The sequence below is a fragment of the Euprymna scolopes genome, chromosome 46 (genome assembly GCF_053919585.1).
Source record: "Euprymna scolopes isolate OS-2025 chromosome 46, ASM5391958v1, whole genome shotgun sequence".
Taxonomy (NCBI): domain Eukaryota; kingdom Metazoa; phylum Mollusca; class Cephalopoda; order Sepiida; family Sepiolidae; genus Euprymna; species Euprymna scolopes.
The window spans coordinates 82,935,922-83,008,010 of NC_136527.1; positions in this window are offsets into that span (position 1 = coordinate 82,935,922).

Consider the following 72,089-nt stretch of genomic DNA (forward strand, 5'->3'; position numbering starts at 1 on the left):
TTCAATTGTTTGACAATTTGGTTGTTTAAGTAAAACTTTGTGATTTCGAGGAGAGAACAATAATGTTTACCATAAAAGCAATAATTTAATTCAAAGGTTCAATTGTTTGACAATTTGGTTGTTTAAGTAAAACTTTGTGATTTCGAGGAGAGAACAATAATGTTTACCATAAAAGCAATAATTTAATTCCAACGTTCAATTGTTTGACAATTTGGTTGTTTAAGTAAAACTTTGTGATTTCGAGGAGAGAACAATAATGTTTACCATAAAAGCAATAATTTAATTCCAACGTTCAATTGTTTGACAATTTGGTTGTTTAAGTAAAACTTTGTGATTTCGAGGAGAGAACAATAATGTTTACCATAAAAGCAATAATTTAATTCCAACGTTCAATTGTTTGACAATTTGGTTGTTTAAGTAAAACTTTGTGATTTCGAGGAGAGAACAATAATGTTTACCATAAAAGCAATAATTTAATTCCAACGTTCAATTGTTTGACAATTTGGTTGTTTAAGTAAAACGAATTGTGATTTCGAGGAGAGAACAATAATGTTTACCATAAAAGCAATAATTTAATTCCAACGTTCAATTGTTTGACAATTTGGTTGTTTAAGTAAAACTTTGTGATTTCGAGGAGAGAACAATAATGTTTACCATAAAAGCAATAATTTAATTCCAAGGTTCAATGGTTTGACAATTTGGTTGTTTAAGTAAAACTTTGTGATTTCGAGGAGAGAACAATAATGTTTACCATAAAAGCAATAATTTAATTCCAACGTTCAATTGTTTGACAATTTGGTTGTTTAAGTAAAACGAATTGTGATTTCGAGGAGAGAACAATAATGTTTACCATAAAAGCAATAATTTAATTCCAACGTTCAATTGTTTGACAATTTGGTTGTTTAAGTAAAACTTTGTGATTTCGAGGAGAGAACAATAATGTTTACCATAAAAGCAATAATTTAATTCAAAGGTTCAATTGTTTGACAATTTGGTTGTTTAAGTAAAACTTTGTGATTTCGAGGAGAGAACAATAATGTTTACCATAAAAGCAATAATTTAATTCCAACGTTCAATTGTTTGACAATTTGGTTGTTTAAGTAAAACGAATTGTGATTTCGAGGAGAGAACAATAATGTTTACCATAAAAGCAATAATTTAATTCCAACGTTCAATTGTTTGACAATTTGGTTGTTTAAGTAAAACTTTGTGATTTCGAGGAGAGAACAATAATGTTTACCATAAAAGCAATAATTTAATTCCAAGGTTCAATGGTTTGACAATTTGGTTGTTTAAGTAAAACTTTGTGATTTCGAGGAGAGAACAATAATGTTTACCATAAAAGCAATAATTTAATTCCAACGTTCAATTGTTTGACAATTTGGTTGTTTAAGTAAAACTTTGTGATTTCGAGGAGAGAACAATAATGTTTACCATAAAAGCAATAATTTAATTCCAACGTTCAATTGTTTGACAATTTGGTTGTTTAAGTAAAACTTTGTGATTTCGAGGAGAGAACAATAATGTTTACCATAAAAGCAATAATTTAATTCCAACGTTCAATTGTTTGACAATTTGGTTGTTTAAGTAAAACTTTGTGATTTCGAGGAGAGAACAATAATGTTTACCATAAAAGCAATAATTTAATTCCAACGTTCAATTGTTTGACAATTTGGTTGTTTAAGTAAAACGAATTGTGATTTCGAGGAGAGAACAATAATGTTTACCATAAAAGCAATAATTTAATTCCAACGTTCAATTGTTTGACAATTTGGTTGTTTAAGTAAAACTTTGTGATTTCGAGGAGAGAACAATAATGTTTACCATAAAAGCAATAATTTAATTCCAACGTTCAATTGTTTGACAATTTGGTTGTTTAAGTAAAACTTTGTGATTTCGAGGAGAGAACAATAATGTTTACCATAAAAGCAATAATTTAATTCAAAGGTTCAATTGTTTGACAATTTGGTTGTTTAAGTAAAACTTTGTGATTTCGAGGAGAGAACAATAATGTTTACCATAAAAGCAATAATTTAATTCCAACGTTCAATTGTTTGACAATTTGGTTGTTTAAGTAAAACGAATTGTGATTTCGAGGAGAGAACAATAATGTTTACCATAAAAGCAATAATTTAATTCCAAGGTTCAATTGTTTGACAATTTGGTTGTTTAAGTAAAACGAATTGTGATTTCGAGGAGAGAACAATAATGTTTACCATAAAAGCAATAATTTAATTCAAAGGTTCAATTGTTTGACAATTTGGTTGTTTAAGTAAAACGAATTGTGATTTCGAGGAGAGAACAATAATGTTTACCATAAAAGCAATAATTTAATTCAAACGTTCAATTGTTTGACAATTTGGTTGTTTAAGTAAAACTTTGTGATTTCGAGGAGAGAACAATAATGTTTACCATAAAAGCAATAATTTAATTCCAACGTTCAATTGTTTGACAATTTGGTTGTTTAAGTAAAACTTTGTGATTTCGAGGAGAGAACAATAATGTTTACCATAAAAGCAATAATTTAATTCAAAGGTTCAATTGTTTGACAATTTGGTTGTTTAAGTAAAACTTTGTGATTTCGAGGAGAGAACAATAATGTTTACCATAAAAGCAATAATTTAATTCCAACGTTCAATTGTTTGACAATTTGGTTGTTTAAGTAAAACGAATTGTGATTTCGAGGAGAGAACAATAATGTTTACCATAAAAGCAATAATTTAATTCCAACGTTCAATTGTTTGACAATTTGGTTGTTTAAGTAAAACTTTGTGATTTCGAGGAGAGAACAATAATGTTTACCATAAAAGCAATAATTTAATTCCAAGGTTCAATGGTTTGACAATTTGGTTGTTTAAGTAAAACTTTGTGATTTCGAGGAGAGAACAATAATGTTTACCATAAAAGCAATAATTTAATTCCAACGTTCAATTGTTTGACAATTTGGTTGTTTAAGTAAAACGAAGTGTGATTTCGAGGAGAGAACAATAATGTTTACCATAAAAGCAATAATTTAATTCCAAGGTTCAATGGTTTGACAATTTGGTTGTTTAAGTAAAACTTTGTGATTTCGAGGAGAGAACAATAATGTTTACCATAAAAGCAATAATTTAATTCAAAGGTTCAATTGTTTGACAATTTGGTTGTTTAAGTAAAACGAATTGTGATTTCGAGGAGAGAACAATAATGTTTACCATAAAAGCAATAATTTAATTCCAACGTTCAATTGTTTGACAATTTGGTTGTTTAAGTAAAACTTTGTGATTTCGAGGAGAGAACAATAATGTTTACCATAAAAGCAATAATTTAATTCCAAGGTTCAATTGTTTGACAATTTGGTTGTTTAAGTAAAACTTTGTGATTTCGAGGAGAGAACAATAATGTTTACCATAAAAGCAATAATTTAATTCCAACGTTCAATTGTTTGACAATTTGGTTGTTTAAGTAAAACTTTGTGATTTCGAGGAGAGAACAATAATGTTTACCATAAAAGCAATAATTTAATTCCAACGTTCAATTGTTTGACAATTTGGTTGTTTAAGTAAAACTTTGTGATTTCGAGGAGAGAACAATAATGTTTACCATAAAAGCAATAATTTAATTCCAACGTTCAATTGTTTGACAATTTGGTTGTTTAAGTAAAACTTTGTGATTTCGAGGAGAGAACAATAATGTTTACCATAAAAGCAATAATTTAATTCCAACGTTCAATTGTTTGATAATTTGGTTGTTTAAGTAAAACTTTGTGATTTCGAGGAGAGAACAATAATGTTTACCATAAAAGCAATAATTTAATTCCAACGTTCAATTGTTTGACAATTTGGTTGTTTAAGTAAAACTTTGTGATTTCGAGGAGAGAACAATAATGTTTACCATAAAAGCAATAATTTAATTCCAACGTTCAATTGTTTGACAATTTGGTTGTTTAAGTAAAACTTTGTGATTTCGAGGAGAGAACAATAATGTTTACCATAAAAGCAATAATTTAATTCCAACGTTCAATTGTTTGACAATTTGGTTGTTTAAGTAAAACTTTGTGATTTCGAGGAGAGAACAATAATGTTTACCATAAAAGCAATAATTTAATTCCAACGTTCAATTGTTTGACAATTTGGTTGTTTAAGTAAAACTTTGTGATTTCGAGGAGAGAACAATAATGTTTACCATAAAAGCAATAATTTAATTCCAACGTTCAATTGTTTGACAATTTGGTTGTTTAAGTAAAACTTTGTGATTTCGAGGAGAGAACAATAATGTTTACCATAAAAGCAATAATTTAATTCCAACGTTCAATTGTTTGACAATTTGGTTGTTTAAGTAAAACTTTGTGATTTCGAGGAGAGAACAATAATGTTTACCATAAAAGCAATAATTTAATTCCAACGTTCAATTGTTTGACAATTTGGTTGTTTAAGTAAAACTTTGTGATTTCGAGGAGAGAACAATAATGTTTACCATAAAAGCAATAATTTAATTCCAACGTTCAATTGTTTGACAATTTGGTTGTTTAAGTAAAACTTTGTGATTTCGAGGAGAGAACAATAATGTTTACCATAAAAGCAATAATTTAATTCCAACGTTCAATTGTTTGACAATTTGGTTGTTTAAGTAAAACTTTGTGATTTCAAGGAGAGAACAATAATGTTTACCATAAAAGCAATAATTTAATTCCAACGTTCAATTGTTTGACAATTTGGTTGTTTAAGTAAAACTTTGTGATTTCGAGGAGAGAACAATAATGTTTACCATAAAAGCAATAATTTAATTCAAAGGTTCAATTGTTTGACAATTTGGTTGTTTAAGTAAAACTTTGTGATTTCGAGGAGAGAACAATAATGTTTACCATAAAAGCAATAATTTAATTCCAACGTTCAATTGTTTGACAATTTGGTTGTTTAAGTAAAACTTTGTGATTTCGAGGAGAGAACAATTATGTTTACCATAAAAGCAATAATTTAATTCCAACGTTCAATTGTTTGACAATTTGGTTGTTTAAGTAAAACTTTGTGATTTCGAGGAGAGAACAATAATGTTTACCATAAAAGCAATAATTTAATTCCAACGTTCAATTGTTTGACAATTTGGTTGTTTAAGTAAAACTTTGTGATTTCGAGGAGAGAACAATAATGTTTACCATAAAAGCAATAATTTAATTCCAACGTTCAATTGTTTGACAATTTGGTTGTTTAAGTAAAACTTTGTGATTTCAAGGAGAGAACAATAATGTTTACCATAAAAGCAATAATTTAATTCCAACGTTCAATTGTTTGACAATTTGGTTGTTTAAGTAAAACTTTGTGATTTCGAGGAGAGAACAATAATGTTTACCATAAAAGCAATAATTTAATTCAAAGGTTCAATTGTTTGACAATTTGGTTGTTTAAGTAAAACTTTGTGATTTCGAGGAGAGAACAATAATGTTTACCATAAAAGCAATAATTTAATTCCAACGTTCAATTGTTTGACAATTTGGTTGTTTAAGTAAAACTTTGTGATTTCGAGGAGAGAACAATTATGTTTACCATAAAAGCAATAATTTAATTCCAACGTTCAATTGTTTGACAATTTGGTTGTTTAAGTAAAACGAATTGTGATTTCGAGGAGAGAACAATAATGTTTACCATAAAAGCAATAATTTAATTCCAACGTTCAATTGTTTGACAATTTGGTTGTTTAAGTAAAACTTTGTGATTTCGAGGAGATAACAATAATGTTTACCATAAAAGCAATAATTTAATTCCAACGTTCAATTGTTTGACAATTTGGTTGTTTAAGTAAAACTTTGTGATTTCAAGGAGAGAACAATAATGTTTACCATAAAAGCAATAATTTAATTCAAAGGTTCAATTGTTTGACAATTTGGTTGTTTAAGTAAAACTTTGTGATTTCGAGGAGAGAACAATAATGTTTACCATAAAAGCAATAATTTAATTCCAACGTTCAATTGTTTGACAATTTGGTTGTTTAAGTAAAACTTTGTGATTTCGAGGAGAGAACAATTATGTTTACCATAAAAGCAATAATTTAATTCCAACGTTCAATTGTTTGACAATTTGGTTGTTTAAGTAAAACGAATTGTGATTTCGAGGAGAGAACAATAATGTTTACCATAAAAGCAATAATTTAATTCCAACGTTCAATTGTTTGACAATTTGGTTGTTTAAGTAAAACTTTGTGATTTCGAGGAGAGAACAATAATGTTTACCATAAAAGCAATAATTTAATTCCAACGTTCAATTGTTTGACAATTTGGTTGTTTAAGTAAAACTTTGTGATTTCGAGGAGAGAACAATAATGTTTACCATAAAAGCAATAATTTAATTCCAACGTTCAATTGTTTGACAATTTGGTTGTTTAAGTAAAACTTTGTGATTTCGAGGAGAGAACAATAATGTTTACCATAAAAGCAATAATTTAATTCCAACGTTCAATTGTTTGACAATTTGGTTGTTTAAGTAAAACTTTGTGATTTCGAGGAGAGAACAATAATGTTTACCATAAAAGCAATAATTTAATTCCAACGTTCAATTGTTTGACAATTTGGTTGTTTAAGTAAAACTTTGTGATTTCGAGGAGAGAACAATAATGTTTACCATAAAAGCAATAATTTAATTCCAACGTTCAATTGTTTGACAATTTGGTTGTTTAAGTAAAACTTTGTGATTTCGAGGAGAGAACAATAATGTTTACCATAAAAGCAATAATTTAATTCCAACGTTCAATTGTTTGACAATTTGGTTGTTTAAGTAAAACTTTGTGATTTCGAGGAGAGAACAATAATGTTTACCATAAAAGCAATAATTTAATTCCAAGGTTCAATTGTTTGACAATTTGGTTGTTTAAGTAAAACGAATTGTGATTTCGAGGAGAGAACAATAATGTTTACCATAAAAGCAATAATTTAATTCCAACGTTCAATTGTTTGACAATTTAATTGTTTAAGTAAAACGAATTGTGATTTCGAGGAGAGAACAATAATGTTTACCATAAAAGCAATAATTTAATTCCAACGTTCAATTGTTTGACAATTTGGTTGTTTAAGTAAAACTTTGTGATTTCAAGGAGAGAACAATAATGTTTACCATAAAAGCAATAATTTAATTCCAACGTTCAATTGTTTGACAATTTGGTTGTTTAAGTAAAACGAATTGTGATTTCGAGGAGAGAACAATAATGTTTACCATAAAAGCAATAATTTAATTCCAACGTTCAATTGTTTGACAATTTGGTTGTTTAAGTAAAACTTTGTGATTTCGAGGAGAGAACAATAATGTTTACCATAAAAGCAATAATTTAATTCCAACGTTCAATTGTTTGACAATTTGGTTGTTTAAGTAAAACTTTGTGATTTCGAGGAGAGAACAATAATGTTTACCATAAAAGCAATAATTTAATTCCAACGTTCAATTGTTTGACAATTTGGTTGTTTAAGTAAAACTTTGTGATTTCGAGGAGAGAACAATAATGTTTACCATAAAAGCAATAATTTAATTCCAACGTTCAATTGTTTGACAATTTGGTTGTTTAAGTAAAACTTTGTGATTTCGAGGAGAGAACAATAATGTTTACCATAAAAGCAATAATTTAATTCCAACGTTCAATTGTTTGACAATTTGGTTGTTTAAGTAAAACTTTGTGATTTCGAGGAGAGAACAATAATGTTTACCATAAAAGCAATAATTTAATTCCAACGTTCAATTGTTTGACAATTTGGTTGTTTAAGTAAAACTTTGTGATTTCGAGGAGAGAACAATAATGTTTACCATAAAAGCAATAATTTAATTCCAACGTTCAATTGTTTGACAATTTGGTTGTTTAAGTAAAACTTTGTGATTTCGAGGAGAGAACAATAATGTTTACCATAAAAGCAATAATTTAATTCCAAGGTTCAATTGTTTGACAATTTGGTTGTTTAAGTAAAACGAATTGTGATTTCGAGGAGAGAACAATAATGTTTACCATAAAAGCAATAATTTAATTCCAACGTTCAATTGTTTGACAATTTAATTGTTTAAGTAAAACGAATTGTGATTTCGAGGAGAGAACAATAATGTTTACCATAAAAGCAATAATTTAATTCCAAGGTTCAATTGTTTGACAATTTGGTTGTTTAAGTAAAACGAATTGTGATTTCGAGGAGAGAACAATAATGTTTACCATAAAAGCAATAATTTAATTCCAACGTTCAATTGTTTGACAATTTGGTTGTTTAAGTAAAACGAATTGTGATTTCGAGGAGAGAACAATAATGTTTACCATAAAAGCAATAATTTAATTCCAACGTTCAATTGTTTGACAATTTGGCTGTTTAAGTAAAACGAATTGTGATTTCGAGGAGAGAACAATAATGTTTACCATAAAAGCAATAATTTAATTCCAACGTTCAATTGTTTGACAATTTGGTTGTTTAAGTAAAACTTTGTGATTTCGAGGAGAGAACAATAATGTTTACCATAAAAGCAATAATTTAATTCCAAGGTTCAATTGTTTGACAATTTGGTTGTTTAAGTAAAACTTTGTGATTTCGAGGAGAGAACAATAATGTTTACCATAAAAGCAATAATTTAATTCCAACGTTCAATTGTTTGACAATTTGGTTGTTTAAGTAAAACTTTGTGATTTCGAGGAGAGAACAATAATGTTTACCATAAAAGCAATAATTTAATTCCAAGGTTCAATTGTTTGACAATTTGGTTGTTTAAGTAAAACGAATTGTGATTTCGAGGAGAGAACAATAATGTTTACCATAAAAGCAATAATTTAATTCCAACGTTCAATTGTTTGACAATTTGGTTGTTTAAGTAAAACGAATTATGATTTCGAGGAGAGAACAATAATGTTTACCATAAAAGCAATACTTTAATTCCAAGGTTCAATTGTTTGACAATTTGGTTGTTTAAGTAAAACTTTGTGATTTCGAGGAGAGAACAATAATGTTTACCATAAAAGCAATAATTTAATTCCAAGGTTCAATTGTTTGACAATTTGGTTGTTTAAGTAAAACGAATTGTGATTTCGAGGAGAGAACAATAATGTTTACCATAAAAGCAATAATTTAATTCCAACGTTCAATTGTTTGACAATTTGGTTGTTTAAGTAAAACTTTGTGATTTCGAGGAGAGAACAATAATGTTTACCATAAAAGCAATAATTTAATTCCAACGTTCAATTGTTTGACAATTTGGTTGTTTAAGTAAAACGAATTGTGATTTCGAGGAGAGAACAATAATGTTTATCATAAAAGCAATAATTTAATTCAAACGTTCAATTGTTTGACAATTTGGTTGTTTAAGTAAAACTTTGTGATTTCGAGGAGAGAACAATAATGTTTACCATAAAAGCAATAATTTAATTCCAAGGTTCAATTGTTTGACAATTTGGTTGTTTAAGTAAAACGAATTGTGATTTCGAGGAGAGAACAATAATGTTTACCATAAAAGCAATAATTTAATTCCAACGTTCAATTGTTTGACAATTTGGTTGTTTAAGTAAAACGAATTGTGATTTCGAGGAGAGAACAATAATGTTTACCATAAAAGCAATAATTTAATTCCAACGTTCAATTGTTTGACAATTTTGTTGTTTAAGTAAAACTTTGTGATTTCGAGGAGAGAACAATAATGTTTACCATAAAAGCAATAATTTAATTCCAAGGTTCAATTGTTTGACAATTTGGTTGTTTAAGTAAAACTTTGTTATTTCGAGGAGAGAACAATAATGTTTACCATAAAAGCAATAATTTAATTCCAACGTTCAATTGTTTGACAATTTGGTTGTTTAAGTAAAACGAATTGTGATTTCGAGGAGAGAACAATAATGTTTATCATAAAAGCAATAATTTAATTCAAACGTTCAATTGTTTGACAATTTGGTTGTTTAAGTAAAACTTTGTGATTTCGAGGAGAGAACAATAATGTTTACCATAAAAGCAGTAATTTAATTCCAACGTTCAATTGTTTGACAATTTGGTTGTTTAAGTAAAACGAATTGTGATTTCGAGGAGAGAACAATAATGTTTACCATAAAAGCAATAATTTAATTCCAAGGTTCAATTGTTTGACAATTTGGTTGTTTAAGTAAAACGAATTGTGATTTCGAGGAGAGAACAATAATGTTTACCATAAAAGCAATAATTTAATTCCAACGTTCAATTGTTTGACAATTTGGTTGTTTTAGTAAAACGAATTGTGATTTCGAGGAGAGAACAATAATGTTTACCATAAAAGCAATAATTTAATTCCAAGGTTCAATTGTTTGACAATTTGGTTGTTTAAGTAAAACGAATTGTGATTTCGAGGAGAGAACAATAATGTTTACCATAAAAGCAATAATTTAATTCCAACGTTCAATTGTTTGACAATTTGGTTGTTTAAGTAAAACTTTGTGATTTCGAGGAGAGAACAATAATGTTTACCATAAAAGCAATAATTTAATTCAAAGGTTCAATTGTTTGACAATTTAATTGTTTAAGTAAAACGAATTGTGATTTCGAGGAGAGAACAATAATGTTTACCATAAAAGCAATAATTTAATTCCAAGGTTCAATTGTTTGACAATTTGGTTGTTTAAGTAAAACTTTGTTATTTCGAGGAGAGAACAATAATGTTTACCATAAAAGCAATAATTTAATTCCAACGTTCAATTGTTTGACAATTTGGTTGTTTAAGTAAAACGAATTGTGATTTCGAGGAGAGAACAATAATGTTTATCATAAAAGCAATAATTTAATTCAAACGTTCAATTGTTTGACAATTTGGTTGTTTAAGTAAAACGAATTGTGATTTCGAGGAGAGAACAATAATGTTTACCATAAAAGCAATAATTTAATTCCAACGTTCAATTGTTTGACAATTTGGTTGTTTAAGTAAAACTTTGTAATTTCGAGGAGAGAACAATAATGTTTACCATAAAAGCAATAATTTAATTCCAAGGTTCAATTGTTTGACAATTTGGTTGTTTAAGTAAAACGAATTGTGATTTCGAGGAGAGAACAATAATGTTTACCATAAAAGCAATAATTTAATTCCAACGTTCAATTGTTTGACAATTTAATTGTTTAAGTAAAACGAATTGTGATTTCGAGGAGAGAACAATAATGTTTACCATAAAAGCAATAATTTAATTCCAAGGTTCAATTGTTTGACAATTTGGTTGTTTAAGTAAAACGAATTGTGATTTCGAGGAGAGAACAATAATGTTTACCATAAAAGCAATAATTTAATTCCAACGTTCAATTGTTTGACAATTTGGTTGTTTAAGTAAAACGAATTGTGATTTCGAGGAGAGAACAATAATGTTTACCATAAAAGCAATAATTTAATTCCAACGTTCAATTGTTTGACAATTTGGCTGTTTAAGTAAAACGAATTGTGATTTCGAGGAGAGAACAATAATGTTTACCATAAAAGCAATAATTTAATTCCAACGTTCAATTGTTTGACAATTTGGTTGTTTAAGTAAAACTTTGTGATTTCGAGGAGAGAACAATAATGTTTACCATAAAAGCAATAATTTAATTCCAACGTTCAATTGTTTGACAATTTGGTTGTTTAAGAAAAACTTTGTGATTTCGAGGAGAGAACAATAATGTTTACCATAAAAGCAATAATTTAATTCCAACGTTCAATTGTTTGACAATTTGGTTGTTTAAGTAAAACTTTGTGATTTCGAGGAGAGAACAATAATGTTTACCATAAAAGCAATAATTTAATTCCAAGGTTCAATTGTTTGACAATTTGGTTTTTTAAGTAAAACGAATTGTGATTTCGAGGAGAGAACAATAATGTTTACCATAAAAGCAATAATTTAATTCCAACGTTCAATTGTTTGACAATTTGGTTGTTTAAGTAAAACGAATTATGATTTCGAGGAGAGAACAATAATGTTTACCATAAAAGCAATACTTTAATTCCAAGGTTCAATTGTTTGACAATTTGGTTGTTTAAGTAAAACTTTGTGATTTCGAGGAGAGAACAATAATGTTTACCATAAAAGCAATAATTTAATTCCAAGGTTCAATTGTTTGACAATTTGGTTGTTTAAGTAAAACGAATTGTGATTTCGAGGAGAGAACAATAATGTTTACCATAAAAGCAATAATTTAATTCCAACGTTCAATTGTTTGACAATTTGGTTGTTTAAGTAAAACTTTGTGATTTCGAGGAGAGAACAATAATGTTTACCATAAAAGCAATAATTTAATTCCAACGTTCAATTGTTTGACAATTTGGTTGTTTAAGTAAAACGAATTGTGATTTCGAGGAGAGAACAATAATGTTTATCATAAAAGCAATAATTTAATTCAAACGTTCAATTGTTTGACAATTTGGTTGTTTAAGTAAAACTTTGTGATTTCGAGGAGAGAACAATAATGTTTACCATAAAAGCAATAATTTAATTCCAAGGTTCAATTGTTTGACAATTTGGTTGTTTAAGTAAAACGAATTGTGATTTCGAGGAGAGAACAATAATGTTTACCATAAAAGCAATAATTTAATTCCAACGTTCAATTGTTTGACAATTTGGTTGTTTAAGTAAAACGAATTGTGATTTCGAGGAGAGAACAATAATGTTTACCATAAAAGCAATAATTTAATTCCAACGTTCAATTGTTTGACAATTTGGTTGTTTAAGTAAAACTTTGTGATTTCGAGGAGAGAACAATAATGTTTACCATAAAAGCAATAATTTAATTCCAAGGTTCAATTGTTTGACAATTTGGTTGTTTAAGTAAAACTTTGTTATTTCGAGGAGAGAACAATAATGTTTACCATAAAAGCAATAATTTAATTCCAACGTTCAATTGTTTGACAATTTGGTTGTTTAAGTAAAACGAATTGTGATTTCGAGGAGAGAACAATAATGTTTATCATAAAAGCAATAATTTAATTCAAACGTTCAATTGTTTGACAATTTGGTTGTTTAAGTAAAACTTTGTGATTTCGAGGAGAGAACAATAATGTTTACCATAAAAGCAGTAATTTAATTCCAACGTTCAATTGTTTGACAATTTGGTTGTTTAAGTAAAACGAATTGTGATTTCGAGGAGAGAACAATAATGTTTACCATAAAAGCAATAATTTAATTCCAAGGTTCAATTGTTTGACAATTTGGTTGTTTAAGTAAAACGAATTGTGATTTCGAGGAGAGAACAATAATGTTTACCATAAAAGCAATAATTTAATTCCAACGTTCAATTGTTTGACAATTTGGTTGTTTTAGTAAAACGAATTGTGATTTCGAGGAGAGAACAATAATGTTTACCATAAAAGCAATAATTTAATTCCAAGGTTCAATTGTTTGACAATTTGGTTGTTTAAGTAAAACGAATTGTGATTTCGAGGAGAGAACAATAATGTTTACCATAAAAGCAATAATTTAATTCCAACGTTCAATTGTTTGACAATTTGGTTGTTTAAGTAAAACGAATTGTGATTTCGAGGAGAGAACAATAATGTTTACCATAAAAGCAATAATTTAATTCCAACGTTCAATTGTTTGACAATTTGGTTGTTTAAGTAAAACTTTGTGATTTCGAGGAGAGAACAATAATGTTTACCATAAAAGCAATAATTTAATTCCAAGGTTCAATTGTTTGACAATTTGGTTGTTTAAGTAAAACTTTGTTATTTCGAGGAGAGAACAATAATGTTTACCATAAAAGCAATAATTTAATTCCAAGGTTCAATTGTTTGACAATTTGGTTGTTTAAGTAAAACGAATTGTGATTTCGAGGAGAGAACAATAATGTTTATCATAAAAGCAATAATTTAATTCAAACGTTCAATTGTTTGACAATTTGGTTGTTTAAGTAAAACGAATTGTGATTTCGAGGAGAGAACAATAATGTTTACCATAAAAGCAATAATTTAATTCCAACGTTCAATTGTTTGACAATTTGGTTGTTTAAGTAAAACTTTGTGATTTCGAGGAGAGAACAATAATGTTTACCATAAAAGCAATAATTTAATTCCAAGGTTCAATTGTTTGACAATTTGGTTGTTTAAGTAAAACTTTGTTATTTCGAGGAGAGAACAATAATGTTTACCATAAAAGCAATAATTTAATTCCAACGTTCAATTGTTTGACAATTTGGTTGTTTAAGTAAAACGAATTGTGATTTCGAGGAGAGAACAATAATGTTTATCATAAAAGCAATAATTTAATTCAAACGTTCAATTGTTTGACAATTTGGTTGTTTAAGTAAAACTTTGTGATTTCGAGGAGAGAACAATAATGTTTACCATAAAAGCAGTAATTTAATTCCAACGTTCAATTGTTTGACAATTTGGTTGTTTAAGTAAAACGAATTGTGATTTCGAGGAGAGAACAATAATGTTTACCATAAAAGCAATAATTTAATTCCAAGGTTCAATTGTTTGACAATTTGGTTGTTTAAGTAAAACGAATTGTGATTTCGAGGAGAGAACAATAATGTTTACCATAAAAGCAATAATTTAATTCCAACGTTCAATTGTTTGACAATTTAATTGTTTAAGTAAAACGAATTGTGATTTCGAGGAGAGAACAATAATGTTTACCATAAAAGCAATAATTTAATTCCAACGTTCAATTGTTTGACAATTTGGTTGTTTAAGTAAAACGAATTGTGATTTCGAGGAGAGAACAATAATGTTTACCATAAAAGCAATAATTTAATTCCAACGTTCAATTGTTTGACAATTTGGTTGTTTAAGTAAAACGAATTGTGATTTCGAGGAGAGAACAATAATGTTTACCATAAAAGCAATAATTTAATTCCAACGTTCAATTGTTTGACAATTTGGTTGTTTAAGTAAAACGAATTGTGATTTCGAGGAGAGAACAATAATGTTTACCATAAAAGCAATAATTTAATTCCAAGGTTCAATTGTTTGACAATTTGGTTGTTTAAGTAAAACGAATTGTGATTTCGAGGAGAGAACAATAATGTTTACCATAAAAGCAATAATTTAATTCCAAGGTTCAATTGTTTGACAATTTGGTTGTTTAAGTAAAACTTTGTGATTTCGAGGAGAGAACAATAATGTTTACCATAAAAGCAATAATTTAATTCCAACGTTCAATTGTTTGACAATTTGGTTGTTTAAGTAAAACTTTGTGATTTCGAGGAGAGAACAATAATGTTTACCATAAAAGCAATAATTTAATTCCAACGTTCAATTGTTTGACAATTTGGTTGTTTAAGTAAAACGAATTGTGATTTCGAGGAGAGAACAATAATGTTTACCATAAAAGCAATAATTTAATTCCAACGTTCAATTGTTTGACAATTTGGTTGTTTAAGTAAAACGAATTATGATTTCGAGGAGAGAACAATAATGTTTACCATAAAAGCAATAATTTAATTCAAAGGTTCAATTGTTTGACAATTTGGTTGTTTAAGTAAAACTTTGTTATTTCGAGGAGAGAACAATAATGTTTACCATAAAAGCAATAATTTAATTCCAAGGTTCAATTGTTTGACAATTTGGTTGTTTAAGTAAAACGAATTGTGATTTCGAGGAGAGAACAATAATGTTTACCATAAAAGCAATAATTTAATTCCAACGTTCAATTGTTTGACAATTTGGTTGTTTAACTAAAACGAATTGTGATTTCGAGGAGAGAACAATAATGTTTACCATAAAAGCAATAATTTAATTCCAACGTTCAATTGTTTGACAATTTGGTTGTTTAAGTAAAACGAATTGTGATTTCGAGGAGAGAACAATAATGTTTACCATAAAAGCAATAATTTAATTCCAACGTTCAATTGTTTGACAATTTGGTTGTTTAAGTAAAACGAATTGTGATTTCGAGGAGAGAACAATAATGTTTACCATAAAAGCAATAATTTAATTCCAACGTTCAATTGTTTGACAATTTGGTTGTTTAAGTAAAACTTTGTGATTTCGAGGAGAGAACAATAATGTTTACCATAAAAGCAATAATTTAATTCCAACGTTCAATTGTTTGACAATTTGGTTGTTTAAGTAAAACTTTGTGATTTCGAGGAGAGAACAATAATGTTTACCATAAAAGCAATAATTTAATTCCAACGTTCAATTGTTTTACAATTTGGTTGTTTAAGTAAAACTTTGTGATTTCGAGGAGAGAACAATAATGTTTACCATAAAAGCAATAATTTAATTCCAAGGTTCAATTGTTTGACAATTTGGTTATTTAAGTAAAACGAATTGTGATTTCGAGGAGAGAACAATAATGTTTACCATAAAAGCAATAATTTAATTCCAACGTTCAATTGTTTGACAATTTGGTTGTTTAAGTAAAACTTTGTGATTTCGAGGAGAGAACAATAATGTTTACCATAAAAGCAATAATTTAATTCCAACGTTCAATTGTTTGACAATTTGGTTGTTTAAGTAAAACGAATTGTGATTTCGAGGAGAGAACAATAATGTTTACCATAAAAGCAATAATTTAATTCAAAGGTTCAATTGTTTGACAATTTGGTTGTTTAAGTAAAACTTTGTGATTTCGAGGAGAGAACAATAATGTTTACCATAAAAGCAATAATTTAATTCCAACGTTCAATTGTTTGACAATTTGGTTGTTTAAGTAAAACGAATTGTGATTTCGAGGAGAGAACAATAATGTTTACCATAAAAGCAATAATTTAATTCCAACGTTCAATTGTTTGACAATTTGGTTGTTTAAGTAAAACGAATTGTGATTTCGAGGAGAGAACAATAATGTTTACCATAAAAGCAATAATTTAATTCCAACGTTCAATTGTTTGACAATTTGGTTGTTTAAGTAAAACGAATTGTGATTTCGAGGAGAGAACAATAATGTTTACCATAAAAGCAATAATTTAATTCCAAGGTTCAATTGTTTGACAATTTGGTTGTTTAAGTAAAACTTTGTGATTTCGAGGAGAGAACAATAATGTTTACCATAAAAGCAATAATTTAATTCCAACGTTCAATTGTTTGACAATTTGGTTGTTTAAGTAAAACGAATTGTGATTTCGAGGAGAGAACAATAATGTTTACCATAAAAGCAATAATTTAATTCCAACGTTCAATTGTTTGACAATTTGGTTGTTTAAGTAAAACGAATTGTGATTTCGAGGAGAGAACAATAATGTTTACCATAAAAGCAATAATTTAATTCCAAGGTTCAATTGTTTGACAATTTGGTTGTTTAAGTAAAACGAATTGTGATTTCGAGGAGAGAACAATAATGTTTACCATAAAAGCAATAATTTAATTCCAACGTTCAATTGTTTGACAATTTGGTTGTTTAAGTAAAACGAATTGTGATTTCGAGGAGAGAACAATAATGTTTACCATAAAAGCAATAATTTAATTCCAAGGTTCAATTGTGTGACAATTTGGTTGTTTAAGTAAAACGAATTGTGATTTCGAGGAGAGAACAATAATGTTTACCATAAAAGCAATAATTTAATTCCAAGGTTCAATTGTTTGACAATTTGGTTGTTTAAGTAAAACTTTGTGATTTCGAGGAGAGAACAATAATGTTTACCATAAAAGCAATAATTTAATTCCAACGTTCAATTGTTTGACAATTTGGTTGTTTAAGTAAAACGTTGTGATTTCGAGGAGAGAACAATAATGTTTACCATAAAAGCAATAATTTAATTCCAAGGTTCAATTGTTTGACAATTTGGTTGTTTAAGTAAAACGAATTGTGATTTCGAGGAGAGAACAATAATGTTTACCATAAAAGCAATAATTTAATTCCAACGTTCAATTGTTTGACAATTTGGTTGTTTAAGTAAAACGAATTATGATTTCGAGGAGAGAACAATAATGTTTACCATAAAAGCAATACTTTAATTCCAAGGTTCAATTGTTTGACAATTTGGTTGTTTAAGTAAAACTTTGTGATTTCGAGGAGAGAACAATAATGTTTACCATAAAAGCAATAATTTAATTCCAAGGTTCAATTGTTTGACAATTTGGTTGTTTAAGTAAAACGAATTGTGATTTCGAGGAGAGAACAATAATGTTTACCATAAAAGCAATAATTTAATTCCAACGTTCAATTGTTTGACAATTTGGTTGTTTAAGTAAAACGAATTGTGATTTCGAGGAGAGAACAATAATGTTTACCATAAAAGCAATAATTTAATTCCAACGTTCAATTGTTTGACAATTTGGTTGTTTAAGTAAAACGAATTGTGATTTCGAGGAGAGAACAATAATGTTTACCATAAAAGCAATAATTTAATTCCAACGTTCAATTGTTTGACAATTTGGTTGTTTAAGTAAAACGAATTGTGATTTCGAGGAGAGAACAATAATGTTTACCATAAAAGCAATAATTTAATTCCAACGTTCAATTGTTTGACAATTTGGTTGTTTAAGTAAAACTTTGTGATTTCGAGGAGAGAACAATAATGTTTACCATAAAAGCAATAATTTAATTCCAAGGTTCAATTGTTTGACAATTTGGTTGTTTAAGTAAAACTTTGTTATTTCGAGGAGAGAACAATAATGTTTACCATAAAAGCAATAATTTAATTCCAACGTTCAATTGTTTGACAATTTGGTTGTTTAAGTAAAACGAATTGTGATTTCGAGGAGAGAACAATAATGTTTATCATAAAAGCAATAATTTAATTCAAACGTTCAATTGTTTGACAATTTGGTTGTTTAAGTAAAACTTTGTGATTTCGAGGAGAGAACAATAATGTTTACCATAAAAGCAATAATTTAATTCCAACGTTCAATTGTTTGACAATTTGGTTGTTTAAGTAAAACGAATTGTGATTTCGAGGAGAGAACAATAATGTTTACCATAAAAGCAATAATTTAATTCCAACGTTCAATTGTTTGACAATTTGGTTGTTTAAGTAAAACGAATTGTGATTTCGAGGAGAGAACAATAATGTTTACCATAAAAGCAATAATTTAATTCCAACGTTCAATTGTTTGACAATTTGGTTGTTTTAGTAAAACGAATTGTGATTTCGAGGAGAGAACAATAATGTTTACCATAAAAGCAATAATTTAATTCCAAGGTTCAATTGTTTGACAATTTGGTTGTTTAAGTAAAACGAATTGTGATTTCGAGGAGAGAACAATAATGTTTACCATAAAAGCAATAATTTAATTCCAACGTTCAATTGTTTGACAATTTGGTTGTTTAAGTAAAACGAATTGTGATTTCGAGGAGAGAACAATAATGTTTACCATAAAAGCAATAATTTAATTCCAACGTTCAATTGTTTGACAATTTGGTTGTTTAAGTAAAACTTTGTGATTTCGAGGAGAGAACAATAATGTTTACCATAAAAGCAATAATTTAATTCCAAGGTTCAATTGTTTGACAATTTGGTTGTTTAAGTAAAACTTTGTTATTTCGAGGAGAGAACAATAATGTTTACCATAAAAGCAATAATTTAATTCCAACGTTCAATTGTTTGACAATTTGGTTGTTTAAGTAAAACGAATTGTGATTTCGAGGAGAGAACAATAATGTTTATCATAAAAGCAATAATTTAATTCAAACGTTCAATTGTTTGACAATTTGGTTGTTTAAGTAAAACGAATTGTGATTTCGAGGAGAGAACAATAATGTTTACCATAAAAGCAATAATTTAATTCCAACGTTCAATTGTTTGACAATTTGGTTGTTTAAGTAAAACTTTGTGATTTCGAGGAGAGAACAATAATGTTTACCATAAAAGCAATAATTTAATTCCAAGGTTCAATTGTTTGACAATTTGGTTGTTTAAGTAAAACTTTGTTATTTCGAGGAGAGAACAATAATGTTTACCATAAAAGCAATAATTTAATTCCAACGTTCAATTGTTTGACAATTTGGTTGTTTAAGTAAAACGAATTGTGATTTCGAGGAGAGAACAATAATGTTTATCATAAAAGCAATAATTTAATTCAAACGTTCAATTGTTTGACAATTTGGTTGTTTAAGTAAAACTTTGTGATTTCGAGGAGAGAACAATAATGTTTACCATAAAAGCAGTAATTTAATTCCAACGTTCAATTGTTTGACAATTTGGTTGTTTAAGTAAAACGAATTGTGATTTCGAGGAGAGAACAATAATGTTTACCATAAAAGCAATAATTTAATTCCAAGGTTCAATTGTTTGACAATTTGGTTGTTTAAGTAAAACGAATTGTGATTTCGAGGAGAGAACAATAATGTTTACCATAAAAGCAATAATTTAATTCCAACGTTCAATTGTTTGACAATTTAATTGTTTAAGTAAAACGAATTGTGATTTCGAGGAGAGAACAATAATGTTTACCATAAAAGCAATAATTTAATTCCAACGTTCAATTGTTTGACAATTTGGTTGTTTAAGTAAAACGAATTGTGATTTCGAGGAGAGAACAATAATGTTTACCATAAAAGCAATAATTTAATTCCAAGGTTCAATTGTTTGACAATTTGGTTGTTTAAGTAAAACGAATTGTGATTTCGAGGAGAGAACAATAATGTTTACCATAAAAGCAATAATTTAATTCCAAGGTTCAATTGTTTGACAATTTGGTTGTTTAAGTAAAACGAATTGTGATTTCGAGGAGAGAACAATAATGTTTACCATAAAAGCAATAATTTAATTCCAAGGTTCAATTGTTTGACAATTTGGTTGTTTAAGTAAAACGAATTGTGATTTCGAGGAGAGAACAATAATGTTTACCATAAAAGCAATAATTTAATTCCAACGTTCAATTGTTTGACAATTTGGTTGTTTAAGTAAAACTTTGTGATTTCGAGGAGAGAACAATAATGTTTACCATAAAAGCAATAATTTAATTCCAACGTTCAATTGTTTGACAATTTGGTTGTTTAAGTAAAACTTTGTGATTTCGAGGAGAGAACAATAATGTTTACCATAAAAGCAATAATTTAATTCCAAGGTTCAATTGTTTGACAATTTGGTTGTTTAAGTAAAACGAATTGTGATTTCGAGGAGAGAACAATAATGTTTACCATAAAAGCAATAATTTAATTCCAACGTTCAATTGTTTGACAATTTGGTTGTTTAAGTAAAACGAATTATGATTTCGAGGAGAGAACAATAATGTTTACCATAAAAGCAATACTTTAATTCCAAGGTTCAATTGTTTGACAATTTGGTTGTTTAAGTAAAACTTTGTGATTTCGAGGAGAGAACAATAATGTTTACCATAAAAGCAATAATTTAATTCCAAGGTTCAATTGTTTGACAATTTGGTTGTTTAAGTAAAACGAATTGTGATTTCGAGGAGAGAACAATAATGTTTACCATAAAAGCAATAATTTAATTCCAACGTTCAATTGTTTGACAATTTGGTTGTTTAAGTAAAACGAATTGTGATTTCGAGGAGAGAACAATAATGTTTACCATAAAAGCAATAATTTAATTCCAACGTTCAATTGTTTGACAATTTGGTTGTTTAAGTAAAACGAATTGTGATTTCGAGGAGAGAACAATAATGTTTATCATAAAAGCAATAATTTAATTCAAACGTTCAATTGTTTGACAATTTGGTTGTTTAAGTAAAACTTTGTGATTTCGAGGAGAGAACAATAATGTTTACCATAAAAGCAATAATTTAATTCCAAGGTTCAATTGTTTGACAATTTGGTTGTTTAAGTAAAACGAATTGTGATTTCGAGGAGAGAACAATAATGTTTACCATAAAAGCAATAATTTAATTCCAAGGTTCAATTGTTTGACAATTTGGTTGTTTAAGTAAAACGAATTGTGATTTCGAGGAGAGAACAATAATGTTTACCATAAAAGCAATAATTTAATTCCAACGTTCAATTGTTTGACAATTTGGTTGTTTAAGTAAAACGAATTGTGATTTCGAGGAGAGAACAATAATGTTTACCATAAAAGCAATAATTTAATTCCAACGTTCAATTGTTTGACAATTTGGTTGTTTAAGTAAAACGAATTGTGATTTCGAGGAGAGAACAATAATGTTTACCATAAAAGCAATAATTTAATTCCAACGTTCAATTGTTTGACAATTTGGTTGTTTAAGTAAAACTTTGTGATTTCGAGGAGAGAACAATAATGTTTACCATAAAAGCAATAATTTAATTCCAAGGTTCAATTGTTTGACAATTTGGTTGTTTAAGTAAAACTTTGTTATTTCGAGGAGAGAACAATAATGTTTACCATAAAAGCAATAATTTAATTCCAACGTTCAATTGTTTGACAATTTGGTTGTTTAAGTAAAACGAATTGTGATTTCGAGGAGAGAACAATAATGTTTATCATAAAAGCAATAATTTAATTCAAACGTTCAATTGTTTGACAATTTGGTTGTTTAAGTAAAACGAATTGTGATTTCGAGGAGAGAACAATAATGTTTACCATAAAAGCAATAATTTAATTCCAACGTTCATTTTTTTGACAATTTGGTTGTTTAAGTAAAACTTTGTGATTTCGAGGAGAGAACAATAATGTTTACCATAAAAGCAATAATTTAATTCCAAGGTTCAATTGTTTGACAATTTGGTTGTTTAAGTAAAACTTTGTTATTTCGAGGAGAGAACAATAATGTTTACCATAAAAGCAATAATTTAATTCCAACGTTCAATTGTTTGACAATTTGGTTGTTTAAGTAAAACGAATTGTGATTTCGAGGAGAGAACAATAATGTTTACCATAAAAGCAGTAATTTAATTCCAACGTTCAATTGTTTGACAATTTGGTTGTTTAAGTAAAACGAATTGTGATTTCGAGGAGAGAACAATAATGTTTACCATAAAAGCAATAATTTAATTCCAAGGTTCAATTGTTTGACAATTTGGTTGTTTAAGTAAAACGAATTGTGATTTCGAGGAGAGAACAATAATGTTTACCATAAAAGCAATAATTTAATTCCAACGTTCAATTGTTTGACAATTTAATTGTTTAAGTAAAACGAATTGTGATTTCGAGGAGAGAACAATAATGTTTACCATAAAAGCAATAATTTAATTCCAAGGTTCAATTGTTTGACAATTTGGTTGTTTAAGTAAAACGAATTGTGATTTCGAGGAGAGAACAATAATGTTTACCATAAAAGCAATAATTTAATTCCAACGTTCAATTGTTTGACAATTTGGTTGTTTAAGTAAAACGAATTGTGATTTCGAGGAGAGAACAATAATGTTTACCATAAAAGCAATAATTTAATTCCAACGTTCAATTGTTTGACAATTTGGTTGTTTAAGTAAAACGAATTGTGATTTCGAGGAGAGAACAATAATGTTTACCATAAAAGCAATAATTTAATTCCAAGGTTCAATTGTTTGACAATTTGGTTGTTTAAGTAAAACGAATTGTGATTTCGAGGAGAGAACAATAATGTTTACCATAAAAGCAATAATTTAATTCCAAGGTTCAATTGTTTGACAATTTGGTTGTTTAAGTAAAACTTTGTGATTTCGAGGAGAGAACAATAATGTTTACCATAAAAGCAATAATTTAATTCCAACGTTCAATTGTTTGACAATTTGGTTGTTTAAGTAAAACTTTGTGATTTCGAGGAGAGAACAATAATGTTTACCATAAAAGCAATAATTTAATTCCAAGGTTCAATTGTTTGACAATTTGGTTGTTTAAGTAAAACGAATTGTGATTTCGAGGAGAGAACAATAATGTTTACCATAAAAGCAATAATTTAATTCCAACGTTCAATTGTTTGACAATTTGGTTGTTTAAGTAAAACGAATTATGATTTCGAGGAGAGAACAATAATGTTTACCATAAAAGCAATACTTTAATTCCAAGGTTCAATTGTTTGACAATTTGGTTGTTTAAGTAAAACTTTGTGATTTCGAGGAGAGAACAATAATGTTTACCATAAAAGCAATAATTTAATTCCAAGGTTCAATTGTTTGACAATTTGGTTGTTTAAGTAAAACGAATTGTGATTTCGAGGAGAGAACAATAATGTTTACCATAAAAGCAATAATTTAATTCCAACGTTCAATTGTTTGACAATTTGGTTGTTTAAGTAAAACGAATTGTGATTTCGAGGAGAGAACAATAATGTTTACCATAAAAGCAATAATTTAATTCCAACGTTCAATTGTTTGACAATTTGGTTGTTTAAGTAAAACGAATTGTGATTTCGAGGAGAGAACAATAATGTTTATCATAAAAGCAATAATTTAATTCAAACGTTCAATTGTTTGACAATTTGGTTGTTTAAGTAAAACTTTGTGATTTCGAGGAGAGAACAATAATGTTTACCATAAAAGCAATAATTTAATTCCAAGGTTCAATTGTTTGACAATTTGGTTGTTTAAGTAAAACGAATTGTGATTTCGAGGAGAGAACAATAATGTTTACCATAAAAGCAATAATTTAATTCCAAGGTTCAATTGTTTGACAATTTGGTTGTTTAAGTAAAACTTTGTGATTTCGAGGAGAGAACAATAATGTTTACCATAAAAGCAATAATTTAATTCCAAGGTTCAATTGTTTGACAATTTGGTTGTTTAAGTAAAACTTTGTTATTTCGAGGAGAGAACAATAATGTTTACCATAAAAGCAATAATTTAATTCCAACGTTCAATTGTTTGACAATTTGGTTGTTTAAGTAAAACGAATTGTGATTTCGAGGAGAGAACAATAATGTTTATCATAAAAGCAATAATTTAATTCAAACGTTCAATTGTTTGACAATTTGGTTGTTTAAGTAAAACTTTGTGATTTCGAGGAGAGAACAATAATGTTTACCATAAAAGCAGTAATTTAATTCCAACGTTCAATTGTTTGACAATTTGGTTGTTTAAGTAAAACGAATTGTGATTTCGAGGAGAGAACAATAATGTTTACCATAAAAGCAATAATTTAATTCCAACGTTCAATTGTTTGACAATTTGGTTGTTTAAGTAAAACGAATTGTGATTTCGAGGAGAGAACAATAATGTTTACCATAAAAGCAATAATTTAATTCCAACGTTCAATTGTTTGACAATTTGGTTGTTTAAGTAAAACGAATTGTGATTTCGAGGAGAGAACAATAATGTTTATCATAAAAGCAATAATTTAATTCAAACGTTCAATTGTTTGACAATTTGGTTGTTTAAGTAAAACTTTGTGATTTCGAGGAGAGAACAATAATGTTTACCATAAAAGCAATAATTTAATTCCAACGTTCAATTGTTTGACAATTTGGTTGTTTAAGTAAAACGAATTGTGATTTCGAGGAGAGAACAATAATGTTTACCATAAAAGCAATAATTTTATTCCAACGTTCAATTGTTTGACAATTTGGTTGTTTAAGTAAAACGAATTGTGATTTCGAGGAGAGAACAATAATGTTTACCATAAAAGCAATAATTTAATTCCAACGTTCAATTGTTTGACAATTTGGTTGTTTAAGTAAAACGAATTGTGATTTCGAGGAGAGAACAATAATGTTTATCATAAAAGCAATAATTTAATTCCAAGGTTCAATTGTTTGACAATTTGGTTGTTTAAGTAAAACTTTGTGATTTCGAGGAGAGAACAATAATGTTTACCATAAAAGCAATAATTTAATTCCAACGTTCAATTGTTTGACAATTTGGTTGTTTAAGTAAAACGAATTGTGATTTCGAGGAGAGAACAATAATGTTTACCATAAAAGCAATAATTTAATTCCAAGGTTCAATTGTTTGACAATTTGGTTGTTTAAGTAAAACGAATTGTGATTTCGAGGAGAGAACAATAATGTTTACCATAAAAGCAATAATTTAATTCCAACGTTCAATTGTTTGACAATTTGGTTGTTTAAGTAAAACGAATTGTGATTTCAAGGAGAGAACAATAATGTTTACCATAAAAGCAATAATTTAATTCCAACGTTCAATTGTTTGACAATTTGGTTGTTTAAGTAAAACGAATTGTGATTTCGAGGAGAGAACAATAATGTTTACCATAAAAGCAATAATTTAATTCCAACGTTCAATTGTTTGACAATTTGGTTGTTTAAGTAAAACTTTGTGATTTCGAGGAGAGAACAATAATGTTTACCATAAAAGCAATAATTTAATTCCAAGGTTCAATTGTTTGACAATTTGGTTGTTTAAGTAAAACTTTGTTATTTCGAGGAGAGAACAATAATGTTTACCATAAAAGCAATAATTTAATTCCAACGTTCAATTGTTTGACAATTTGGTTGTTTAAGTAAAACGAATTGTGATTTCGAGGAGAGAACAATAATGTTTATCATAAAAGCAATAATTTAATTCAAACGTTCAATTGTTTGACAATTTGGTTGTTTAAGTAAAACTTTGTGATTTCGAGGAGAGAACAATAATGTTTACCATAAAAGCAGTAATTTAATTCCAACGTTCAATTGTTTGACAATTTGGTTGTTTAAGTAAAACGAATTGTGATTTCGAGGAGAGAACAATAATGTTTACCATAAAAGCAATAATTTCATTCCAAGGTTCAATTGTTTGACAATTTGGTTGTTTAAGTAAAACGAATTGTGATTTCGAGGAGAGAACAATAATGTTTACCATAAAAGCAATAATTTAATTCCAACGTTCAATTGTTTGACAATTTGGTTGTTTAAGTAAAACGAATTGTGATTTCGAGGAGAGAACAATAATGTTTACCATAAAAGCAATAATTTAATTCCAACGTTCAATTGTTTGACAATTTGGTTGTTTAAGTAAAACGAATTGTGATTTCGAGGAGAGAACAATAATGTTTACCATAAAAGCAATAATTTAATTCCAACGTTCAATTGTTTGACAATTTGGTTGTTTAAGTAAAACGAATTGTGATTTCGAGGAGAGAACAATAATGTTTACCATAAAAGCAATAATTTAATTCCAACGTTCAATTGTTTGACAATTTGGTTGTTTAAGTAAAACGAATTGTGATTTCGAGGAGAGAACAATAATGTTTACCATAAAAGCAATAATTTAATTCCAACGTTCAATTGTTTGACAATTTGGTTGTTTAAGTAAAACTTTGTGATTTCGAGAAGAGAACAATAATGTTTACCATAAAAGCAATAATTTAATTCCAACGTTCAATTGTTTGACAATTTGGTTGTTTAAGTAAAACTTTGTGATTTCGAGGAGAGAACAATAATGTTTACCATAAAAGCAATAATTTAATTCCAACGTTCAATTGTTTGACAATTTGGTTGTTTAAGTAAAACTTTGTGATTTCGAGGAGAGAACAATAATGTTTACCATAAAAGCAATAATTTTATTCCAACGTTCAATTGTTTGACAATTTGGTTGTTTAAGTAAAACGAATTGTGATTTCGAGGAGAGAACAAAAATGTTTACCATAAAAGCAATAATTTAATTCCAAGGTTCAATTGTTTGACAATTTGGTTGTTTAAGAAAAACTTTGTGATTTCGAGGAGAGAACAAAAATGTTTACCATAAAAGCAATAATTTAATTCCAAGGTTCAATTGTTTTACAATTTGGTTGTTTAAGTAAAACGAATTGTGATTTCGAGGAGAGAACAATAATGTTTACCATAAAAGCAATAATTTAATTCCAAGGTTCAATTGTTTGACAATTTTGTTGTTTAAGTAAAACGAATTGTGATTTCGAGGAGAGAACAATAATGTTTACCATAAAAGCAATAATTTAATTCCAACGTTCAATTGTTTGACAATTTGGTTGTTTAAGTAAAACGAATTGTGATTTCGAGGAGAGAACAATAATGTTTACCATAAAAGCAATAATTTAATTCCAAGGTTCAATTGTTTGACAATTTGGTTGTTTAAGTAAAACGAATTGTGATTTCGAGGAGAGAACAATAATGTTTACCATAAAAGCAATAATTTAATTCAAACGTTCAATTGTTTGACAATTTGGTTGTTTACGTAAAACTTTGTGATTTCGAGGAGAGAACAATAATGTTTACCATAAAAGCAATAATTTAATTCCAACGTTCAATTGTTTGACAATTTGGTTGTTTAAGTAAAACGAATTCTTATTTCGAGGAGAGAACAATAATGTTTACCATAAAAGCAATACTTTAATTCCAAGGTTCAATTGTTTGACAATTTGGTTGTTTAAGTAAAACTTTGTGATTTCGAGGAGAGAACAATAATGTTTACCATAAAAGCAATAATTTAATTCCAAGGTTCAATTGTTTGACAATTTGGTTGTTTAAGTAAAACGAATTGTGATTTCGAGGAGAGAACAATAATGTTTACCATAAAAGCAATAATTTAATTCCAACGTTCAATTGTTTGACAATTTGGTTGTTTAAGTAAAACGAATTGTGATTTCGAGGAGAGAACAATAATGTTTACCATAAAAGCAATAATTTAATTCCAACGTTCAATTGTTTGACAATTTGGTTGTTTAAGTAAAACGAATTGTGATTTCGAGGAGAGAACAATAATGTTTATCATAAAAGCAATAATTTAATTCAAACGTTCAATTGTTTGACAATTTGGTTGTTTAAGTAAAACTTTGTGATTTCGAGGAGAGAACAATAATGTTTACCATAAAAGCAATAATTTAATTCCAACGTTCAATTGTTTGACAATTTGGTTGTTTAAGTAAAACGAATTGTGATTTCGAGGAGAGAACAATAATGTTTACCATAAAAGCAATAATTTAATTCCAACGTTCAATTGTTTGACAATTTGGTTGTTTAAGTAAAACTTTGTGATTTCGAGGAGAGAACAATAATGTTTACCATAAAAGCAATAATTTAATTCCAACGTTCAATTGTTTGACAATTTGGTTGTTTAAGTAAAACGAATTGTGATTTCGAGGAGAGAACAATAATGTTTACCATAAAAGCAATAATTTAATTCCAACGTTCAATTGTTTGACAATTTGGTTGTTTAAGTAAAACTTTGTGATTTCGAGGAGAGAACAATAATGTTTACCATAAAAGCAATAATTTAATTCCAACGTTCAATTGTTTGACAATTTGGTTGTTTAAGTAAAACTTTGTTATTTCGAGGAGAGAACAATAATGTTTACCATAAAAGCAATAATTTAATTCCAACGTTCAATTGTTTGACAATTTGGTTGTTTAAGTAAAACTTTGTGATTTCGAGGAGAGAACAATAATGTTTACCATAAAAGCAGTAATTTAATTCCAACGTTCAATTGTTTGACAATTTGGTTGTTTAAGTAAAACGAATTGTGATTTCGAGGAGAGAACAATAATGTTTACCATAAAAGCAATAATTTAATTCCAAGGTTCAATTGTTTGACAATTTGGTTGTTTAAGTAAAACGAATTGTGATTTCGAGGAGAGAACAATAATGTTTACCATAAAAGCAAAAATTTAATTCCAACGTTCAATTGTTTGACAATTTAATTGTTTAAGTAAAACGAATTGTGATTTCGAGGAGAGAACAATAATGTTTACCATAAAAGCAATAATTTAATTCCAACGTTCAATTGTTTGACAATTTGGTTGTTTAAGTAAAACGAATTGTGATTTCGAGGAGAGAACAATAATGTTTACCATAAAAGCAATAATTTAATTCCAACGTTCAATTGTTTGACAATTTGGTTGTTTAAGTAAAACGAATTGTGATTTCGAGGAGAGAACAATAATGTTTACCATAAAAGCAATAATTTAATTCCAACGTTCAATTGTTTGACAATTTGGTTGTTTAAGTAAAACGAATTGTGATTTCGAGGAGAGAACAATAATGTTTACCATAAAAGCAATAATTTAATTCCAACGTTCAATTGTTTGACAATTTGGTTGTTTAAGTAAAACGAATTGTGATTTCGAGGAGAGAACAATAATGTTTACCATAAAAGCAATAATTTAATTCCAACGTTCAATTGTTTGACAATTTGGTTGTTTAAGTAAAACGAATTGTGATTTCGAGGAGAGAACAATAATGTTTACCATAAAAGCAATAATTTAATTCCAACGTTCAATTGTTTGACAATTTGGTTGTTTAAGTAAAACTTTGTGATTTCGAGAAGAGAACAATAATGTTTACCATAAAAGCAATAATTTAATTCCAAGGTTCAATTGTTTGACAATTTGGTTGTTTAAGTAAAACTTTGTGATTTCGAGGAGAGAACAATAATGTTTACCATAAAAGCAATAATTTAATTCCAACGTTCAATTGTTTGACAATTTGGTTGTTTAAGTAAAACGAATTGTGATTTCGAGGAGAGAACAATAATGTTTACCATAAAAGCAATAATTTTATTCCAACGTTCAATTGTTTGACAATTTGGTTGTTTAAGTAAAACGAATTGTGATTTCGAGGAGAGAACAAAAATGTTTACCATAAAAGCAATAATTTAATTCCAACGTTCAATTGTTTGACAATTTGGTTGTTTAAGTAAAACGAATTGTGATTTCGAGGAGAGAACAATAATGTTTACCATAAAAGCAATAATTTAATTCCAAGGTTCAATTGTTTGACAATTTGGTTGTTTAAGTAAAACTTTGTGATTTCGAGGAGAGAACAAAAATGTTTACCATAAAAGCAATAATTTAATTCCAAGGTTCAATTGTTTTACAATTTGGTTGTTTAAGTAAAACGAATTGTGATTTCGAGGAGAGAACAATAATGTTTACCATAAAAGCAATAATTTAATTCCAAGGTTCAATTGTTTGACAATTTGGTTGTTTAAGTAAAACGAATTGTGATTTCGAGGAGAGAACAATAATGTTTACCATAAAAGCAATAATTTAATTCCAACGTTCAATTGTTTGACAATTTGGTTGTTTAAGTAAAACGAATTGTGATTTCGAGGAGAGAACAATAATGTTTACCATAAAAGCAATAATTTAATTCCAAGGTTCAATTGTTTGACAATTTGGTTGTTTAAGTAAAACGAATTGTGATTTCGAGGAGAGAACAATAATGTTTACCATAAAAGCAATAATTTAATTCAAACGTTCAATTGTTTGACAATTTGGTTGTTTACGTAAAACTTTGTGATTTCGAGGAGAGAACAATAATGTTTACCATAAAAGCAATAATTTAATTCCAAGGTTCAATTGTTTGACAATTTGGTTGTTTAAGTAAAACGAATTGTGATTTCGAGGAGAGAACAATAATGTTTACCATAAAAGCAATAATTTAATTCCAAGGTTCAATTGTTTGACAATTTGGTTGTTTAAGTAAAACTTTGTGATTTCGAGGAGAGAACAATAATGTTTACCATAAAAGCAATAATTTAATTCCAACGTTCAATTGTTTGACAATTTGGTTGTTTAAGTAAAACTTTGTGATTTCGAGGAGAGAACAATAATGTTTACCATAAAAGCAATAATTTAATTCCAAGGTTCAATTGTTTGACAATTTGGTTGTTTAAGTAAAACTTTGTGATTTCGAGGAGAGAACAATAATGTTTACCATAAAAGCAATAATTTAATTCCAAGGTTCAATTGTTTGACAATTTGGTTGTTTAACTAAAACTTTGTGATTTCGAGGAGAGAACAATAATGTTTACCATAAAAGCAATAATTTAATTCCAAGGTTCAATTGTTTGACAATTTGGTTGTTTAAGTAAAACGAATTGTGATATCGAGGAGAGAACAATAATGTTTACCATAAAAGCAATAATTTAATTCCAACGTTCAATTGTTTGACAATTTGGTTGTTTAATTAAAACGAATTATGATTTCGAGGAGAGAACAATAATGTTTACCATAAAAGCAATAATTTAATTCCAACGTTCAATTGTTTGACAATTTGGTTGTTTAAGTAAAACTTTGTGATTTCGAGGAGAGAACAATAATGTTTACCATAAAAGCAATAATTTAATTCCAAGGTTCAATTGTTTGACAATTTGGTTGTTTAAGTAAAACGAATTGTGATTTCGAGGAGAGAACAATAATGTTTACCATAAAAGCAATAATTTAATTCCAAGGTTCAATTGTTTGACAATTTGGTTGTTTAAGTAAAACGAATTGTGATTTCGAGGAGAGAACAATAATGTTTACCATAAAAGCAATAATTTAATTCCAACGTTCAATTGTTTGACAATTTGATTGTTTAAGTAAAACGAATTGTGATTTCGAGGAGAGAACAATAATGTTTATCATAAAAGCAATAATTTAATTCAAACGTTCAATTGTTTGACAATTTGGTTGTTTAAGTAAAACTTTGTGATTTCGAGGAGAGAACAATAATGTTTACCATAAAAGCAATAATTTAATTCCAAGGTTCAATTGTTTGACAATTTGGTTGTTTAATGAAAAAAGAATTGTGATTTCGAGGAGAGAACAATAATGTTTACCATAAAAGCAATAATTTAATTCCAAGGTTCAATTGTTTGACAATTTGGTTGTTTAAGTAAAACGAATTGTGATTTCGAGGAGAGAACAATAATGTTTACCATAAAAGCAATAATTTAATTCCAACGTTCAATTGTTTGACAATTTGGTTGTTTAAGTAAAACGAATTGTGATTTCGAGGAGAGAACAATAATGTTTACCATAAAAGCAATAATTTAATTCCAACGTTCAATTGTTTGACAATTTGGTTGTTTAAGTAAAACGAATTGTGATTTCGAGGAGAGAACAATAATGTTTACCATAAAAGCAATAATTTAATTCCAACGTTCAATTGTTTGACAATTTGGTTGTTTAAGTAAAACGAATTGTGATTTCGAGGAGAGAACAATAATGTTTACCATAAAAGCAATAATTTAATTCCAACGTTCAATTGTTTGACAATTTGGTTGTTTAAGTAAAACGAATTGTGATTTCGAGGAGAGAACAATAATGTTTACCATAAAAGCAATAATTTAATTCCAACGTTCAATTGTTTGACAATTTGGTTGTTTAAGTAAAACGAATTGTGATTTCGAGGAGAGAACAATAATGTTTACCATAAAAGCAATAATTTAATTCCAACGTTCAATTGTTTGACAATTTGGTTGTTTAAGTAAAACGAATTGTGATTTCGAGGAGAGAACAATAATGTTTACCATAAAAGCAATAATTTAATTCCAACGTTCAATTGTTTGACAATTTGGTTGTTTAAGTAAAACTTTGTGATTTCGAGAAGAGAACAATAATGTTTACCATAAAAGCAATAATTTAATTCCAAGGTTCAATTGTTTGACAATTTGGTTGTTTAAGTAAAACTTTGTGATTTCGAGGAGAGAACAATAATGTTTACCATAAAAGCAATAATTTAATTCCAACGTTCAATTGTTTGACAATTTGGTTGTTTAAGTAAAACGAATTGTGATTTCGAGGAGAGAACAATAATGTTTACCATAAAAGCAATAATTTTATTCCAACGTTCAATTGTTTGACAATTTGGTTGTTTAAGTAAAACGAATTGTGATTTCGAGGAGAGAACAAAAATGTTTACCATAAAAGCAATAATTTAATTCCAACGTTCAATTGTTTGACAATTTGGTTGTTTAAGTAAAACTTTGTGATTTCGAGGAGAGAACAATAATGTTTACCATAAAAGCAATAATTTAATTCCAAGGTTCAATTGTTTGACAATTTGGTTGTTTAAGTAAAACTTTGTGATTTCGAGGAGAGAACAAAAATGTTTACCATAAAAGCAATAATTTAATTCCAAGGTTCAATTGTTTTACAATTTGGTTGTTTAAGTAAAACGAATTGTGATTTCGAGGAGAGAACAATAATGTTTACCATAAAAGCAATAATTTAATTCCAAGGTTCAATTGTTTGACAATTTGGTTGTTTAAGTAAAACGAATTGTGATTTCGAGGAGAGAACAATAATGTTTACCATAAAAGCAATAATTTAATTCCAACGTTCAATTGTTTGACAATTTGGTTGTTTAAGTAAAACGAATTGTGATTTCGAGGAGAGAACAATAATGTTTACCATAAAAGCAATAATTTAATTCCAAGGTTCAATTGTTTGACAATTTGGTTGTTTAAGTAAAACGAATTGTGATTTCGAGGAGAGAACAATAATGTTTACCATAAAAGCAATAATTTAATTCAAACGTTCAATTGTTTGACAATTTGGTTGTTTACGTAAAACTTTGTGATTTCGAGGAGAGAACAATAATGTTTACCATAAAAGCAATAATTTAATTCCAAGGTTCAATTGTTTGACAATTTGGTTGTTTAAGTAAAACGAATTGTTATTTCGAGGAGAGAACAATAATGTTTACCATAAAAGCAATAATTTAATTCCAAGGTTCAATTGTTTGACAATTTGGTTGTTTAAGTAAAACTTTGTGATTTCGAGGAGAGAACAATAATGTTTACCATAAAAGCAATAATTTAATTCCAACGTTCAATTGTTTGACAATTTGGTTGTTTAAGTAAAACTTTGTGATTTCGAGGAGAGAACAATAATGTTTACCATAAAAGCAATAATTTAATTCCAAGGTTCAATTGTTTGACAATTTGGTTGTTTAAGTAAAACTTTGTGATTTCGAGGAGAGAACAATAATGTTTACCATAAAAGCAATAATTTAATTCCAAGGTTCAATTGTTTGACAATTTGGTTGTTTAAGTAAAACTTTGTGATTTCGAGGAGAGAACAATAATGTTTACCATAAAAGCAATAATTTAATTCCAAGGTTCAATTGTTTGACAATTTGGTTGTTTAAGTAAAACGAATTGTGATATCGAGGAGAGAACAATAATGTTTACCATAAAAGCAATAATTTAATTCCAACGTTCAATTGTTTGACAATTTGGTTGTTTAATTAAAACGAATTATGATTTCGAGGAGAGAACAATAATGTTTACCATAAAAGCAATAATTTAATTCCAACGTTCAATTGTTTGACAATTTGGTTGTTTAAGTAAAACTTTGTGATTTCGAGGAGAGAACAATAATGTTTACCATAAAAGCAATAATTTAATTCCAAGGTTCAATTGTTTGACAATTTGGTTGTTTAAGTAAAACGAATTGTGATTTCGAGGAGAGAACAATAATGTTTACCATAAAAGCAATAATTTAATTCCAAGGTTCAATTGTTTGACAATTTGGTTGTTTAAGTAAAACGAATTGTGATTTCGAGGAGAGAACAATAATGTTTACCATAAAAGCAATAATTTAATTCCAACGTTCAATTGTTTGACAATTTGATTGTTTAAGTAAAACGAATTGTGATTTCGAGGAGAGAACAATAATGTTTATCATAAAAGCAATAATTTAATTCAAACGTTCAATTGTTTGACAATTTGGTTGTTTAAGTAAAACTTTGTGATTTCGAGGAGAGAACAATAATGTTTACCATAAAAGCAATAATTTAATTCCAAGGTTCAATTGTTTGACAATTTGGTTGTTTAATGAAAAAAGAATTGTGATTTCGAGGAGAGAACAATAATGTTTACCATAAAAGCAATAATTTAATTCCAAGGTTCAATTGTTTGACAATTTGGTTGTTTAAGTAAAACGAATTGTGATTTCGAGGAGAGAACAATAATGTTTACCATAAAAGCAATAATTTAATTCCAACGTTCAATTGTTTGACAATTTGGTTGTTTAAGTAAAACGAATTGTGATTTCGAGGAGAGAACAATAATGTTTACCATAAAAGCAATAATTTAATTCCAACGTTCAATTGTTTGACAATTTGGTTGTTTAAGTAAAACGAATTGTGATTTCGAGGAGAGAACAATAATGTTTACCATAAAAGCAATAATTTAATTCCAAGGTTCAATTGTTTGACAATTTGGTTGTTTAAGTAAAACGAATTGTGATTTCGAGGAGAGAACAATAATGTTTACCATAAAAGCAATAATTTAATTCAAACGTTCAATTGTTTGACAATTTGGTTGTTTACGTAAAACTTTGTGATTTCGAGGAGAGAACAATAATGTTTACCATAAAAGCAATAATTTAATTCCAAGGTTCAATTGTTTGACAATTTGGTTGTTTAAGTAAAACGAATTGTGATTTCGAGGAGAGAACAATAATGTTTACCATAAAAGCAATAATTTAATTCCAAGGTTCAATTGTTTGACAATTTGGTTGTTTAAGTAAAACTTTGTGATTTCGAGGAGAGAACAATAATGTTTACCATAAAAGCAATAATTTAATTCCAACGTTCAATTGTGTGACAATTTGGTTGTTTAAGTAAAACTTTGTGATTTCGAGGAGAGAACAATAATGTTTACCATAAAAGCAATAATTTAATTCCAAGGTTCAATTGTTTGACAATTTGGTTGTTTAAGTAAAACTTTGTGATTTCGAGGAGAGAACAATAATGTTTACCATAAAAGCAATAATTTAATTCCAAGGTTCAATTGTTTGACAATTTGGTTGTTTAAGTAAAACTTTGTGATTTCGAGGAGAGAACAATAATGTTTACCATAAAAGCAATAATTTAATTCCAAGGTTCAATTGTTTGACAATTTGGTTGTTTAAGTAAAACGAATTGTGATATCGAGGAGAGAACAATAATGTTTACCATAAAAGCAATAATTTAATTCCAACGTTCAATTGTTTGACAATTTGGTTGTTTAATTAAAACGAATTATGATTTCGAGGAGAGAACAATAATGTTTACCATAAAAGCAATAATTTAATTCCAACGTTCAATTGTTTGACAATTTGGTTGTTTAAGTAAAACTTTGTGATTTCGAGGAGAGAACAATAATGTTTACCATAAAAGCAATAATTTAATTCCAAGGTTCAATTGTTTGACAATTTGGTTGTTTAAGTAAAACGAATTGTGATTTCGAGGAGAGAACAATAATGTTTACCATAAAAGCAATAATTTAATTCCAAGGTTCAATTGTTTGACAATTTGGTTGTTTAAGTAAAACGAATTGTGATTTCGAGGAGAGAACAATAATGTTTACCATAAAAGCAATAATTTAATTCCAACGTTCAATTGTTTGACAATTTGATTGTTTAAGTAAAACGAATTGTGATTTCGAGGAGAGAACAATAATGTTTATCATAAAAGCAATAATTTAATTCAAACGTTCAATTGTTTGACAATTTGGTTGTTTAAGTAAAACTTTGTGATTTCGAGGAGAGAACAATAATGTTTACCATAAAAGCAATAATTTAATTCCAAGGTTCAATTGTTTGACAATTTGGTTGTTTAATGAAAAAAGAATTGTGATTTCGAGGAGAGAACAATAATGTTTACCATAAAAGCAATAATTTAATTCCAACGTTCAATTGTTTGACAATTTGGTTGTTTAAGTAAAACGAATTGTGATTTCGAGGAGAGAACAATAATGTTTACCATAAAAGCAATAATTTAATTCCAACGTTCAATTGTTTGACAATTTGGTTGTTTAAGTAAAACGAATTGTGATTTCGAGGAGAGAACAATAATGTTTACCATAAAAGCAATAATTTAATTCCAAGGTTCAATTGTTTGACAATTTGGTTGTTTAAGTAAAACTTTGTGATTTCGAGGAGAGAACAATAATGTTTACCATAAAAGCAATAATTTAATTCCAACGTTCAATTGTTTGACAATTTGGTTGTTTAAGTAAAACTTTGTGATTTCGAGGAGAGAACAATAATGTTTACCATAAAAGCAATAATTTAATTCCAAGGTTCAATTGTTTGACAATTTGGTTGTTTAAGTAAAACTTTGTGATTTCGAGGAGAGAACAATAATGTTTACCATAAAAGCAATAATTTAATTCCAAGGTTCAATTGTTTGACAATTTGGTTGTTTAAGTAAAACTTTGTGATTTCGAGGAGAGAACAATAATGTTTACCATAAAAGCAATAATTTAATTCCAAGGTTCAATTGTTTGACAATTTGGTTGTTTAAGTAAAACGAATTGTGATATCGAGGAGAGAACAATAATGTTTACCATAAAAGCAATAATTTAATTCCAACGTTCAATTGTTTGACAATTTGGTTGTTTAATTAAAACGAATTATGATTTCGAGGAGAGAACAATAATGTTTACCATAAAAGCAATAATTTAATTCCAACGTTCAATTGTTTGACAATTTGGTTGTTTAAGTAAAACTTTGTGATTTCGAGGAGAGAACAATAATGTTTACCATAAAAGCAATAATTTAATTCCAAGGTTCAATTGTTTGACAATTTGGTTGTTTAAGTAAAACGAATTGTGATTTCGAGGAGAGAACAATAATGTTTACCATAAAAGCAATAATTTAATTCCAAGGTTCAATTGTTTGACAATTTGGTTGTTTAAGTAAAACGAATTGTGATTTCGAGGAGAGAACAATAATGTTTACCATAAAAGCAATAATTTAATTCCAACGTTCAATTGTTTGACAATTTGATTGTTTAAGTAAAACGAATTGTGATTTCGAGGAGAGAACAATAATGTTTATCATAAAAGCAATAATTTAATTCAAACGTTCAATTGTTTGACAATTTGGTTGTTTAAGTAAAACTTTGTGATTTCGAGGAGAGAACAATAATGTTTACCATAAAAGCAATAATTTAATTCCAAGGTTCAATTGTTTGACAATTTGGTTGTTTAATGAAAAAAGAATTGTGATTTCGAGGAGAGAACAATAATGTTTACCATAAAAGCAATAATTTAATTCCAACGTTCAATTGTTTGACAATTTGGTTGTTTAAGTAAAACGAATTGTGATTTCGAGGAGAGAACAATAATGTTTACCATAAAAGCAATAATTTAATTCCAACGTTCAATTGTTTGACAATTTGGTTGTTTAAGTAAAACGAATTGTGATTTCGAGGAGAGAACAATAATGTTTACCATAAAAGCAATAATTTAATTCCAAGGTTCAATTGTTTGACAATTTGGTTGTTTAAGTAAAACGAATTGTGATTTCGAGGAGAGAACAATAATGTTTACCATAAAAGCAATAATTTAATTCCAAGGTTCAATTGTTTGACAATTTGGTTGTTTAAGTAAAACGAATTGTGATTTCGAGGAGAGAACAATAATGTTTACCATAAAAGCAATAATTTAATTCCAACGTTCAATTGTTTGACAATTTGGTTGTTTAAGTAAAACGAATTGTGATTTCGAGGAGAGAACAATAATGTTTACCATAAAAGCAATAATTTAATTCCAACGTTCAATTGTTTGACAATTTGGTTGTTTAAGTAAAACGAATTGTGATTTCGAGGAGAGAACAATAATGTTTACCATAAAAGCAATAATTTAATTCCAACGTTCAATTGTTTGACAATTTGGTTGTTTAAGTAAAACGAATTGTGATTTCGAGGAGAGAACAATAATGTTTACCATAAAAGCAATAATTTAATTCCAACGTTCAATTGTTTGACAATTTGGTTGTTTACGTAAAACTTTGTGATTTCGAGGAGAGAACAATAATGTTTACCATAAAAGCAATAATTTAATTCCAACGTTCAATTGTTTGACAATTTGGTTGTTTAAGTAAAACTTTGTGATTTCGAGGAGAGAACAATAATGTTTACCATAAAAGCAATAATTTAATTCCAACGTTCAATTGTTTGACAATTTGGTTGTTTAAGTAAAACTTTGTGATTTCGAGGAGAGAACAATAATGTTTACCATAAAAGCAATAATTTTATTCCAAGGTTCAATTGTTTGACAATTTGGTTGTTTAAGTAAAACTTTGTGATTTCGAGGAGTGAACAATAATGTTTACCATAAAAGCAATAATTTAATTCCAAGGTTCAATTGTTTGACAATTTGGTTGTTTAAGTAAAACGAATTGTGATTTCGAGGAGAGAACAATAATGTTTACCATAAAAGCAATAATTTAATTCCAACGTTCAATTGTTTGACAATTTGGTTGTTTACGTAAAACTTTGTGATTTCGAGGAGAGAACAATAATGTTTACCATAAAAGCAATAATTTAATTCCAACGTTCAATTGTTTGACAATTTGGTTGTTTAAGTAAAACGAATTGTGATTTCGAGGAGAGAACAATAATGTTTACCATAAAAGCAATAATTTAATTCCAACGTTCAATTGTTTGACAATTTGGTTGTTTACGTAAAACTTTGTGATTTCGAGGAGAGAACAATAATGTTTACCATAAAAGCAATAATTTAATTCCAACGTTCAATTGTTTGACAATTTGGTTGTTTAAGTAAAACTTTGTGATTTCGAGGAGAGAACAATAATGTTTACCATAAAAGCAATAATTTAATTCCAACGTTCAATTGTTTGACAATTTGGTTGTTTAAGTAAAACTTTGTGATTTCGAGGAGAGAACAATAATGTTTACCATAAAAGCAATAATTTTATTCCAAGGTTCAATTGTTTGACAATTTGGTTGTTTAAGTAAAACGAATTATGATTTCGAGGAGAGAACAATAATGTTTACCATAAAAGCAATAATTTAATTCCAAGGTTCAATTGTTTGACAATTTGGTTGTTTAAGTAAAACGAATTGTGATTTCGAGGAGAGAACAATAATGTTTACCATAAAAGCAATAATTTAATTCCAACGTTCAATTGTTTGACAATTTGGTTGTTTAAGTAACACTTTGTGATTTCGAGGAGAGAACAATAATGTTTACCATAAAAGCAATAATTTAATTCCAACGTTCAATTGTTTGACAATTTGGTTGTTTAAGTAAAACTTTGTGATTTCGAGGAGAGAACAATAATGTTTACCATAAAAGCAATAATTTAATTCCAAGGTTCAATTGTTTGACAATTTGGTTGTTTAAGTAAAACTTTGTGATTTCGAGGAGAGAACAATAATGTTTACCATAAAAGCAATAATTTAATTCCAAGGTTCAATTGTTTGACAATTTGGTTGTTTAAGTAAAACGAATTGTTATTTCGAGGAGAGAACAATAATGTTTACCATAAAAGCAATAATTTAATTTCAACGGTCAATTGTTTGACAATTTGGTTGTTTAAGTAACACTTTGTGATTTCGAGGAGAGAACAATAATGTTTACCATAAAAGCAATAATTTAATTCCAACGTTCAATTGTTTGATAATTTGGTTGTTTAAGTAAAACTTTGTGATTTCGAGGAGAGAACAATAATGTTTTCCATAAAAGCAATAATTTAATTCCAACGTTCAATTGTTTGACAATTTGGTTGTTTAAGTAAAACTTTGTGATTTCGAGGAGAGAACAATAATGTTTACCATAAAAGCAATAATTTAATTCCAAGGTTCAATTGTTTGACAATTTGGTTGTTTAAGTAAAACTTTGTGATTTCGAGGAGAGAACAATAATGTTTACCATAAAAGCAATAATTTAATTCCAACGTTCAATTGTTTGACAATTTGGTTGTTTAAGTAAAACGAATTGTGATTTCGAGGAGAGAACAATAATGTTTACCATAAAAGCAATAATTTAATTCCAAGGTTCAATTGTTTGACAATTTGGTTGTTTAAGTAAAACTTTGTGATTTCGAGGAGAGAACAATAATGTTTACCATAAAAGCAATAATTTAATTCCAAGGTTCAATTGTTTGACAATTTGGTTGTTTAAGTAAAACTTTGTGATTTCGAGGAGAGAACAATAATGTTTACCATAAAAGCAATAATTTAATTCCAAGGTTCAATTGTTTGACAGTTTGGTTGTTTAAGTAAAACTTTGTGATTTCGAGGAGAGAACAATAATGTTTACCATAAAAGCAATAATTTAATTCCAAGGTTCAATTGTTTGACAATTTGGTTGTTTAAGTAAAACGAATTGTGATTTCGAGGAGAGAACAATAATGTTTACCATAAAAGCAATAATTTAATTCCAACGTTCAATTGTTTGACAATTTGGTTGTTTAAGTAAAACTTTGTGATTTCGAGGAGAGAACAATAATGTTTACCATAAAAGCAATAATTTAATTCCAACGTTCAATTGTTTGACAATTTGGTTGTTTAAGTAAAACTTTGTGATTTCGAGGAGAGAACAATAATGTTTACCATAAAAGCAATAATTTAATTCCAAGGTTCAATTGTGTGACAGTTTGGTTGTTTAAGTAAAACTTTGTGATTTCGAGGAGAGAACAATAATGTTTACCATAAAAGCAATAATTTAATTCCAAGGTTCAATTGTTTGACAGTTTGGTTGTTTAAGTAAAACTTTGTGATTTCGAGGAGAGAACAATAATGTTTACCATAAAAGCAATAATTTAATTCCAAGGTTCAATTGTTTTACAATTTGGGTTTTTAAGTAAAACGAATTGTGATTTCGAGGAGAGAACAATAATGTTTACCATAAAAGCAATAATTTAATTCCAACGTTCAATTGTTTGACAATTTGGTTGTTTAAGTAAAACTTTGTGATTTCGAGGAGAGAACAATAATGTTTACCATAAAAGCAATAATTTAATTTCAACGTTCAATTGTTTGACAATTTGGTTGTTTAAGTAAAACTTTGTGATTTCGAGGAGAGAACAATAATGTTTACCATAAAAGCAATAATTTAATTCCAACGTTCAATTGTTTGACAATTTGGTTGTTTAAGTAAAACTTTGTGATTTCGAGGAGAGAACAATAATGTTTACCATAAAAGCAATAATATCATTCCAATGTTTCAATTGTTTGACAACTGGCTCAAAAATTGCTTTTTCGGTATTTAATTGTTTGAACTTTTAACAAAAAAGCTTTTGTCTACACTTATATATTATGTCGTTAGAGAATTGTGTGTTTGATTTTTTATATTTTATCGAATATTTGGTAGATGCTTATTTTAAACGAAAAAAAACAGGAAGAATGGGTTCTAACTCTTACATAACTCGCGGCGGAGGGGCACAGATGGTATTTATTTGCTCCCCCACTGAGCAAATTAGGCACAAGGCCGTTTTTAATGTGAGGTAAAAACCAGCTCCCCTAAAAGTAGGCAAAAAGGGGGCACTCTGGTTACCAAAAATAATAATTGTCCCAGTATAGAGGGTTTCCCCTCCATTGACTGGTACAAATTATCTTAAGTGCAGCATCTGCCGGAACAGATACTACACTTTGATCTTTGCCTTCCGTGCCAAGAAGGCCAAGTGGGCGGCGGAGGGGCACAGATACAAATAACACATTTTTTTTTTTTTACTAAATATGCTTTATTCTATAGTTTCATTTTTTTTTTTGCTTGTTAACAAACAATTACTTGAGTTAAGTATTTGCTTTTAAACAATACAGAACTTTGTGATATGAACTGTTTAAATAACTCTTATTTTTACACAAAGAACTTTAAATAACTACCACACGTTGAGGCAATTGTGCAAACTAGCAAAACTTGCTCTTTTGGCAACCATGCATGTAAAAATCACTTTTTTTTTGTTGGCGCAATTACCCAAAAAACATGGTATTTTATTTGTAAACAATGCTAGCAGAACATAGAACTTTATGACAAAGCATTTTAAAATAATTTTAATAAAATAAAGTTTAAATAGAATTCTGGATCGACACACCTTGTTTCCGATGATAAGATCTTGGATCTTGCCAGCTGTAGTGAAAATTGAGTGCGGCTGCAGTCACGGGGGTGGACTGCATGTGCGAACTCAAAACCTGAGCGATAGGACACGAGAAGGCGACAAATCAGCAGGTTTGATTGCGCATTAATTTGCATAAATGGGATAATATAAGGCCGGGAGTTAAGATGTTTGAGAGAGTCGAGCCGTTGAGTTCTCGAGAACCAGATGGAACCTGGTTAAAGCGGAGAGTGTTGCTGAGAATTAAGTCCAGATTTTTTTTTCGATTAGAAGCTATTTCGACGTTAAATATGGAACCAATGCGGCCGAGATGAAAATTTTAAATGATTCACATCGAACCTGAAAAATTAAAAGTCACGTTAAAAATCGAAAAGTGTTGTCGAAGAGAGAATTTAATGAGTTGTGTCAAACTGCGAAGGTTGAAGATATGAAGTGAGTCAGATTTTTTGTCTTTTTGTTTGTTGATCCCAGTGGGATTCGTTGGATTTATTGAACTATCATCATCGCTGTTAACAGAACTTAAAGATTCGATTCAGACAACCTGTGTGTATTAAAGTCGTCGTTTTTCAATGAGGAATTTAGAGGGAAATCCTGTTGTGTTGAAAAGAAAAAAGTTATCCTTTCTAAACGAAAAATATTTTACTTGATAACAATTCGAGTCGGATTTTGTTGTTTGAAAAAAGTCATTGCTGTTAAAAGAACTTAAAATGTGGACGACTTGTATGTATTTAAAAATTATTAAATACGGAATTTAACATGAAATCGTGTCGTGCTGAAAAGGAGAAAAAAGGTGTCGTTTTGAACGATAGTTATTTTGGTGAGAATACAATTCAAGTCGATTTTGTTTTTGAAGAAGAAGTAGTCGCTGTTAAAAAGTATTACACTGCGATTTACTTGTAATGAGAAATTTAAAAATTAATTTCTATGTCTAGCCATGTAGCCCTACTTTTGCTAAGTAGTATCTGTCTTTGTCGGAGAGTAGTGAGGGCTAGCTGTGTCTAGCAGAGTAGTGAGGGCTAGCTGTGTCTAGTGGAGTATCGCGTGCTAGCTCTGTCTAGCGGAGTGTTGAGCACTAGCTGTGTCTAGTGGAGTGTCAAGCGCTAGCTGTGTCTAGCAGAGTGTCGAGCACTAGTTCTGTCTAGCAAAGACGGATACTACTTCCCTACCCAATTTATTATCATGAGATCAGGGGGGGACTCTAGTGAAAATTAAGGGTGACTGCAGTCACGGAGGTGGGCTGCATGTGCGAACTCAAAACCTGAGCGATGGGAGACAAGAAGGCGACAAATCAGCAGGTTCGATTGCACATTAATTTGCATAAATGAGATAATATAAGGCCGAGAGTTAAGATGTTTGAGAGAGTCGAGCCGTTGAGTTCTTGAGAATCAGATGGAACCTGGTTAGAGCAGAGAGTGTTGCTGAGATTCGAGTCCAGGTTTTTTTTTTCGATTAGACCAACGAATTATATGGGAGTGATGGGCGATGTATGAAGGATTCAAGGATCACAGTATTTATGAGTTCGACACAGTGATCCATGATGAAAACTTTGTTGATTCATTGGACCCTGCCATTCATATCAAAACCATTGAAGGCTAATGGGCACACACACACACACACACACACACACAAATACACTTAAGAAAAGTTTGAAATCGACTTGGTTCAGAATGCATTTAATGGAAAGTTTGTGGCAAAAGAGAGAGAAGGTGGAATTTTTTCCATAAATCATCAAATGTATTTGGGAACAGTATTCTCTGCTTATCGAGTTTGTCAACAGTATGTACTATGATTTAATCTTAGTAGAGTCCCGTAAAATAGCCAGAGGAATATAATATTGCAGTAAAAGAGCATAGTTGTGATAGTTGCACCAGCAGAGATAGCAATATTACATGTATGCCTGAAGTAGACGCTTGGAAGTACTAGCAAGAGAGGAAGCCCATCATATTCGAAGCAGCCTTAGTAATTCCCTGAACAAATATTTGGTAATATATTTGGTACTTTACTAAATTTTAAATTTGTAATTCCCCCACAAAATTTAAGTAATGTATTTGAAAAATAGAAAATTATTAATTTGTAATTCTATTAAAAAAATTTGGTAATCTATTTGAAAATTAGAAAATTATAAATTTGTAATTCTCTTAAAAAGTTTTGATAATGTATTTGACAATTAGAAAATTATTAATTTGTAATTCTATTTAAAAATTTTGGTAATCTATCGTAATTCCCTTAAAAAAATTTGGTTTTATGGAAAGTGTTCGACTGAGCTTCAGTTTATGGCCCCCCCTCGCCAAACTTTCACAAGAAACACTCGTCTAGCTGAAAACACTATCAATAATTCCCTCACTCTTTATCTGTGTCTAAACCTAAGCGTAGATCCCATGAACAAAGCTTCTTGCTTAGAACTGCACGTCTGTGGAATTGTCTTCCGTTTTCCTGCTTTCCGGCTGACTACAATATGGTTGTCTTCAAGTCTAACGTAAACAAGTTCTTGATAAGCCGTTCCGTATAAGTTAATTTCCATTACTAATGATTACTATATTGTCCAATTTCTAATTTAAACCCTTATCCTCGAGTGGCCTCTTGGCCTTGATAATGTGGTGATGCCTGTGTAAAAATATATACCATAAGTCACAATGTGGTGTTTGCTCATAACTGACATGCTATTTGCGTAGCAGAGCATTGGTGAAATGGTTTGGGAAGAGAATGACAAACTTTATAACTGTCTATAGATCATCGTCGTGGAAGGTTCTGAAAAAAGTCAGATTTCTTGAACAACATCATATATTTTCGAGAAAATATTAAAGCTTCAGTTGTCTTTTAATCTTTATCGTCGGATACTGGTGGTGTCATCAAAGATATCAAACTATATATATATATCGAAAATATATGATGTTGTTCAAGAAATCTGACTTAAAAGACAGCTGATTTTGCTTGCATTGTTTTTTAAAAGACAATTGATTTTGCGTTTAAAAGACAACTGATTTCGCTTGCATTGTTTTTTTTAATTCTACAGGGTCCGTCATACTCAGCGATTCAAGAAACTCTTATCTAAATAAACAGTATTTAAGATACTTCATTTGTGATCTCTGATATCGTTGCTACATCTCATTAAGAAGCCCTGTCACTCGAATTCGAATGACGATTATAACAACATCATCACAAAACAACATCGAAACAAGTTCCTAAAGTGATACAAAATACACTTGTACATTGCTTTTCTGAAAAATGTAATTCAAACCCTATTTTTTTCAATTAAAAGAGCAAATACCAAATTTAAAAAAAATAACAGGTTTAATATCAAATTATGCAATATTTGTTTTTTTTAAATCGGCTTTCTTTAAAAAAGATTTGAAGAAAACCAACAAAATTTTTCTTCCTTCGAGTATAAAAAATCGATATAAATTCCAAAAAATCACTTACCTAAAAAAACAATTCAATGTGTAGTTTCATTCTTCATTGTTAAGAATTTATCCATATTTATATTTTAAATTCCATTTATTTTTTAAATAAAAGATTTTTTTAAATGAGTATTTGAAAACGCGCTATCATGGAAGCATTTTTCGAAAAACCGGAAGTAATCTTTCTCCTTGTTTTGAACTATGGATGAAACAAAAGGACATAAAAACCACATGTTCGCGTTAGGCGTGTAACCTTGTACCTGGAGAAATATGTGTTCCCATAGTTTAAAAATAGTCAAATTTTACTCATAAGATTATTCCTTAAAAAAACACCCCAGGATTTTTTCTTTTCTCAAAGAAATACATAATTTTTTTATTTATTATATTTTCATTCTTTTTTGTCGAGTGAATTTTTTTTTAAATATCTAAAAATAGAAAATATTGAATGAAATAGAAAAAAATGTTGTTATCGTCCATTACTTACTGGACAATATAAGCTAAACATATGCTTCCAATTAAAAAAAATCAACGTGGTTTAAAAAAAATGGTTTTACACTTTGGACTTTACAGATAAATTTCCAAAAAAACACTTCTTTTTTGTTTTGAATTAGAACATATTTTTTATTGATCTTTTATCTTCAATTTGTTATATATATAAAACTTTGGTACATTACTTAATTATTTAAATTTAAATAGACATTTATAAATAGGCGGATTAAAAGACGTTTTTCTAAAATATTATATTCGGTTTATTGGAAAGAGCATAAAATTTCACATTGATCGTGAAAATATCGTAAAAAATGAATAAATTTTGATAGATTTTTAAAGTTTAAAAATTGAAAAATTTTTAACTTCAATTGATTTCATTACGGAAAAATATGGTTTCATGGTAGCGCGCTGGCACTTCGTAAACACTGTTTTTTTTTAAATAAAAAATAATAGAAATATTATTTTGTATACAACTTTAATAATTTATTTTGGAAGTATAACCCATAAAGAAAATAAACAACCCACTTTTAAAAGAGAATGTGCGAGTTTTTTTTTAATATTTTATTCGCAATTTTGAGTTAGGGGTGTCAAAAATTCCCCCCAAATTCTGATACACCTAATGCAACTCGCACACTGGATTTCTCATAGCTTAAGGCATTATGTGAAATCTATCTGGAAAGTAAACATAATGAAGCTCGTACACTGGGTGATTGGATTTCTCATAGAATTGCAAAGGCCAATACAGATTTTAAAAGCTTAAGCATGTGATTAAACTTGAATGAATGTGAACAAATCTGGTCTATTAACTACTTAAGTATATGCATCAGAAACATGGACATCGTATCAATAGCACATTAACAAACTTAACTGCTTCCAAACTAATTGTCTGTGAAAATTAGGTCGTTTGTCTCCGTGTTAAGTTAGCAAACATTGATCAAACATTACGAGAATTAAGAGTTTTCTCGTGTAGTCACAGCTCAACTGTGCAGACCATGCATTGAAAATGATCGATGATAGAATTCTGAAAATTCTGATGTTTGATGAAATGGTAAAAGCGTATTATGAGGAAACTTTAAGTAGGTTCTCATGCCGCAGGCTGCGCATCGTTTCTTTTGTCAAACTGAAACTAACAATCACCATATGGAAAGACCTGCTAAAATGCAAAATGTTATAAAAGAGAATATCAAAAAAATGTTGCATGCCACACCTTTTCAAACGCGCAAATTTTTCCAGTTGCTGTTTGTTACAATGCATATCGCAGGCGTGATTGAAATTCCAGCAATGATTTAAGCACATTGAAACGGCCAAGAATCTTGTCAGAACCACATACGTTGAACAGAAAGGCGATTCCATCATATATATATATATATATATATATATATATATATATATATATAGAGAGAGAGAGAGAGAGAGAGATTAGACTTAGAGTTTAAAGAGCAGAGTTTAATTTTATGTATTAGTAAATGCATTAATACATAAAAGCAGTTCTCCGTGTTGATTTTGTTTGTTTTTTTTCCTTTCGAAACTGATTTTTAATTATGAATCGTTCTCTTAACTTCTGGCCGGAACTGGCTGATGTAATCACCATATTTATCATAAGTCTGACTTCTTTCCAACCCATAAGGATTCATCATCAGGGATAAATTAATCTAACTGGTTTTGAACAATTTATAAAGTTTGTTTTTAATTTTTTTAAATTTATTTCTTATATATATATATATATATATATATATATATATATATATATATATATATATATATATATGAATGTGTCTTACCTCGATGCTAATCATATAAAAATTCTAGTTGTAACTGTCCGTAGACAATATTCTAAGAAAAGCTTTATTGACTGGTTTTGTGTCAAGTTAAAAAATATCCGATTATTTTTATGTTCTTTCTCATATGCGTTTGTTTAGCTAAAATTTGTCTAAATTTGTGAGTTCCGTCCAATAATATTCTCAAGAAAAGAAAACAATACTTATATTTAAACGACGACACTAATCCTCTCAATTTATTTTTTATTTATTTACAGATGTTCCTGATTGAACACCTTTACTAAATTCCAACGGATCATCATTTACTTCAAACATTGTTAATAGAAAATTATTGACTTGTATTTAGAAGTGTGCAAATGTTTTTGTCTGGATACTACTATTCAACAAATTCTCTGAAATAGTGGCGAAATTCACACATTTCATAGATAATATATTATTCAACAAAATAAGATGCTATTGAAACACAAATCACAGAAATATTTTATATGGTGCAAAAACCATAAGAATTAATAATTCTCTCTTACAGATGTAAAGTTATATTGTTGAGAAAAAAGTGAAGTTTCTCAAATTTGCGTAAACACGTGTAAATTTAGATTCAAAATACGAAAGTACAATTTCATATTATCTATTGTTACGTAGGTAATCTAGTCTCAAGATTAATTGTAGTGAAATGAAAATACATTTCTGTAGCATAGGGATGTTATTGTTCTTAACTATAAGGAGAAAAAGGGAAATGCTAAATTCTTTTTAAGTGTGTTGATATGCTTTGTTCTAAAACATCGACATTAGTGAGATATATCAAACTCAAACTATGGAAAAGCCACATTCTTCTGAAGTATGTGGAGATGTGTGTTCTGAACAATCAGGTTTATTGAAACAGATGCGAACTGAGGAAAAGCCACATTCTTGTAAAGTTTGTGGATATTCTTTTTCAGCAAAATCATTGTTAGTGAGACATATGGGAATCCACACTGGGGAAAAGCCACATTCTTGTCAAGTGTGTGGATATTCTTGTTCTAGAAAATCAAATTTAGTGACACATATGAGAACTCATACTGGGGAAAAGCCATATTCTTGTGAAGTGTGTGGATATTCTTGTTCTGAAAACTCAAGTTTATTGAAGCATATCAGAATTCACACTGGGGAAAAGCCACATTCTTGTGAAGTGTGTGGATATTCTTTTTCTGAAAAATCAAAGTTAGTGAGACATATGAAAACTCATACTGGAGAACAAGCACATTGTTGTGAAGTTTGTAGATATTCTTTTTCTGAGAAATCAACGTTAGTGTCATATATGAGAACTCACACTGGGGAAAAGCCACATTCTTGTAAAGTGTGTGGATATTCCTTCTCTGTAAAATCAAAGTTAGTGAGACATATGAAAACTCACACTGGAGAAAAACCACATTCCTGTGGAGTTTGTAGCTATTCTTGTTCTGAGAAATCAAGTTTAGTGAAACATATGCAAACTCACACTGGGGAAAAGCCACATTCTTGTGGCGTGTGTGGATATTGTTGTTCTGAAAAATCAACGTTAGTGATACATATGAGAACTCACACTGGGGAAAAGCCACATTTTTGTGAAGTTTGTGGATATTCTTGTTCTGTAAAATCAAATTTAGTGAAACATATGAGAACTCATACTGGGGAAAAGCCATATTCTTGTGAAGTGTGTGGATATTCTTGTTCACAAAAATCAGCTTTGGTAACTCATATGAGAACTCATACTGGGGAAAAGCCATATTTTTGCACAGTATGTGACTATTCTTGTTCTCATAAATTAAGCTTAGTGATGCACATGAAAAGATCACACAATTAATGAAAGTCATATTATTGCTAAATATGTTCATGGTTTTGTTATAAGAGTTTCCATTATGAGAATATCAAGGTAGATCAATTGAAAAACGAACACAATATGAGAAATTCAAGAATTGTTTACAAACAGCAAAGTGTCTGAAAAATATAATAATTTCTTTTTTTTGTAAAAAACAAATGGCTTTATAAAAGTCGTACAAAAATAACTAAACAAAAATTTATAAAGGACCAAGCCGTTTTGAAACAGTTAAAAGTTATGAATCGACTGGATCAATATGCAAAATAGCTTTTTCGTATATTTTAAAATCATAAAGAGATCATTTGATTTTCTTCTAACCGAGAAAATAGTAAGAAATCAATAACAAACAATTCACAAAAGTCATATTCTAACATGCTGTAAATATTGCTGTATTAAAAAAAAGTTTTGTGAAAATAACGAACAATTCACAAATAATAATGAACAATTTATAAAAACATTTTCTTACATGCTATCAATATTGCTGTATTTTCAATAATAAAGTTTCGTGAGTTAACGAGATTTGAGGGAAATATGATAATGAGATGCAGTGTTTTTTTATATAAAAAGGCTATGTTTCAGAGAGAGAGAGAGAGAGAGAGGAGTGTCTCTTTGGCAGGAGGACGTTCTGACAGATGTGTGCTGGTATTTGATAATTGTGAGAACGAGAACATAACGGTTGGGAATTCTTTCTTTGGATTTTACATTCTTAATAATACCAACATATTTAACTACAAAGCTGTTTTGGCGTAACAACGGAAATGGGCGAACGATTAAGGTTAAGCAGTGACATTCTTAGGTCGTTTACTGGAGAAGGCGATGTGGTCGCTTGACTTAACAAGCTGAAGTTTGTGACAAATCTGCAGCAGATTGAAAACACATCTACATTGATTCCACTGTATTTGGAAGGGAATGCTCTAGCCGTCTATCTAGAAATGGGAGAAACAGATCAGACCATTGTTGAGAGTATAGAGAACCGGTTTTTCAGAGAGCGCATTTTCAGGTTTACAATAAACTCAGAAGAGTGCCATGGACCGGAGAATCGGTGGATGTATATGCAGCAGAGATAAGGCTACGAGTGGGATTGGTTGGATATATCGGACAAAATGAGTTCCTCAAAAGATCAATCCAAACAATAAAAAAACATTAACCAAAACAATGTAAGATGACATCTCAACTTAGTAATGGTGTGCTGACAAACGGTACCAATTAACAACAACCTTCAAGTCAAGCTGAGATTTAGTAGATCCAAACTTTTGTTCTGTGTCATACCCAGTTAGCACTGTTGCAGAGATGCCATGATCGTGGGATTCGATTGAATGCTGGGAAATAGAACCTATGACAAACATCTATATCTTTCCTAGGTCACACGATAACCAGTGATGGGTTACTTCCTGACCCTGGGAAGGTAAAAGCTATAAAAGAGATGCCATACCCAAGAGATGTTAAAGGCGTGCAAAGATTGGCTGGATTTGTGAACTACTTGGCAAAGTTTCTGCCACATATTTCCGACGTGATGGCTCCAATTCGGAATTTAGTGAAGGCAGATGTGCCATGGACGCGGTCCCAAATTCATGAAAGAGCTTTTGAAAAAATTAAAAGGTTAGTGAGTGAGGCACCAGTATTGAGATACTATGAACCCAACAAACCATTCAATGTGATGCAAGTGAGAAGGGTATGGGGCTGCACTACTGCAGGAAGGTCAACCTCTAGCCTATATCAGCCGTGCTCTGACTGACACAGAAACCCGATATGCGAAAATTGAAAAAGAACTGCTAGCAGTAGTCTATGCTACCGAACGGTTTCATCAATATACGTTTGGTCGACAGATAACGGTACTGACCGATCATAGGCCATTAGAAGCTATCATGAAAAAAGAGTTAGGAAAATGCCCCAAACGACTGCAAAGCATGCTGATGCGATTACAGGCTTACGATGCTACCGTTCTGTACCATCCAGGTAGGAAGATGTTCCTTGCATACACGCTATCAAGAGCATATATCCACGGAGTGAACAACGAAGATATGGACAATGAAGATGATGTCAAGGAAGCTGAATACATTCCTGTAACAGAGAGGAGGCTGCTTGAACTGCGCTCAACCACAAAAGAAGGCCGAAGCATGCAGCAGTTGCAGCAAGTAATTGTGGAGGGATGGCCAGACGAAAAAATACATCTTAACCCAGAGGTGAGACCGATTTTGGCATACGAAATGAAATGACTGTACAAGATCGGTTAATTTTCAGGGATAATCGTGTAGTGGTTCCAATTACCCAGCGGGCTATACTGAGGGAGAAGCTGCATTCTACACACCTAGGAATTGAAGGATGTTGCATAAGGGCAAGAGAATGTTTGTATTGGCCAAACATGAACAGTGAGATCAGAGACTATGTTTTAAAATTCCCCACATGCAGAAAATACGAAGAAGCCAATCCAGCCGAACCATTAATTGCTCATGAAGTTTCTGACAGACCCTGGGCGAAAGTGGGAGTGGACCTGTTTAAGTTTACAGATAGAGACTATCTTTGTACTGTGGATTACATGAGCAACATCTGGGAAATTGATCATCTTCAAAATACAGAAGCTAAGACAGTAGTAACCAAACTGAAACACCATTTTGCACGACATGGAATACCAGATCAGGTGGTAACTGATAATGGGCCTCAGTTTAGCAGCCAGGAATTTTCCACCTTTGCTAAAAAGTGGTGTTTTATACATACACCTGTCAGTCCATACAATAGCAAGGCGAATGGGAAAGTGGAATCTGCAGTAAAAATGGCAAAGAACCTTTTCTGGAAAGCGCTGGAGGATAAGGCTGATCCATACCTAGTAATGTTGGATCATAGGAATACACCATCTAAGGGTGTCTTATCACCAGCTCAGAAGCTGATGTCAAGAACAAAAACGCTTATCCCAACTAGAGAGGAGTTACTCAGACCAGAATTGGCCAAAAACCTAAAAAAAAAAAGTGTGTCAAACGAGACAGCAGGAGACAAGAACAGTTTTTTTAACCACAAAGTTAAACCACTTCAACCATTACACCCTGGAGATGTAGTACGGATGAAACCGTACATAAAGGGTCAGAGAGAGAGAGAGAGTGGAAGAAGGCAATTGTATGAGAGAGACTGGATGAGCGGTCATACAATGTAAAAGTGAATGGGGAGCTATATCGACGGAATAGGGTCGACTTGAAAAAAACTGCAGAAGCACCCCCACTTACATTGTTGATTCACCAGCCATGCGGAGTGCAGAGCGAAATAGTCAGGAATTAAGGTAACGGCATAGAAGAGAGAGATGACACAGGCCAACCTGAGTATGAAGGTGAATTGGGAGAGGTAGTACCTGAGTATGAAGGTGAATTGGGAGAGGTAGTTAACCCGACACCACTCCCAATGATATCAAGCCCCAAACAAACAAAAGCAAGCCTATGGACAACATGGTCGGGAACAGTAGTGAGAGATCCTGTGAGATTCAGGGACTACACGAAATAAAGTAGGGAAGGGCAGAATAATCTCTGTTAGGCAGGAGGGTAGTCTGCCCAATGAATGCCTAGGTCACTTTTTTTTATATTTATTTTATTTTAATTCCGTTCAGACGTTTTTTTTTGTTGTTGTTGTTTGTTTTCTCCTTTCTTTGAGAAAAGGGAAGATGTTGCATGAACAGCAACAGGTGTTACACCGTTTGGAGTAACGCCCCTTGGAGGTGACCGGTGTAAGAAGAGTATTAAATAAAGATGGTTGCCGAGTAAATACAACGACTGGTTTTATGTTATATTTTATCCGTGGGCATCCTCACACATAAAAGGGAAATGTTGTGCATTTCTCTCCTAATAATTACTTAAATAAACACAAGACCAAATGACATTGCTTTTAACAAAACAACAACAAAGGGTTTATTTAGAAAAGGCGAGATTGTATCTCAGACTGGAGAGAAAGAAAGAAAGTGTAAATGTCTGTTTGGAGATGATGTCGGCTGCCATCATAGTGCAGTCGTCAATAAGTAGTAGTGGGAGGGGTGAATGAGAGAGGTCTGTAGGTCGCAATGGCGTCTCTCTAACGATCGCAGCGACACAGCTGAGATCCCAAAACGCTAAAAATAGTCCTTAAGGGGAAAGCTCAAATCAATGCACCCTGCCAACCGATTGGTCAGTGTAGCCGAATCACTTTGGCACCGGGCATTGGTCCGCTTATAGCAAATAGTTTGTTAACTGCTCCAGTTATCCACTGCTACTGCAGTGCTCCACTCCACCTTAAGTATTGACAAAAATAATCTAAACTTGATAAAAAAAAACAATTCGGCACACTTAACTAATAAATGGACATTTTTACACGAGGAACGAAATAATGATTACACCGTTTTACGATGAGTTAATAAAATAGATACGCATAAATAAATGAAAAATTAAAACATTGACAAATTCGACTGTAAACTTGATAGAAAAACAATGCGTAACACTAATAAACGGACATTTTTACACGAGGAACGAAATAATGATTACACCGTTTTATGATGACTTAAATCCATTGTTCTTTAGCATTTGATTTTCTTTTTAAATTAATTTCACGTTTAAATCGTGTTTTTCATCTTTTAATTTTGATTCTTTTATATTTTAATATATTTTATTTCTTAATGAATTGAACACACAAAGCAAAAGTTGTATCAATTTACTAAAGAAATTATAACAAACAAAACAGATTTTCTGTTTTGAATACAAAAGAAGAAAAAAAAACGAATTCATAGTTTTTTTTTGTATTGAATTCCTGAAATGAAAGGTAAGTTTTTTTTTTTTTTGTTGTTTTTTTAAAAACTTTTTATTTTTATTTTTATTGCAATCAAACAAAACATACGAAAAAATAACAAAACCTCATCGAGTTGAACACCTATTATTTATTAAAAACAAAGAAAAGTACAAAGTTACTTTTACATATAAATTACTTACACTTGGTGAATTTTTGTAAATTAAAAAATATTACTAGTTTCGAAATTTTAGTTATTAAAAACAAAGAAAAGTACAAAGTTACTTTTACATATAAATTACTTACACTTGGTGAATTTTTGTAAATTTAAAAATATTACTAGTTTCGAAATTTTAGTTATTAAAAACAAAGAAAAGTACAAAGTTACTTTTACATATAAATTACTTACACTTGGTGAATTTTTGTAAATTTAAAAATATTACTAGTTTCGAAATTTTAGTTATTAAAAACAAAGAAAAGTACAAAGTTACTTTTACATATAAATTACTTACACTTGTTGAATTTTTGTAAATTTAAAAATATTACTATTTTCGAAATTTTAGTTATTAAAAACAAAGAAAAGTACAAAGTTACTTTTACATATAAATTACTTACACTTGGTGAATTTTTGTAAATTTAAAAATATTACTATTTTCAAAATTTTAGTTATTAAAAACAAAGAAAAGTACAAAGTTACTTTTACATATAAATTACTTACACTTGGTGAATTTTTGTAAATTTAAAAATATTACTAGTTTCGATATTTTAGTTATTAAAAACAAAGAAAAGTACAAAGTTACTTTTACATATAAATTACTTACACTTGGTGAATTTTTGTAAATTTAAAAATATTACTAGTTTCGAAATTTTAGTTATTAAAAACAAAGAAAAGTACAAAGTTACTTTTACATATAAATTACTTACACTTGTTGAATTTTTGTAAATTTAAAAATATTACTATTTTCGAAATTTTAGTTATTAAAAACAAAGAAAAGTACAAAGTTACTTTTACATATAAATTACTTACACTTGGTGAATTTTTGTAAATTTAAAAATATTACTATTTTCAAAATTTTAGTTATTAAAAACAAAGAAAAGTACAAAGTTACTTTTACATATAAATTACTTACACTTGGTGAATTTTTGTAAATTTAAACATATTACTAGTTTCGATATTTTAGTTATTAAAAACAAAGAAAAGTACAAAGTTACTTTTACATATAAATTACTTACACTTGGTGAATTTTTGTAAATTTAAAAATATTACTATTTTCGAAATTTTAGTTATTAAAAACAAAGAAAAGTACAAAGTTACTTTTACATATAAATTACTTACACTTGGTGAATTTTTGTAAATTTAAAAATATTACTATTTTCGAAATTTTAGTTATTAAAAACAAAGAAAAGTACAAAGTCACTTTTACATATAAATTACTTTCACTTGGTGAATTTTTGTAAATTTAAAAATATTACTAGTTTCGACATTTTAGTTATTAAAAACAAAGAAAAGTACAAAGTTACTTTTACATATAAATTACTTACACTTGGTGAATTTTTGTAAATTTACAAATATTACTATTTTCGAAATTTTAGTTATTAAAAACAAAGAAAAGTACAAAGTTACTTTTACATATAAATTACTTACACTTGCTGAATTTTTGTAAATTTAAAAATATTACTATTTTCGAAATTTTAGTTATTAAAAAAAAAGAAAAGTACAAAGTCACTTTTACATATAAATTACTTACACTTGGTGAATTTTTGTAAATTTTAAAATATTACTAGTTTCGAAATTTTAGTTATTAAAAACGAAGAAAAGTACAAAGTTACTTTTACATATAAATTACTTACACTTGGTGAATTTTTGTAAATTTAAAAATATTACTAGTTTCGAAATTTTAGTTATTAAAAACAAAGAAAAGTACAAAGTTACTTTTACATATAAATTACTTACACTTGGTGAATTTTTGTAAATTTAAAAATATTACTAGTTTCGAAATTTTAGTTATTAAAAGCAAATAAAAGTACAAAGTTACTTTTACATATAAATTACTTACACTTGGTGAATTTTTGTAAATTTAAAAATATTACTAGTTTCGAAATTTTAGTTATTAAAAACAAAGAAAAGTACAAAGTTACTTTTACATATAAATTACTTACACTTGGTGAATTTTTGTAAATTAAAAAATATTACTAGTTTCGAAATTTTAGTTATTAAAAACAAAGAAAAGTACAAAGTTACTTTTACATATAAATTACTTACACTTGGTGAATTTTTGTAAATTTACAAATATTACTATTTTCGAAATGTTAGTTATTAAAAACAAAGAAAAGTACAAAGTTACTTTTACATATAAATTACTTACACTTGGTGAATTTTTGTAAATTTAAACATATTACTAGTTTCGATATTTTAGTTATTAAAAACAAAGAAAAGTACAAAGTTACTTTTACATATAAATTACTTACACTTGGTGAATTTTTGTAAATTAAAAAATATTACTAGTTTCGAAATTTTAGTTATTAAAAACAAAGAAAAGTACAAAGTTACTTTTACATATAAATTACTTACACTTGGTGAATTTTTGTAAATTTAAAAATATTACTAGTTTCGAAATTTTAGTTATTAAAAACAAAGAAAAGTACAAAGTTACTTTTACATATAAATTGCTTACACTTGGTGAATTTGTGTAAATTTAAAAATATTACTAGTTTCGAAATTTTAGTTATTAAAAACAAAGAAAAGTACAAAGTTACTTTTACATATAAATTACTTACACTTGGTGAATTTTTGTAAATTTAAAAATATTACTAGTTTCGAAATTTTAGTTATTAAAAACAAAGAAAAGTACAAAGTTACTTTTACATATAAATTACTTACACTTGGTGAATTTTTGTAAATTTAAAAATATTACTATTTTCGAAATTTTAGTTATTAAAAACAAAGAAAAGTACAAAGTTACTTTTACATATAAATTACTTACACTTGGTGAATTTTTGTACATTTAAAAATATTACTATTTTCAAAATTTTAGTTATTAAAAACAAAGAAAAGTACAAAGTTACTTTTACATATAAATTACTTACACTTGGTGAATTTTTGTAAATTTAAACATATTAATAGTTTCGATATTTTAGTTATTAAAAACAAAGAAAAGTACAAAGTTACTTTTACATATAAATTACTTACACTTGGTGAATTTTTGTAAATTTAAAAATATTACTATTTTCGAAATTTTAGTTATTAAAAACAAAGAAAAGTACAAAGTTACTTTTACATATAAATTACTTACACTTGGTGAATTTTTGTAAATTTAAAAATATTACTATTTTCGAAATTTTAGTTATTAAAAACAAAGAAAAGTACAAAGTCACTTTTACATATAAATTACTTTCACTAGGTGAATTTTTGTAAATTTAAAAATATTACTAGTTTCGACATTTTAGTTATTAAAAACAAAGAAAAGTACAAAGTTACTTTTACATATAAATTACTTACACTTGGTGAATTTTTGTAAATTTAAAAATATTACTATTTTCGAAATTTTAGTTATTAAAAACAAAGAAAAGTACAAAGTTACTTTTACATATAAATTACTTACACTTGCTGAATTTTTGTAAATTTAAAAATATTACTATTTTCGAAATTTTAGTTATTAAAAAAAAAGAAAAGTACAAAGTCACTTTTACATATAAATTACTTACACTTGGTGAATTTTTGTAAATTTAAAAATATTACTAGTTTCGAAATTTTAGTTATTAAAAACGAAGAAAAGTACAAAGTTACTTTTACATATAAATTACTTACACTTGGTGAATTTTTGTAAATTTAAAAATATTACTATTTTCGAAATTTTAGTTATTAAAAACAAAGAAAAGTACAAAGTCACTTTTACATATAAATTACTTACACTTGGTGAATTTTTGTAAATTTAAAAATATTACTAGTTTCGAAATTTTAGTTATTAAAAGCAAATAAAAGTACAAAGTTACTTTTACATATAAATTACTTACACTTGGTGAATTTTTGTAAATTTAAAAATATTACTAGTTTCGAAATTTTAGTTATTAAAAACAAAGAAAAGTACAAAGTTACTTTTACATATAAATAACTTACACTTGGTGAATTTTTGTTAATTAAAAAATATTACTAGTTTCGAAATTTTAGTTATTAAAAACAAAGAAAAGTACAAAGTTACTTTTACATATAAATTACTTACACTTGGTGAATTTTTGTAAATTTACAAATATTACTATTTTCGAAATGTTAGTTATTAAAAACAAAGAAAAGTACAAAGTTACTTTTACATATAAATTACTTACACTTGGTGAATTTTTGTAAATTTAAACATATTACTAGTTTCGATATTTTAGTTATTAAAAACAAAGAAAAGTACAAAGTTACTTTTACATATAAATTACTTACACTTGGTGAATTTTTGTAAATTTAAAAATATTACTATTTTCGAAATTTTAGTTATTAAAAACAAAGAAAAGTACAAAGTTACTTTTACATATAAATTACTTACACTTGGTGAATTTTTGTAAATTTAAAAATATTACTATTTTCGAAATTTTAGTTATTAAAAACAAATAAAAGTACAAAGTGATTTTACATATAAATTACTTACACTTGGTGAATTTTTGTAAATTTAAAAATATTACTAGTTTCGAAATTTTAGTTATTAAAAACAAAGAAAAGTACAAAGTTACTTTTACATATAAATTACTTACACTTGGTGAATTTTTGTAAATTTAAAAATATTACTAGTTTCGAAATTTTAGTTATTAAAAACAAAGAAAAGTACAAAGTTACTTTTACATATAAATTACTTACACTTGGTGAATTTTTGTAAATTTAAAAATATTACTAGTTTCGAAATTTTAGTTATTAAAAACAAAGAAAAGTACAAAGTTACTTTTACATATAAATTACTTACACTTGGTGAATTTTTGTAAATTTAAAAATATTACTAGTTTCGAAATTTTAGTTATTAAAAACAAAGAAAAGTACAAAGTTACTTTTACATATAAATTACTTACACTTGGTGAATTTTTGTAAATTTAAAAATATTACTAGTTTCGAAATTTTAGTTATTAAAAACAAAGAAAAGTACAAAGTTACTTTTACATATAAATTACTTACACTTGGTGAATTTTTGTAAATTTAAAAATATTACTAGTTTCGAAATTTTTGTTATTAAAAACAAAGAAAAGTACAAAGTTACTTTTACATATAAATTACTTACACTTGGTGAATTTTTGTAAATTAAAAAATATTACTAGTTTCGAAATTTTAGTTATTAAAAACAAAGAAAAGTACAAAGTTACTTTTACATATAAATTACTTACACTTGGTGATTTTTTGTAAATTTAAAAATATTACTAGTTTCGAAATTTTAGTTATTAAAAACAAAGAAAAGTACAAAGTTACTTTTACATATAAATTACTTACACTTGGTGAATTTTTGTAAATTTAAAAATATTACTATTTTCGAAATTTTAGTTATTAAAAACAAAGAAAAGTACAAAGTTACTTTTACATATAAATTACTTACACTTGGTGAATTTTTGTAAATTTAAAAATATTACTATTTTCGAAATTTTAGTTATTAAAAACAAAGAAAAGTACAAAGTTACTTTTACATATAAATTACTTACACTTGGTGAATTTTTGTAAATTTAAAAATATTACTAGTTTCGGAATTTTAGTTATTAAAAACAAAGAAAAGTACAAAGTTACTTTTACATATAAATTACTTACACTTGGTGAATTTTTGTAAATTTAAAAATATTACTATTTTCGAAATTTTAGTTATTAAAAACAAAGAAAAGTACAAAGTTACTTTTACATATAAATTACTTACACTTGGTGAATTTTTGTAAATTTAAAAATATTACTATTTTCGAAATGTAAGTTATTAAAAACAAAGAAAAGTACAAAGTTACTTTTACATATAAATTACTTACACTTGGTGAATTTTTGTAAATTTAAAAATATTACTATTTTCGAAATTTTAGTTATTAAAAACAAAGAAAAGTACAAAGTTACTTTTACATATAAATTACTTACACTTGGTGAATTTTTGTAAATTTAAAAATATTACTAGTTTCGAAATTTTAGTTATTACAAACAAAGAAAAGTACAAAGTTACTTTTACATATAAATTACTTACACTTGGTGAATTTTTGTAAATTTAAAAATATTACTAGTTTCGAAATTTTAGTTATTAAAAACAAAGAAAAGTACAAAGTTACTTTTACATATAAATTACTTACACTTGGTGAATTTTTGTAAATTTAAAAATATTACTATTTTCGAAATTTTAGTTATTAAAAACAAAGAAAAGTACAAAGTTACTTTTACATATAAATTACTTACACTTGTTGAATTTTTGTAAATTTAAAAATATTACTAGTTTCGACATTTTAGTTATTAAAAACAAAGAAAAGTACAAAGTTACTTTTACATATAAATTACTTACACTTGGTGAATTTTTGTAAATTTAAAAATATTACTAGTTTCGAAATTTTAGTTATTAAAAACAAAGAAAAGTACAAAGTTACTTTTACATATAAATTACTTACACTTGGTGAATTTTTGTAAATTTAAAAATATTACTATTTTCGAAATTTTAGTTATTAAAAACAAAGAAAAGTACAAAGTTACTTTTACATATAAATTACTTACACTTGGTGAATTTTTGTACATTTAAAAATATTACTATTTTCAAAATTTTAGTTATTAAAAACAAATAAAAGTACAAAGTGATTTTACATATAAATTACTTACACTTGGTGAATTTTTGTAAATTTAAAAATATTACTAGTTTCGAAATTTTAGTTATTAAAAACAAAGAAAAGTACAAAGTTACTTTTACATATAAATTACTTACACTTGGTGAATTTTTGTAAATTTAAAAATATTACTAGTTTCGAAATTTTAGTTATTAAAAACAAAGAAAAGTACAAAGTTACTTTTACATATAAATTACTTACACTTGGTGAATTTTTGTAAATTTAAAAATATTACTAGTTTCGAAATTTTAGTTATTAAAAACAAAGAAAAGTACAAAGTTACTTTTACATATAAATTACTTACACTTGGTGAATTTTTGTAAATTTAAAAATATTACTAGTTTCGAAATTTTAGTTATTAAAAACAAAGAAAAGTACAAAGTTACTTTTACATATAAATTACTTACACTTGGTGAATTTTTGTAAATTTAAAAATATTACTAGTTTCGAAATTTTAGTTATTAAAAACAAAGAAAAGTACAAAGTTACTTTTACATATAAATTACTTACACTTGGTGAATTTTTGTAAATTTAAAAATATTACTAGTTTCGAAATTTTTGTTATTAAAAACAAAGAAAAGTACAAAGTTACTTTTACATATAAATTACTTACACTTGGTGAATTTTTGTAAATTTAAAAATATTACTAGTTTCGAAATTTTAGTTATTAAAAACAAAGAAAAGTACAAAGTTACTTTTACATATAAATTACTTACACTTGGTGATTTTTTGTAAATTTAAAAATATTACTAGTTTCGAAATTTTAGTTATTAAAAACAAAGAAAAGTACAAAGTTACTTTTACATATAAATTACTTACACTTGGTGAATTTTTGTAAATTTAAAAATATTACTATTTTCGAAATTTTAGTTATTAAAAACAAAGAAAAGTACAAAGTTACTTTTACATATAAATTACTTACACTTGGTGAATTTTTGTAAATTTAAAAATATTACTATTTTCGAAATTTTAGTTATTAAAAACAAAGAAAAGTACAAAGTTACTTTTACATATAAATTACTTACACTTGGTGAATTTTTGTAAATTTAAAAATATTACTAGTTTCGGAATTTTAGTTATTAAAAACAAAGAAAAGTACAAAGTTACTTTTACATATAAATTACTTACACTTGGTGAATTTTTGTAAATTTAAAAATATTACTATTTTCGAAATTTTAGTTATTAAAAACAAAGAAAAGTACAAAGTTACTTTTACATATAAATTACTTACACTTGGTGAATTTTTGTAAATTTAAAAATATTACTATTTTCGAAATGTAAGTTATTAAAAACAAAGAAAAGTACAAAGTTACTTTTACATATAAATTACTTACACTTGGTGAATTTTTGTAAATTTAAAAATATTACTATTTTCGAAATTTTAGTTATTAAAAACAAAGAAAAGTACAAAGTTACTTTTACATATAAATTACTTACACTTGGTGAATTTTTGTAAATTTAAAAATATTACTAGTTTCGAAATTTTAGTTATTACAAACAAAGAAAAGTACAAAGTTACTTTTACATATAAATTACTTACACTTGGTGAATTTTTGTAAATTTAAAAATATTACTAGTTTCGAAATTTTAGTTATTAAAAACAAAGAAAAGTACAAAGTTACTTTTACATATAAATTACTTACACTTGGTGAATTTTTGTAAATTTAAAAATATTACTATTTTCGAAATTTTAGTTATTAAAAACAAAGAAAAGTACAAAGTTACTTTTACATATAAATTACTTACACTTGGTGAATTTTTGTAAATTTAAAAATATTACTAGTTTCGACATTTTAGTTATTAAAAACAAAGAAAAGTACAAAGTTACTTTTACATATAAATTACTTACACTTGGTGAATTTTTGTAAATTTAAAAATATTACTAGTTTCGAAATTTTAGTTATTAAAAACAAAGAAAAGTACAAAGTTACTTTTACATATAAATTACTTACACTTGGTGAATTTTTGTAAATTTAAAAATATTACTATTTTCGAAATTTTAGTTATTAAAAACAAAGAAAAGTACAAAGTTACTTTTACATATAAATTACTTACACTTGGTGAATTTTTGTACATTTAAAAATATTACTATTTTCAAAATTTTAGTTATTAAAAACAAAGAAAAGTACAAAGTTACTTTTACATATAAATTACTTACACTTGGTGAATTTTTGTAAATTTAAACATATTACTAGTTTCGATATTTTAGTTATTAAAAACAAAGAAAAGTACAAAGTTACTTTTACATATAAATTACTTACACTTGGTGAATTTTTGTAAATTAAAAAATATTACTATTTTCGAAATTTTAGTTATTAAAAACAAAGAAAAGTACAAAGTTACTTTTACATATAAATTACTTACACTTGGTGAATTTTTGTAAATTTAAAAATATTACTATTTTCGAAATTTTAGTTATTAAAAACAAAGAAAAGTACAAAGTCACTTTTACATATAAATTACTTTCACTAGGTGAATTTTTGTAAATTTAAAAATATTACTAGTTTCGACATTTTAGTTATTAAAAACAAAGAAAAGTACAAAGTTACTTTTACATATAAATTACTTACACTTGGTGAATTTTTGTAAATTTAAAAATATTACTATTTTCGAAATTTTAGTTATTAAAAACAAAGAAAAGTACAAAGTTACTTTTACATATAAATTACTTACACTTGCTGAATTTTTGTAAATTTAAAAATATTACTATTTTCGAAATTTTAGTTATTAAAAAAAAAGAAAAGTACAAAGTCACTTTTACATATAAATTACTTACACTTGGTGAATTTTTGTAAATTTAAAAATATTACTAGTTTCGAAATTTTAGTTATTAAAAACGAAGAAAAGTACAAAGTTACTTTTACATATAAATTACTTACACTTGGTGAATTTTTGTAAATTTAAAAATATTACTATTTTCGAAATTTTAGTTATTAAAAACAAAGAAAAGTACAAAGTCACTTTTACATATAAATTACTTACACTTGGTGAATTTTTGTAAATTTAAAAATATTACTAGTTTCGAAATTTTAGTTATTAAAAGCAAATAAAAGTACAAAGTTACTTTTACATATAAATTACTTACACTTGGTGAATTTTTGTAAATTTAAAAATATTACTAGTTTCGAAATTTTAGTTATTAAAAACAAAGAAAAGTACAAAGTTACTTTTACATATAAATTACTTACACTTAGTGAATTTTTGTAAATTAAAAAATATTACTAGTTTCGAAATTTTAGTTATTAAAAACAAAGAAAAGTACAAAGTTACTTTTACATATAAATTACTTACACTTGGTGAATTTTTGTAAATTTAAAAATATTACTAGTTTCGAAATTTTAGTTATTAAAAACAAAGAAAAGTACAAAGTTACTTTTACATATAAATTACTTACACTTGGTGAATTTTTGTAAATTAAAAAATATTACTAGTTTCGAAATTTTAGTTATTAAAAACAAAGAAAAGTACAAAGTTACTTTTACATATAAATTACTTACACTTGGTGAATTTTTGTAAATTTACAAATATTACTATTTTCGAAATGTTAGTTATTAAAAACAAAGAAAAGTACAAAGTTACTTTTACATATAAATTACTTACACTTGGTGAATTTTTGTAAATTTAAACATATTACTAGTTTCGATATTTTAGTTATTAAAAACAAAGAAAAGTACAAAGTTACTTTTACATATAAATTACTTACACTTGGTGAATTTTTGTAAATTTAAAAATATTACTATTTTCGAAATTTTAGTTATTAAAAACAAAGAAAAGTACAAAGTTACTTTTACATATAAATTACTTACACTTGGTGAATTTTTGTAAATTTAAAAATATTACTATTTTCGAAATTTTAGTTATTAAAAACAAATAAAAGTACAAAGTTATTTTACATATAAATTACTTACACTTGGTGAATTTTTGTAAATTTAAAAATATTACTATTTTCGAAATTTTAGTTATTAAAAACAAAGAAAAGTACAAAGTTACTTTTACATATAAATTACTTACACTTGGTGAATTTTTGTAAATTTAAAAATATTACTAGTTTCGAAATTTTAGTTATTAAAAACAAAGAAAAGTACAAAGTTACTTTTACATATAAATTACTTACACTTGGTGAATTTTTGTAAATTTAAAAATATTACTATTTTCGAAATTTTAGTTATTAAAAACAAAGAAAAGTACAAAGTTACTTTTACATATAAATTACTTACACTTGGTGAATTTTTGTACATTTAAAAATATTACTAGTTTCGGAATTTTAGTTATTAAAAACAAAGAAAAGTACAAAGTTACTTTTACATATAAATTACTTACACTTGGTGAATTTTTGTAAATTTAAAAATATTACTATCTTCGAAATTTTAGTTATTAAAAACAAAGAAAAGTACAAAGTTACTTTTACATATAAATTACTTACACTTGGTGAATTTTTGTAAATTTAAAAATATTACTATTTTCGAAATGTAAGTTATTAAAAACAAAGAAAAGTACAAAGTTACTTTTACATATAAATTACTTACACTTGGTGAATTTTTGTAAATTTAAAAATATTACTATTTTCGAAATTTTAGTTATTAAAAACAAAGAAAAGTACAAAGTTACTTTTACATATAAATTACTTACACTTGGTGAATTTTTGTAAATTTAAAAATATTACTAGTTTCGCAATTTTAGTTATTACAAACAAAGAAAAGTACAAAGTTACTTTTACATATAAATTACTTACACTTGGTGAATTTTTGTAAATTTAAAAATATTACTAGTTTCGAAATTTTAGTTATTAAAAACAAAGAAAAGTACAAAGTTACTTTTACATATAAATTACTTACACTTGGTGAATTTTTGTAAATTTAAAAATATTACTAGTTTCGAAATTTTAGTTATTAAAAACGAAGAAAAGTACAAAGTTACTTTTACATATAAATTACTTACACTTGGTGAATTTTTGTAAATTTAAAAATATTACTATTTTCGAAATTTTAGTTATTAAAAACAAAGAAAAGTACAAAGTCACTTTTACATATAAATTACTTACACTTGGTGAATTTTTGTAAATTTAAAAATATTACTAGTTTCGAAATTTTAGTTATTAAAAGCAAATAAAAGTACAAAGTTACTTTTACATATAAATTACTTACACTTGGTGAATTTTTGTAAATTTAAAAATATTACTAGTTTCGAAATTTTAGTTATTAAAAACAAAGAAAAGTACAAAGTTACTTTTACATATAAATTACTTACACTTGGTGAATTTTTGTAAATTTAAAAATATTACTAGTTTCGAAATTTTAGTTATTAAAAACAAAGAAAAGTACAAAGTTACTTTTACATATAAATTACTTACACTTGGTGAATTTTTGTAAATTTACAAATATTACTATTTTCGAAATGTTAGTTATTAAAAACAAAGAAAAGTACAAAGTTACTTTTACATATAAATTACTTACACTTGGTGAATTTTTGTAAATTTAAACATATTACTAGTTTCGATATTTTAGTTATTAAAAACAAAGAAAAGTACAAAGTTACTTTTACATATAAATTACTTACACTTGGTGAATTTTTGTAAATTAAAAAATATTACTAGTTTCGAAATTTTAGTTATTAAAAACAAAGAAAAGTACAAAGTTACTTTTACATATAAATTACTTACACTTGGTGAATTTTTGTAAATTTAAAAATATTACTAGTTTCGAAATTTTAGTTATTAAAAACAAAGAAAAGTACAAAGTTACTTTTACATATAAATTGCTTACACTTGGTGAATTTGTGTAAATTTAAAAATATTACTAGTTTCGAAATTTTAGTTATTAAAAACAAAGAAAAGTACAAAGTTACTTTTACATATAAATTACTTACACTTGGTGAATTTTTGTAAAATTAAAAATATTACTAGTTTCGAAATTTTAGTTATTAAAAACAAAGAAAAGTACAAAGTTACTTTTACATATAAATTACTTACACTTGGTGAATTTTTGTAAATTTAAAAATATTACTATTTTCGAAATTTTAGTTATTAAAAACAAAGAAAAGTACAAAGTTACTTTTACATATAAATTACTTACACTTGGTGAATTTTTGTACATTTAAAAATATTACTATTTTCAAAATTTTAGTTATTAAAAACAAAGAAAAGTACAAAGTTACTTTTACATATAAATTACTTACACTTGGTGAATTTTTGTAAATTTAAACATATTACTAGTTTCGATATTTTAGTTATTAAAAACAAAGAAAAGTACAAAGTTACTTTTACATATAAATTACTTACACTTGGTGAATTTTTGTAAATTTAAAAATATTACTATTTTCGAAATTTTAGTTATTAAAAAAAAAGAAAAGTACAAAGTTACTTTTACATATAAATTACTTACACTTGCTGAATTTTTGTAAATTTAAACATATTACTATTTTCGAAATTTTAGTTATTAAAAAAAAAGAAAAGTACAAAGTCACTTTTACATATAAATTACTTACACTTGGTGAATTTTTGTAAATTTAAAATATTACTAGTTTCGAAATTTTAGTTATTAAAAGCAAATAAAAGTACAAAGTTACTTTTACATATAAATTACTTACACTTGGTGAATTTTTGTAAATTTAAAAATATTACTATTTTCGAAATTTTAGTTATTAAAAACAAAGAAAAGTACAAAGTTACTTTTACATATAAATTACTTACACTTGGTGAATTTTTGTAAATTTAAAAATATTACTAGTTTCGAAATTTTAGTTATTAAAAGCAAATAAAAGTACAAAGTTACTTTTACATATAAATTACTTACACTTGGTGAATTTTTGTAAATTTAAAAATATTACTAGTTTCGAAATTTTAGTTATTAAAAACAAAGAAAAGTACAAAGTTACTTTTACATATAAATTACTTACACTTAGTGAATTTTTGTAAATTAAAAAATATTACTAGTTTCGAAATTTTAGTTATTAAAAACAAAGAAAAGTACAAAGTTACTTTTACATATAAATTACTTACACTTGGTGAATTTTTGTAAATTTACAAATATTACTATTTTCGAAATGTTAGTTATTAAAAACAAAGAAAAGTACAAAGTTACTTTTACATATAAATTACTTACACTTGGTGAATTTTTGTAAATTTAAACATATTACTAGTTTCGATATTTTAGTTATTAAAAACAAAGAAAAGTACAAAGTTACTTTTACATATAAATTACTTACACTTGGTGAATTTTTGTAAATTTAAAAATATTACTATTTTCGAAATTTTAGTTATTAAAAACAAAGAAAAGTACAAAGTTACTTTTACATATAAATTACTTACACTTGGTGAATTTTTGTAAATTTAAAAATATTACTATTTTCGAAATTTTAGTTATTAAAAACAAAGAAAAGTACAAAGTTACTTTTACATATAAATTACTTACACTTGGTGAATTTTTGTAAATTTAAAAATATTACTAGTTTCGAAATTTTAGTTATTAAAAACAAAGAAAAGTACAAAGTTACTTTTACATATAAATTACTTACACTTGGTGAATTTTTGTAAATTTAAAAATATTACTAGTTTCGAAATTTTAGTTATTAAAAACAAAGAAAAGTACAAAGTTACTTTTACATATAAATTACTTACACTTGGTGAATTTTTGTAAATTTAAAAATATTACTAGTTTCGAAACTTTAGTTATTAAAAACAAAGAAAAGTACAAAGTTACTTTTACATATAAATTACTTACACTTGGTGAATTTTTGTAAATTTAAAAATATTACTATTTTCGAAATTTTAGTTATTAAAAACAAAGAAAAGTACAAAGTTACTTTTACATATAAATTACTTACACTTGGTAAATTTTTGTACATTTAAAAATATTACTATTTTCAAAATTTTAGTTATTATTTCTTTTTTTATATATAAATATTGTGACAAAATTATGCTGGTCTTTTCTTTTTTTATATATAAATATTGTGACAAAATTATGCTGGTCATTTCTTTTTTTATATATAAATATTGGGACAAAATTATGCTTGTTATTTCTTTTTTTATATATAAATATTATGACAAAATTATGCTTGTCATTTCTTTTTTTATATATAAATATTGTGACAAAATTATGCTTGTCATTTCTTTTTTTATATATAAATATTGTGACAAAATTATGCTTGTCATTTCTTTTTATATATATAAATATTGTGACAAAATTATGCTGGTCATTTCTTGTTTTATATATCAATATTGTGACAAAATTATGCTTGTCATTTCTTTTTTATATATAAATATTATGACAAAATTATGCTTGTCACTTCTTTTTTTATATATAAATATTGTGACAAAATTATGCTTGTCATTTCTTTTTTTATATATAAATATTGTGACCAAATAATGCTGGTCATTTCTTTTTTATATATAAATATTGTGACAAAATTATGCTGGTCTTTTCTTTTTTATATATAAATATTGTGACAAAATTATGCTTGTCATTTCTTTTTTTATATATAAATATTGTGACAAAATTATGCTTGTCATTTCTTTTTTTATATATAAATATCGTGACAAAATAATGCTTGTCATTTCTTTTTTTATATATAAATATTGTGAGAAAATTATGCTGGTCATTTCTTTTTTATATATAAATATTATGACAAAATCATGCTGGTCATTTCTTTTTTTATATATAAATATTGTGACAAAATTATGCTGGTCATTTCTTTTTTTATATATAAATATTGTGACAAAATTTTGCTTGTCATTTCTTTTTTTATATATAAATATTGTGACAAAATTATGCTTGTCATTTCTTTTTTATATATAAATATTGTGACAAAATTATGCTTGTCATTTCTTTTTTTATATATAAATATTGTGACAAAATTATGCTTGTCATTTCTTTTTTTATATATCAATATTTTGACAAAATTATGCTGGTCATTTCTTTTTTTATATATAAATATTGTGACAAAATTATGCTGGTCATTTCTTTTTTTATATATAAATATTGTGACAAAATTATGCTTGTAATTTCTTTTTTATATATAAATATTATGACAAAATTATGCTTGTCATTTCTTTTTTTATATATAATTATAATGACAAAATTATGCTTGTCATTTCTTTTTGTATATATAAATATTATGACAAAATTATGCTTGTCATTTCTTTTTTTATATATAAATATTATGACAAAATTATGCTTGTCATTTCTTTTTTTATATATAAATATTGTGACAAAATTATGCTGGTCATTTTTTTTTTGTATATAAATATTGTGACAAAATTATATTTGTCATTTCTTTTTTTATATATAAATATTATGACAAAATTATGCTTGTCATTTCTTTTTTATATATCAATATTGTGACAAAATTATGCTTGTCATTTCTTTTTTTATATATCAATATTGTGTAAAAATTATGCTTGTCATTTCTTTTTGTATATATAAAAATTGTGACAAAATTATGCTTGTCGTTTCTTTTTTTAATATATACAAATATTGTGACAAAATTATGCTGGTCATTTCTTTTTTTATATATAAATATTATGACAAAATTATGCTTGTCATTTCTTTCTTTATATATAAATATTGTGACAAAATTATGCTTGTCATTTCTTTTTTTATATATAAATATTGTGACCAAATAATGCTGCTCATTTCTTTTTTATATATAAATATTGTGACAAAATTATGCTGGTCTTTTCTTTTTTTATATATAAATATTGTGACAAAATAATGCTTGTCATTTCTTTTTTTATATATAAATATTGTGACAAAATTATGCTTGTCATTTCTTTTTTTATATATAAATATTGTGACAAAATTATGCTGGTCATTTCTTTTTTTATATATAAATATTATGACAAAATCATGCTGGTCATTTCTTTTTTTATATATAAATATTGTGACAAAATTATGCTGGTCATTTC